At 42.9% G+C, this 72089-nt stretch overlaps 1 long non-coding RNA gene across 1 annotated transcript; it reads left to right on the top strand.

The window, feature by feature from the left end:
• Window positions 1–13307: 13307 nt before the first annotated feature.
• LOC140195988 (uncharacterized) lies at window positions 13308–49371 on the top strand. Its single transcript, XR_011885589.1, has 3 exons — window positions 13308–14036; window positions 39586–39896; window positions 49214–49371. It is a non-coding gene; the product is annotated as an uncharacterized lncRNA (long non-coding RNA).
• The last annotated feature ends 22718 nt before the right edge of the window (window positions 49372–72089 follow it).

A 72089-nucleotide genomic window follows, 5' to 3' on the forward strand; every position in this document is an offset into this window, starting at 1 on the left:
GGCAGTGCTGATGGCAAAACTCATGAATGCTGCACTGATAGTGATACTCTCCCCAAAGTTCTTTCTCCCTGTGAAAGCTAACTGTGTGCAAGGACATTAGTGAGCACAAGTCAAATGTTTACTACTGGCAATAGAGCATTTTCAGATGTGTTGATGTTGTGAAAGATGTGAAATACATAACAAGCAAAATTTACAGAAAGCAGTTCAGCCCTGAAATAGAAGATGGACAAGAACTGATTATGGAGAAAACCTTTCTTTTCCTGACTAAATGTCTGACAAAAACAAAATAAATAAAAGCTGACAGTAGCCGTTTGGTTTTGTTAAAAACAAGGTTCCAATAGTAAAGCTACAAATTTCAAACTTGGCAACACATCAAGCTGAACAAAACTACTTTGGAATCACCCACACACTCATTGTTTTTTCTGTTTAAGAGCCAGTGCAGCAGATGTTGGTTTGGTAAACAGCGAGTTGTCTGGCAATGCAATTGAAACAGTTGTTGGTCACAAGAGCAAGCAAGCAGAAATTGGTAACATTTTCAAACTCAACATGACATAAGCAAATTTTTGGGTCGGATATAATTATCTGTGAACTATAGACCGGTGAGTCTTACATCGGTGGTCTGCAAACTATTGGAAAGGATTCTTAAGGATAGGATCTATGAGCATTTAGAGAAGTACAGTCTACTCAAGGATAGTCAACATGGCTTTGTGAAGGGAAGGTTGTGCCTTACAAGCCTAATTGAGTTTTTTGAAGAGGTAACAAAAGAAATTGATGAGGGTAGGGTGGTAGATGTGGTCTACATGGATTTTAGCAAGGCATTTGACAAGGTCCCCCATGAGAGGCTCATCCAGAAAGTCATGAGGCATGGGATCAGTGGAACCTTGGCTGTTTGGATAAAAAATTGGCTTAAAGGAAGAAAGCAGAGGGTAGTAGTGGAAGGAAAGGATTCTGCCTGGAGGTCGGTGACTAGTGGAGTGCCACAAGGATCTATCCTGGGACCCCTGCTATTTGTGATTTTTATAAATGACCTGGATGAAGAGGTGGAAGGATGGGTGAGTAAGTTTGTGGATGACACGAAGATTGGAGGAGTTGTCGATGGAGCTGTAGGTTGTCGAAGGTTACAAGAGGATATAGACAGGATGCAGAGTTGGGCAGAAAAGTGGCAGATGGAGTTCAACCCGGATAAGTGTGAGGTGATGCATTTTGGAAGGACAAACCAGAAGGCTGAGTACAGGGTGAATGGTTGGTTACCTAAGAATGTGGATGAACAGAGGGACCTTGGGGTTCAAATTCATACATCTCTCAAGGTTGCTGCACAGGTTGATAGGATAGTTAAGAAGGCCTATGGGATTCTAGGCTTCATTAATAGGGGGATTGAGTTCAAGGATAGAGAGGTCATGTTGCAACTCTACAAATCTCCGGTGAGACCACACTGGGAGTATTCTGTTCAGTTCTGGTCACCTCATTATAGGAAGGATGTGGAAGCTATGGAGAGGGTGCAGAGGAGATTTACCAGGATGTTACTTGGATTGGAAAACAAGCCTTAAGAGGTAAGGTTAGCAGAGCTGGGATTTTTCTGTTTGGAGCATAGAAGGACGAGAAGGGTCTACAAGATTATGAGAGGCATAGATAGGGTGGATAGCCAGTACCTGTTTCCCAGGGCACGAATAGCAAACACCAGAGGGCATATGTACAAAGTGAAGGGAGGGAAGTTTAGGGGAGACATCAGGGGTAAGTTTTTTACACAGAGGGTTGTGGGTGCCTGGAATGACTTACCAGGGATGGTGGTGGAGGCTAAAACATTAGGGCTATTTAATAGCCTCTTGGACAGGCACATGGATGAAAGAAAAATAGAGGGTTACGGGGTAGTGTGGGTTTAGTACTTTTTTTTAGGAATATATGGGTCGGCACAACATCGAGCGCCGAAGGGCCTGTAGTATTCTAGTGTCTAGTGTCTAGTATCCTTTCATATTTGTGCATGTAAAAATCACATGGGAATGCAAAGACAATTGTGCCTTTGTGTATGTGTGATACTTGCATAAGGCTTTGTGTGCATAGGCATGTATTTGAGAATATGCATGGAAATTTATGCTTGCTATGTGAATGAGTGACAGCTTTAAATTCCCAGCCATTAACATATCAGATGACCTGTTCTGGATTCAATCACAGGGAAGGTGTGTCAGCATCCTTATTTTCTTCGGAGGTTTGGCTTATCACCGAGCACTCAGCTGCAGCACTAATCACTCTTACAGGGATCATTGGTAAGCATGAATGGACAAGTGAGTCACATAGAGAGTGATCTCTACAGAAAGCAGAGAGGTGGGCCATCTACTGCATACGCCATTGGAATAATCCTCTACTCGCACTCTAATTATATATTGCCATTAAAAGTGTCACCACTAATTGATCAGTAGCAATGTCTGCAGTACTGAACTGGCATCTCTGAGCACTGTTGTTTTAATGTCAATACTTTGTTCAACTAGAAGGCTACAGTATGTAAACCAATGACTTCAGGAATGGATGAACAGGCAGAAGTGGGTTATGATATGGACAGAAAAGCTCTGAATGAGTTGACATTGGAGGAGCTTAGATGGGTCTGCTCTGAAATTGTCAAACAGCAAATTATACAGATAACAAGGCTGCAGATGAGGGCAGCAGCAATCATGTTGAGAAAAGATGGAATAGATTAATATTGCACTGGGTACTTCTCTGTTTTATTCATGAGACGTCCAATGAGATATGTTTTCAGCTGGCCAATGTTTATTGTTCATCTATATTTGTAGCTGTATTAAATTTTAGTTAGGCCACATTTAGAATATTGTGAGCAGTTCCGGCTACCACATTACAGGAAGGGTAGTTTTGGAGAAGCTGCTTCAGGATGCTGCCTGGATTAGATAGCATTAGCTATATGGATTGTTTTTCCTGGAGCATTGGACACTGAGGGATAAGCTAATAGAAGTTTATAAAATGATGAGAGGCACTGATAAAGAAGATAGTCAAGGCCTTTTTTCTTGAGCATCTTTGATTTTAATCAATTCACAACTGGTGGCCATAATCTCAGTTCTGATGCAGTTGAGGTGTCACCCTTTTTACTCCATGGTCCCACTTCATTCCTTTAAGGTGCCCTATTAAACATTGTTTGCACAACTTCTGTTCTTCAGCCCCAATCTCCTATGTCCAATAGATGATTTGGGTTCTGTTATTCAATAACCACTTTATTAGGTACACATCTCTAACTCATGTAATGCTCTGGTTCATATTTTTACTGTTATGCTGTATATATTTCATTTAACAGCTCTGTGAGAGCAGTCCGTTCTGTTTTCAGCTTGTTTGGGTTATTGTTGAAGATAAGAGATGAGGAGAAATATGTGCCATCCAATTAGGATTGTCGAATTAAGGGGAGGTTTCTCTGGTGAGGGACTCTAAAGTTGGGCTTGGGGCTTTTGTTCGAAAAGAGATGAAGAGGGAAGGTGCAGGAGAGTCGTAGGATTTGACCCGAAGCAGGACTGTGATTCGTCGAAGTCAGGAGCGAAATCAATTGAAGATTGGTCACTATGGAGAAACTTTGAGCTGCAATTTGTGTACATTTTACTGTTTCATTAAAATAGGCTATTTTCTTCTCTTTTTTCTTCTTTTCTTTACTAACCCTTTAGTCAAATTAAGATTCATAAATATAATCTTTTAATCATATGTGGTGTACCGTCAATTATTTCATGGCACTAATTTGTAACAGGGTAGCAAGCTACACAGCATCCACACAAACGGGGGTTTGGGATGGGAGAGCACCTCAGTCTCACAAGTTTGGTGGAGGTCGTCCTCCCTAGACCTACGGAAACAAAGAAACCAGGAGGTTTCACTCATTCATACAAATATCCAATCACTCAATCATGTAGCAGTGATTCAATGTATAAAAGCATGAAGACATTGTCAAGTGGATCAAACCATGGTCAGACCAAACATCAGAATGCAGAAGTAACGTGATCTAAGTGACTTTGACCGTGAAGTGATTTTTGGTGGTTTGAGTATCCCAGAAGCTGCTGATCTCCTGGGATTTTCACACACAACAGTCTCTGGAGTTTACAGAGAGTGGTACAAAAACAAACAAAAAAAAAACAGCCAGTGAGCAGCAGTTCTGTGGGTGAAAATGCCCTGTTAATGAGAGAGGTCAGAGGAGAATGGCCAGAGATGACAGGAAGGCAACATTAACTCAGATATTCACATGTTATAACAGAACAGCATCTCTAACTGTACAACACACCAGATCTTGAAGCGGATGGGCTACAGCAGGAGAAGACCACAAACATACACTCAATGGCCACTTGATCAGATGCAGGAGGTGTCTGATAAAGTGGCCACCAAGCGTATGTTTGTGTTTATATATTCATGCATTTGTATGTGTTTGTATGTGTTTGTGTGTGTTGCATGTGTACATGCTGTCTTTCAGGAATGTCTGTGTGCCTGCATGTCTGTATGGGTTTTACCTGTTCTTATACAGTATGTGTGGATGAGTGCTCATGTGTATGCACGTACGTGTGTGTGGATGTGTACATTTTTATGTGTCTGTGTCTGTGTGTCAGTGGGATGAAGGACTGGGCCCGTTTATTCATTTCTATAGATGCTGCCTGACCCACTGAGCATTTTGTGTGTGTGTGTTGCTCTGGATTTCCAGTATCTGAAGAATCTGCGTGTGTGTGTGTGTGTGTGTGTGTGCGCGCGCACATGCGCGTACGTATGTATGGGGCATCTGTTAGGCACTTAATGCATATGGCTCTCCAATCACACATGTGGATGGACTAATGAAACAGACTGCACATAGCAATGAAATTTAAAACATGTAAAGTTATACATTTTAGTAGGAATACTAGAGAGGAAGTGTCATCTAGATGATACAATTTTAAAGGGGTTCAGAGAAGAGTCCTTGGATTCTATCTACATGAATCTATGAGGGCAAGCAGAGAAGGCTCTTAGGAAGTATTGAATCCTTGGCTTTATTCCTGCATGAATCATGCACTGAAAAAATAAGGTCAATAAAACATTAAGCTCTACCCTTATGTTTTATCCTGGACACCAGATAAGCCTTAGCAAAGGTGCAGAGGAACATTATTAGAATTACAAGCCATGGAGTATTTCAGATGCCTGAGACTGAGGGTTATCCTAAAAGCAGAGAAGTGAGATTTGATATGTGATCTTGTGGAATAACCAAGAAAAATCTATTTCCAGATGTCAAAAAAAGATTACTAATTAAAAATAAAGTGGCAAAGGAGCCAGAGCAAACTAGAAAAAAGAGCAAATTTTACCCACTTTGAATGTACTACTTGAAAGTAGTTGAGAAGTGAAACAGATACACACCCAAAGAGATGGGGCTGCATTGCTTTGGTAAAAAAAAAGTCAAAGGGGTGGATGCTGCCTGATAACTCTATCCAAGGGCTGATGATGACGATGGATCGAAAAACTTCATTCTGCACAGCCTCTCTCACTGATGCTTCAATTCTAACTCCGCTTATGAGCTCACACTACCGTACAAATAATTTCCAAGTTACACAGTGGCTTAAAACACTAGACATTTCTGATTGTTTAGTGCTGTCATCTTTGGTATAGGACTTTGCTATCATGCCAAACCCCAACCCATAATTAGCAGCACAGAGACACATCTAGTAGACACACTGCCTCATTGGTCTGGCAGGCCACGTTTATCCTTACCTTGGGTGCTGTATGTGTGGTGTTTGCATTTTCTCCAAAAGATGACACAGTTTTTCTCTGGCTGCTCTAGTTTGTTCCCACATCCCAAACATAGAAACATAGAAACATAGAAAATAGGTGCAGGAGTAGGCCATTCGGCCCTTTGAGCCTGCACAGCCATTCAGTATGATCATGGCTGATCATCCAACTCAGAACCCTGTACCAGCCTTCCCTCCATACCCCCTGATCCCTTTAGCCACAAGGGCCATATCTAACTCCCTCTTAAATATAGCCAATGAACTGGCCTCAACTGTTTCCTGTGGCAGAGAATTCCACAGATTCACCACTCTCTGTGTGAAGAAGTTTTTCCTAATCTCGGTCCTAAAAGGCTTCCCCTTTATCCTCAAACTGTGACCCCTCGTTCTGGACTTCCCCAACATTATGGGTTGACATATTAATTGGTCACTGTAAATTGCACTTAGTTTAAAGAGCAGGAGGGATGTTCAGGAGAATATAATGGAATATAATTGGTATGAATGAGTGGTTGATGGTCAACAAAGAGTTGCTAGGTTGTACCTTGTTATTACTTTTCTATTGCACTGAACAAGGATCTAGTGCTTTTCCAGTGTATATGATGAATACACCCTTCTTGGGCATCCAGCCAGGTACAGGTATCAATTTTAACTGATACTTTGATGACAAACTCTGCCATCTTCATCAGGGATGATGCCTGAGCACATCCAGTCTGGTGGTATATAAACCCCAGTTGTCCGTCCCTCCTGATTGGTTAGTCCTCATCCTATTAGGTTTCCACTCTCCCACCTTGTTTACAATCCAATTCCAGTTCTTACTTAGAGCGAGACCATTATCTTTGTTAAAATTCTTTTTCTCTAGTTTTATTTCAATGGCTTCCTTCACCAGGTGGTCCCAAAACCCATTGGCGTGGCATAGTAGTTTTGTGCCGTCGTAGTCAATCTGATGGCCATTGCGAATGCAGTATTCTGCCACTACCGACCTCTCCAGGTAACCCAAATGGACAGTAGTTGGTAATCTTTGCTTCACGTTCAGTGAGTTACTTTCAACTTCTCTGCTTTCTCACATGTCACAGTAGATATTGAACCTACAGTTTTCAAAGGCGTGAGTGCTGTTATTGAGCCAAGGCCGAAGTTCACAGGATAGAACTATTACAGTGCAGGATCCAAAAACAAATGTACTAAAGATATCAAACAATTTCCAGATCAGTTGACATATGGGTCTGCCTGTAGATACTGGCTTTTTCATTTAAAATGACAAAAAGATACTGGCAAACAGCCTGAGCTGTAAGAGACAGAAGGCTAATAATTTCCAGTGAGAGTTGAAGCAATTATGTAGAGCAGAGTATAACAATAAACAATTGCAGAGAACGATGTGCTCCTACTTTAAGTAGGCCAGTTGAAGTGAGGCAGTGAGTTAGCCCAGCATTGTTGTGGCAACTTGGAGTACATCCTCAAAACAGCCACACAACCAAAGAGTCACAGAGAGTTGGCCTGCCCAGGCTGCTACAGACCAGAAGTACTCAAGAAAAGTAAAGTAAGGAGAAATTCCGCAAGCATTCATTGATTTGGTGCAATAAGGTGGATCTGTTTTTAGCTTAGCTAGAACATCTGGAATTTACTTCAATATATTCATTCACTGAATGTCAGTATTTTCATGAAATGAGTAAGATGGCTGCTGTGATGTCTACAACCACACAGAGCACTGTCCTGGTTGAGACAGTGAATTTCCTTTTCTGCTGTATATTCATTGACCAGATAGCTGGGTTGAACCTCTCAACAATATGATAAGAAACAGAAGCTGGAAAAGGCCACTCACCATCCTTGTGCCATTTAATAAGACCACAGCTATAGTCTCAGTATTATTTTCCTACTCCAACTCCATATCCTTCGATTCCCTCAGCCCAGACAGATACCGTTGCTTAAGCATTTTTTTACGTAAACTTATTTGATTACTTGTATTTAGTCATCATAATTACAGCACAGAAACAGGCCCTTTAGCCCATCTAGTCCATGCTGAACTATTAATCTGCCCAATTCCATTGACCTGCACCCAGAGAATAGCCTTCCATGTCCTTCTGTTCCATGTACTTATCCAAATTTCTCTTGTGTTCAAATTGAACCCATATCCACCACTTCCACTGACAGCTCATTCCACACTCTCACCCCTCTGAGTGAAGAAGTTCCCCTCACGCTCCTCTTAATCATTTCACCTTTCACCCTTAACCCAATGGTTCAATAGGTCAATATAATGTCAGAGAAAGTATACAGTATGCAACCTGAAGTCCTTACACTTCACAGACATCCATGAAACGGAGGGAGAATGAATGATAAAAAGCCCCTACCTCCTCCCATGCACAAGCAGCAGGTAAGCATCGAACCGGCCCCCACTGGTTCCAGCAAAAAGCATCACTGCTCCCTCCATCACCCATCATGCAGGCAATAGCAAGCCCCAAAGTACCATGATCTATAGTCCATCAAAAACTACTGTTCACGGCAACAGCTTGGCATCTCAACAGGCCTTCTCTCTCATTAACAAGGGGGAGAGAGGTATTACTCCTGCCACAGTGAGAGAGGAGGCCAACAGCTCGCTGTTTGATGTTGCAGTCTTCAAAATTGCTTATTTCGACTTCCCCAGACTCAAGAAATAGCAAGAGAGAGAGAGATTCCTCTGACTCTAACCTATTCAACAAATGCTTAGAACTCAGTTCCTCATGTCCTGGCAACATCCTTGTAAGTTTTGTCTGCACACTTTCAATCTTATTGATATCCTTCCTGTTGGTAGGTAATCACAACTGCACAAATACTCCAAATTAGGCCTCACAATTTCAATTTATGACTGATACAATTTTAACATAACATCCCAAATCCTGTACTCAGTGCTTTGATTTATGAAGGCCAATGGGCCAAAAGCTCTCTTTATAACCTTATCTACCCATGATGCCACTTTCAAGGAATTTAAACTCTGGCTGCTGTGGAGAAATCTCTGGATCAATAGATCAACTTCTATCACCCTGACATGGATTTGTTTCCATCATCTATGCATTCAGTTTCAATGACTTTACAACTAGTGTTCTCAATATGTATTACTTACTTATTTTTTTTATTATTTTGATTTTTATTCATTTTTGTATTTGCACAATTTGTTATTTTTTTGTTGTTTGTCCAGCTTTGCTGTGTGTAGTTTTTCATTGATCCTATTGTGTTTCTTTGTATAAACTATGAATGCACATAAGAAATTAGTCTCAGGGTTGTATATGGTGGCCTACAGTATATATTCTTTGACAATAAACTTTGAACTTTAGGTCCAGCCCAATAATTAAGCTACTAAAACCATCAAACTCAGTATTTCAGCAAACTGCAGACTTGTTAGGATTCAAAACGTGCCCATTATGCCAAGTTGTACATCAATAAGTAAATAAGGAAAGCAAATCCAATGCTTCCTGCACTGGTAAAGCAATTAGAAATGAAGATGTGCCACTTCATGCTTTCAAAAATTCTCTTCAGCAATTTGAAGGGGTAATATTCTGGATTTGTGTAAGAAAGCGCATAGCAGAATTCTAAGATCATTAAGTAGCCTGGCGGTGGTTAGCTGCAATTATTTTCTTTTCTTTTATATTTCACACCTTTTGCTTTACTGTTCCATGTGTTTCAGAAAGTGTCCTGGTGATGCATCGGATTAAAATCACTCAGCTGAGTGTCTGTTCCATCTGATGAGCTGACTGGATTTCACAGAGTGGCTAGAACAAGGGAAAGCTTATTGAACAAGGACAGCCATTGCTTTTCATCATACAATTATAAGCCATTATAAGACTGAAAGAAGCTGCAGAAGATCGTGAACATGGCGCAGCACATCACACAAACCAATCTTCTGTCCTTGGACTCACTTTACACTGCATGCTGTTGGAGCAGCGCCACCGGGATAATCAAGGACACGACCCACCTAGCCAACACACTTTTTGTCCCCCTTCCCTCCGGGAGAAGGCTCAGGAGCTTGAAGACTTGTACGGCCGGATTTGGGAACAGCTTCTTTCCAACTGTTATAAGACTGCTGAACAGATCCTGACCCGGATCTGGTCCGTACCCTCCAAATATCCAGACCTGCCTCTCGGTTCTTTTGCACTACCTTACTTTCCATTTTTCTATTTTCTATTTATGATTTATGATTTACATTTTAAATATTTACTAATTTTTACTATTTTTAATATTTAATATTTGTAATCCAGGGAGTGGGAAGCACAGAATTAAATATCGCTGTGATGATTGTACATTCTAGTATCAATTGTTTGGCGACAATAAAGTATAAAGTATAAAGAAGGAAGTGATTGCGGGAAGAGTGGTAATGTTCAGCAGATATAGGTGGGTAGGTGGATGCCTTATGTCCTTTCAATACATGCGCCCTTTCAGTAACAAAGAAGGAGCACTCCACATGTGTGGCACAAAGAAGGAGCATTCCACCTGTATGGCATGTGAGACAGAGAAAAAGCACCTTGAGCTGTGCAGACTTGGAAACTGACCCACTTTTAAGCTGAGTTCTCAAATTCAAGTGAAGTCCAGTCCATTGTCATGTTCACAGGTACTGTATGTTGAGGTACAGGAATATTGGAAAACTTACCTGCAGGAGCATCACAAGGGATAAGCATGAACAAACACACAAAATGGACATTATAGAAAATTTATATAGAAATTATACTTAATTATATTGAAGTTCTATAAAATTTTAGTGAGAACAAATCTGGAGGATTGTGTGCAGTTCTAGATACACACACCCACGGAAAAGATATCAATAAGAATGAATATTTACAAGGATGCTGCTGGGATTTGGGGAAAGGTTAGCACTTTTTTTACTGGAGCATAGGAAATTTAACAGAGGTACATAAAATTATGAGGGTTATAGATAGGGTAAATTCAAGCAGGTTTTTTCCACTGGGGATGGGTGAGACTATAACCAGAGGTCATAGGTTAAGGGTGAAAGGTGAAAATTTTAGGGGGAACATGGGGGAGAACTTCTTCACTCAGAGGCTGATGCAAGTGTGGAATGAACTGCCACTGGAAGTGCTGGATGTGGGTTTGATTGCAACATTTAAGAGAAGTTTGGATAAGTACTTGGATGGAGGGGCATGAAAAGCAGTTCGAGTGCAAGTCAATGGGACTAGAGAAAGTATCAGTTGGGCATAGACTAGATGGCCTGTTTCTATGCTGTGGTACTCGATGACTGTGACTTTTTGACTCCATGATTAATGATATCATACAGTGAAAAAAATTTGTAAAATCCAGACCTTTGAGCAAAACTGAAAAAAAGGGGCACAATCAAAGACAAGTTCATGGCAGAGCAAGAGATGGTCCATAGTGTTCCATTCCTGAGGTAGGTTTACAGTTGTTCAGGTCAGTTCAAGAACCTGATTGTTAGAGAGAACTAGCTGTTCTTAAACCTCATGATGATAGTAGCAAGAAGTTGTTGTGACCTGAGTGGGGTGGGGGTGGGGAGGCTTGATGATAGATGCCACCTTCTTAAGGCAGCGCCTCCTGGCTCCCTTACTTAAGGAATCAGTGACTTGCAATCAATGACTTTGCGAGCAGTCATAAGTCTAGTCATTATGAGGCAAGCTGTTAAACAGGTCTCATTACTGTGTTAGCTTCTCCTTCATGTGCTGACAGAGTTACCTGTCTTCAGTGAGCAGCGGCACCCTTCTTTCAGAATCAGCTTTAATATCATCGGCATATGTTGTGAAATTTGTTGTCTTATAGCACTGGTACATTGCAATACATAATAATAACTATAGATAAATTACAGTAAGAAATATTTTTAATTAAACGAGTAGTGCAAAAATAAGTAAAAATATTGAAGTGGTGTTCATGGGTTTATTGTCCTTTCAGAAATCTGAAGGCAGAGGGAAAGAAGCTGCTCCTGCACCTTCTCCTGGATGGTAGCAATGAGAAAAGGGCATGTCCTTGGTGATGGTAGCAATGAGAAAAGGGCATGTCCTCGGTGATGGTAGCAATGAGAAAAGGGCATGTCCTCAGTGATGGTAGCAATGAGAAAAGGGCATGTCCTCAGTGATGGTAGCAATGAGAAAAGGGCATGTCCTCAGTGATGGTAGCAATGAGAAAAGGGCATGTCCTCGGTGATGGTAGCAATGAGAAAAGGGCATGTCCTCAGTGATGGTAGCAATGAGAAAAGGGCATGTCCTCGGTGATGGGGGTTCTTAATGATGGATGTTGCCTTTTTGAGACGATGCCTTTTGAAGAAATCCTCGGTGCTGGAGAGGTGAGTGCCCATGATAGAACTGACTGAACTTGTAATTTTCTGCGGCTTTTTCCAATCCTGTGCACTGGCTGCTCCATACCAGATGGTGATGCAACCAGTTAGAATATTCTCCACAGTACATCTGTAGGAATTTGTGAATCTTTGGTTATATACCATGTCTTCTCAAACTCCTAATGAGATGTAGCTGCTGTTGTACCTTCTTTGTAATTGTATTAGTATGTAATTACAAAGGATAGATCTTCAAAAATGCTGACACCCAGGAATTTGAAACTGTTCACCCTTTCCACTGTTGATCCCTCCATAAGGACTGGTGTGTGTTCCCTCAACTTCCCCTTCCTGAAGACCACAATCAATTCCTTGGTCTTATTGACGTTGAGTGCAAGTTTGTTGTTATGACACCACTCAACCAGCTGATCTATCTCACTCTTGTATGCCTCCTCATCATTATCTGAAATTCTGCCAACATTAGTTGTTTCATCGTGAAACTTATAGATGACTTTTGAGCTATGCCTGGTGACACAGTCACGGGTGTAGAGAGAGTAGAGCAGTAGGCTAAGTAAGCATCCTTGAAGTGTGCCAGAGTTGATTGTCAGCAAGGAAGAAATGTTGTTTCCAAGTGCATTAACAGTGGTCTCCCGAAGAGGAAGTCAAGGATCCAGTTGCAGAGAGAAGTACACAGATCCAGGTTTGGGAGCTTGTTGATTTGTGCTGAGTGTGTGGTGTTCTGTAGTAACATCAGCCAGCTTCGCACTGAAAGACATTTCCAACACTTTTTAAAGTGATTAACTCATTAGAGGCTCTGTCTACTGTGTGGTCCATTGGCTTTTCTCAGAGGATACATTTAGGAAATCTATTCCATTTTTTTTTCAGAAAATTATTGTGGCGACAAGACTCTATTCCAAAAGAGTCAGCTGGAGGCACTGGTGAGTTCTTCTGACCTGCTGACCAAGAATGAATGGCAAATGATCCATCTCACTGTTCCTCTTGTGAAAGAAATTAAATACAGTTGTAGGCAGCATCTTTTGGTTTTTCTCTTGACATCATTCACTTTGGAATGTGCATTGTTCATTCCTTTTCCTGATTTGAATCACGTCTAACGTACAGTTCTAGCCTGCAGCCATAAACGACAGCTTTTAACTGAAACCAATGGTTAAACTTAAATGCATGGTTTTATTATCTTTGGTTTTTAAACCTTTTAATGTGTAACTTTGCCTTAGGTTATATTCTGTAGAGAACTGAATAATCAGCAAACATCCTTAAATTTGAATCGAAGTATGTAGTATTTGATTAGCTGGTAAATTGTGCAAGCAGCTCACCCTGTGTGAAGCTGGCAAGACCACTAAGAAGAGGTAGCTTAGACCAAATGCAGGTACTTTAATGAGCTGGAAGGAGAGTCACTGACAGCACTTAAGAGGTGTCTAGACAAGCACCTGAATCACCTCAGCATAGAAGGCTACGGGCCAAGTTCTGGGAGATGGGATGAACAGAAAAGTGTGACCACTGGTGGACAAACAATGCAAGTTGAATGACCTGTTTCCATGCTGCGTGATTCAGTGACTCAAAGGATGCAGGAAAGTAGGCCCAGATTTCACTGCCACGTATCCTGAAAGTACAAGAGTATAAAATATAGGAGAATGTGTCGATCAAGCAAACACAAGAGACTGCCGATGCTGGAATCTGGAGCAACATACAATCTTCTGGACAGAATCAGCATCAATGGGAGGGAGGTAACAGCAGACATTTTGGGCTGAAACCCTGCATCAGGTCTGAGAATAGACCCTGCAGCCCATTTCAATAAGATCATTGCTAATTCTCATTGTCAAGTTCATGTTCCTGCCTGATTCCCACATCTTTTTATTCCTTTGAAGTCCGAAAATTTATCAGGCTCAGTTTTGAATATTATCATTCACCAAGCCTGTGGAGGTAATAATTGGCAACACTCAGGATGAAGACGCCTTTGCTCATCTACAGCTGCAGCTTCTTTTTATCGAATTGTGGTGTATATGGATTTCAGCAAGGCATTTGATAAGGTACTCCATGCAAGGCTGATTGAGAAGGTAAGGAGGTATGGGATTCAAGGGGTCATTGCTTTGTGGATCCAGAACTGGTATGCCCACAGAAGGCAGAGTGGTTGTAGATGGGTCATATTTTGCATAGAGGTCACCGACCTCAGTAGTGTGCCTCAGGGATCTATTCTGTGACCCCTACTCTTTGTGATTTTTATAAATGACCTGGATGAGGAAGTGGAGGGATGGATTAGTAATTTTGCTGATGACACAAAGGTTGGGGGTGTTGTGGATAGTGTGGAGGGCTGTCAGAAGTTATAGCGGGACATTGATAGAATGCAAAACTGGGCTGAGAAGTAGCAGATGGAGTTCAACCCAGATAATGTGAGGTGGTTCATTCTAGTAGGTCAAATATGATGGCAGAATATAATATTAATGGTAAGACGCATGGCAGTGTGGAGGATCAGAGAGATCTTGGGGTCAAAGTCCATAGGACACTCAAAGCTGCTGCGCAGGTTGACTCTATGGTTAAGAAGGCATACGGTGCATTGGCTTTCATCAATCGTGGAATTGAGTTTTAGAGCGGAGAGGTAATGTTGCAGCTACATAGGACCCGGTCAGAGTACTGTGCTCAGTTCTGGTTGCCTCACTATAGGATGTGGGAATCATAGAAAGGGTGCAGAGGAAATTTACAAGGATGATGCCTGGATTGGGGAGCATGCCTTTTGAGAATAGGCTGAGTGAACTCAGTCTTTTCTTCTTGGAGTGACAGAGGATGAGAGGTGACCTGATAGAGGCGTTTAAGATGATGAGAGGCATTGATCATGTGGATAATCAGAGGCTTTTTCCCAGGGCTGAAATGGCTCGCACGAAAGGGCACAGTTTTAAGATGCTTGGAAGTAGGTACAGAGGAGATGTCAGGGGCAAGTTTTTTTACGCAGAGAGTGGTGAGAGTGTGGAATGGGCTGCCAGTGATGGTGGTGGAGGTTTAAAAGACTCCTGGATAGGTACATGGAGCTTAGAGAAATAGAGGACTATGGGTAACCCCAGGCAATTTCTAAGGTAAGGACATGTTCAACACAGCTTTGTGGGCCAATGAGCCTGTATTGTGCTGTAGGTTTTCTATGTTTCTATGTTTTTTTCCCCATGTTTACTTGATTTTTGGGGGAAGGAATCAAAATACTGCAGATGCTGGAAATCTGAAATAAAATCAGAAGAGATGTGAAATATTTAGCAGAACAAGGAACACTAAGGGTGGAAAGCAGGAAGTAATTAGTGAAATTAAACATCTCCTTTAATGCTTCTGACCTTCAACTTGTCATAGAACCTCTTTTATTTTCCTTCATCTTCCCTTCACCCCTCCTACACACATTCTCTCAGTATATCAATGTTATTAAGGGTTCTACCATTAACTTTATAGCTTATCCTCTGTATACCTTATCCTTTCATTTTGCCTCCCAAAACACAATACCTCACACTTGCCTGGATTAAACTCCATCTGTCACTACTCTGCCCATATCCAGAACTGATCTATATCCCACTCTACTCTTTGATAGTATTTTACACTCTATACAACTCCACCAATCTTGATGTCATACACAACTTTGCTAATCAACCATCTACATTTTCAACCAAGTCATTGCTATAAATCAGAAGGTATCAAAGCTCCCTTTGACTTTTATGACGGAGGATTGGACGCGGATTCTAAAGCTGGTTAACTCTTTGATTTGTGCTAGTCATTCACTGATTCAATTTAAAATTGTACGTCGTTACCATTTGATGAAGGAGAGACTGTCTAAAATATTTCCTAATGTTGATAGTTATTGTGATAGATGTAAAACTGAGATAGCTACACTAACACACATGTTTTGGTCTTGTTCTATATTGGAACAGTTCTGGAAGTCAGTTTTTTCGACAATTTCTAAAGCACTTAAAATTAATTTACAACCTAACAAATTAACTGTGCTTTTTGGAATAATTCCTCAAAATATCCATGGTATCTCTGTGTCTGACCAACATGCATTTGTTACATTGATAGCTAGGAGGGCCATTTTGTTGAAGCAGAAGGATACGTCAGCTCCCACTTTGTCACAATGGTTCTCTCAAGTGACGCTGTGTCTTAGTTTGGAGAAATTAGAAGTCGAACCTTTGAACCTTTATTTGATTTTCAGAAAAGATGGGGTTCAATTGCTCGTTATTATCATTTGAGTTAATTGACAGATTTCCTCCACGATCTAATTGTAAATTTTTGGTATATTTCTTTTTCTTGCTGGTGGTTTGATGTTTATCTTTAGAAGCTTTTTGTATGACGCATGGCTCCGGGGTTGTACACCTAATGGCTTTTTTCCTTCACTTTTTCTGCTTAGTAGGGTTTTTTTATTATCACCAAAATTTTTCAATCTTTAAAATAATGTTTTCTTTCCTTGAGACATTGTAAGTGTTGCTTACTTCAATGTACTCGTGTTATTTTTGAATAATATAATAATAATAAAAAGATTTAACTCAAAGCTCCCAGCACTGATCTTTTCAGGCACTACTGGTATAGATCTCCAGCCAGAATAACAGCCTTCCACCCCTCTCTTCTACTGGCAAGCCATTTCTGACTCCAAACTTGCATTCATCCCGAATTTCATACACCTTTATCTTCAAAAACAACCTGCTGTAAACCTATCATCTGATGAAATGTCTTACTATTGTCCAAGTAGATAACAGCCACAGCCTTACCTTCAACAAGCCCCTTTGTCACCTAATAACAAAACTCGTTCAAGATGTAAGGTATGACCTGCCCTGCACAAAGTCATGCTGACAGTCACTATGCAGGTGATGCTCTTCCAAATGTGCATAAATCTTATCCTTTAGTATCCAGTTTTGCTGACCTGAGTTCCGGGTTCTGCTTTGTGACAGGTGGCTGCCTTTCTGTTTTAACACTCTAACTCTGATACAGCTGAGAGGTTTACTGGCTGGTTTAAAACTCAAACCAGGTGTGATGTGTTCTGAGTCACATTAAATCCAAGCTGTGTGAGTCATACAGAATCAAATAACAGTCCAATAGTTTTGTAGATATCATTACTCAAACTTCTTTTGAATTCCACATTATTAATTACAACAAAATTTCACAGCTACTATGATGGGATTTGAACTCATTTCTCTGGATTGTTGGCCCAGGCCTCTTAATTGCCCACTAGTAACATTTTTGTCACCATTTTAATTTCATTTGTCACTTTCCTGAATCTTGTAACTTTAGTACATTATCAAGGCATCAATTATCAATGGTCCCCCCGCTTTACGAATGCTCGCTTTACGAAACCTCACTGTTACGAAAGACCTACATTAGTTCCCTGTTTTCGCTAACAGAAGGTGTTTTCACTGTTACAAAGAAAGGCAGTGCGCGATAAAAGCTGCACGCACCCCGAGCAGCCAAGCTCCTCCCCCAGATTTGGAACTGTATTCTTGCCGGCATTGCTTAAACACGTGCCTGTGAGCAGCCATTTGGAAGATGAGTTCTAAGGTATCGGAAAAACCTAAAAGAGCTCATAAGGGTGTTACACTTAGCATAAAACTAGACATAATTAAGAGTTTTGATCATGGTGAACGAAGTAAGGACAAAGTGAGCTTGGCTTGTGGAAGCTGACAAAGATGATGTTGAAGAGGTTTTGGCATCCCATGACCAAGAACTGATAGATGAAGAGCTGATACAATTGGAAAAGGAAAGGATTACAATTGAAACCGAATGCAGTAGCGAACGGACCAAAAGTGGAACTGAATGTGAAGCAACTGCGTGAGATTTTCGCTGCAATGATAAAGTAATTTTGAAAGGGTACATCGGTTTAGGGCATATTTGCAGGATGGTTTGAGTGCTTACGAAGAACTGTATGATCTAAAAATGTGCGAGGCTAAGCAGTCAAGCAAGCCTTCCATATCAGCCACAGCAGATGACAAACCTTGACCTTGGACATCGAGGCAGGCAGACATAGAAGAAGATGACCTGCCTGCCCTGATGGAAACAGATGACGATGAGATGACACCCCAGTGTCCCACCACCCCAATCCCCAGGCCACGGACAGGTACCAATCCGCGAAGAATGCAGCGGTAGCTGGGACGCACCCAGCACATCTTTAAGAAAAAAGCCGAAATAAACAAGCTAATTAGTTAGGTGCCGCCCGGCATGTAAATGTCGGCCCAGATCAGAGGCGATTGCCAATTGCGTTGCCTCTGATCTGGGCCGACATTTACGTGCCGGGCGGCACCTAATTAATTAGCTTGTTTGTTTCGGCTTTTTTCTTAAAGATGTGCTGGGTGCATTCTGGCCACTGCTGTACCACAGCACACTTCGCAGATTGGTATCAGTTCGCTGCCCGGAGGGTGGGGGCCACTGCACCACCCTACCACCCCACCTCCGACGACTCAGCCTAACACACCATCATCAGTGTGCTCAATGTCTTCCCAATTCCCGTAAGTGATACTACACTGTACATACATTATTTCTACTTTACATCAGCTGTGTATTTTTATGAGTTATTTGGTATGATTTGGCAGCTTCATAGCTTAAAGGTTACTGGAGAGCGCTTGCGCCGTGTTTTTGCCGACGACGCTTGTGCCATGTTTCTGCCGAAAGCGCTTGCGTGAGATTTTTGCTACGGAGAACAGTGCGGCAATGATTGTGATAAAGTATTTCTACTTTATATAGGCTGTATATTCATTATATCAATCCTGCTTTTACTATATGTTGCTGTTATTTTAGGTTTTATGTGTAATTTGGCATGATTTGGTAGGTTATTTTTGGGTCTGCGAACGCTCACAAATTTTTCCCATATAAATTAATGGTAATTGCTTCTTAGCTTTAGGACATTCCAGCTTATGAACCGTTTCATAGGAATGCTCTACCTTCGGATGGCGGGGGAAACCTGGTACCTTTTTCCCACGGAAGCCCAGATGTAGACTATAGGATTTATACTACTGTAGGTATTCACTTCCCTTAATTTCTCCAGTCTTTTTACACCACTCAGAGTGAGATCCTTATGGTCTCCTTTTTGCATCCTCTGCTGTAAAATCAATGACAAAACTTTTGTTAAATACCCCAGCTATCTCATTATTTCCCATAATGATCTCTTTTGCCTCTGCTACTCAGGGCTCCATGTTTCCTTGGGAGTGAAGATCATAAACACGAGAAAGTCTGCAGAGGGGATGAGCTAAAGATGGTGCCAGAGGTTTTTGCAGTCCTGGGCGATTTCTTCCAGTCAGTCCATGAAACAGTTTGAAACTCCTCTTCTCACATCTCTTGTTTCCTTTACAAGGTGGCTGGGGTCCCGTCAGCATCTGTGATCCACAGCTGTGCTAAAACAATATTCTTCACAAGCAGTGGGCTCTCGCTCTCAGAACTCACCGGGTGGCCTGGCATCTCAGTATATCCAGGAGCCTGGAAGATGTGCACCTTCAGAGTGTGGGCCTGTGGGCAACCCATTGGGCACAGCTATAGAAGGCCTCTGCTCTAGAACGATCTCTCTCTCTCTCTCTCTCTCGATAGTGAGTGAGAGTCTGCTGGCTGATGAGTCGGTCGGGGGGAACTCGAATAAGTGATGCTGCAGGTTGTAACACTGAAACAGCGAGCTGTTATCTCCCTCTCGCAGTGGCAGGAGCAATATCTCTCTGTCCCTTGCTAGTGAGAAAGAGGGCTTTTCTGAGATGTTGAAGCTTTGGAATGGACAGTAGCTTTTGATGCATTCTAGATCATGACCCCTGAGGGCTTTGCTTTTACTTATAAGTGGGTGGTGGGGCTGATGTTTTTACTGGAGCAAGTGGGGGGGGGTGGAGAGGAAGGGCTTTGGGTTCTAACGTTTTCTGTCAGTCATTCTTTTGGGTTTCTTTCTCTCTGTTTCATGGACGTCTGTGAAGAGTAAGGATTTCAGGTTGTATACATTCTATGATATTAAGTTGAGCCACTGAAAATCCAGAGCAACACATACAAAGTGCTGGAGGAACACAGCAGGTCAGGCAACATCTATGGAAATGAATAGATAGTTGGCATTTCCATCTGAGACCCTTATTGAGGGCAGCTGCTGGATCTGCTAGAGGAACTCAGCAAGCCAATGCTGAAATGAAGCCTGAGTGTACAATTCTTTTCCACTCACCGATACTAATTCACCCATTGAATTCCTCCAGCAGATTGCGTGTTGCTCCACATTTCCATTGCTACTGGGTTCCTTTTTGTAGAAGTTTTGTGTCTAGTTAACTTAGTCTCAATTTCATCCCAAACTTTATCAGCCTTTTATCATTTCTGTTGATTGCAAAATCTGTGTCAACTTCAAATTGACTGCAAAGTCTAACAAACTGCAGAGCTTTCTTTTCAAAGTAAGACTGTTCTCGAACACAGAAGGAACAATTTCCCATAAAAGGTTTTATAGCAAAACAGTACAGATGTTTAAAAAACTATCTCATTCAATGTCTTTGATTGTTAACCTATTGTAATGTTGTCTAATCCAATCCTTCATTCTACTAACTTTGTACTTTTCAAACAATATTTGAACCTATCCAGTTAGTTGTATTCAAGTTAAAACTCTCATTTCAGACTGAAACAAGGTTCAAGAACAGCTACTACCCCTAAACCATCAGGCTCTTGATCAAAAGAAGAGAACTACACCCATCTACTGAAATATTCCCATGACAAGCGATCTCACATTAAGGACTCTTTATCATGTTACAGTATTTCATGCTCTCATTATCTATTGCTATTTATTTATATTTGCATTTGTACAGTTTGTTGTCTTCTAAGCTCTTGCTCTTTCATTGATCCTGTTTACAACTACCATTCTATAGATTTGCTGAGTATGCCTGCAGGAAAAAGAATCTCAGGGTTGTATGTGGTAACATGTATGTACTCTGATAATAAATTTTACTTTGAAACTTTGAAGCTTTGAAATACAATTCACCTGAATTTGATGTAAAATTCAAACAGACTCTGATCATTTCTACAGATGATCACTCTCTGTATGATTGTTACTTAGTCTTGTGTTATGGCATAAGCATAAATCTACAGTACTTTATCGACTTTTCAGCTGTATGGCATAATTACTTTTGGAAACTTATTTCAATGCATCTGTGAGGCTCAAGCTGCAAATTACTTCTGCCAGCTTCATCTGCCCGGTCTACATGAAGCCTTCATAATTATTATATTTGCTGTCTTATGAGCTTTTTATGATTAATATTCTACACGATATTGTTTATAAGTTTTAACACATGCTGTAAATTACCAGTAGAAATGTTTATTGTTGTTGTCTCTCCTTCCCTCGAGGCAAACTGATTCTACTTCATGTTCTTCTGAGTTAAGGTTTCCACACGTCCATGCTGTTTGACCATAGGGTCATAGGGTCGTTTAGTCAAAGAGCACTGAAACATGACCATGTTGACCTTTTTTGCCCATCCACACTAATCCCATTTGCCCACTCTCCAGCCATGTTCTTGTCTATTTAAATACCTATCTATCGCTTAAACAATAATGATTGTCTCTATTCCAATATGTCCTCTGCCAGTGAATTCCTGATCTCGACTACAAGTATCCTGCAACATTTAATTCCCAAATTGGTTACCAACCAATCACATCTCCTGTTTTCATTCATTTACAGAATTGCTCCTTGAGAACCTGATGGTAAAAAAATGTGTGGCCAAAATGATATTTTTGTAGCTGATCTGGAGTCACATGCAGGCTAGACCAAAAAGGGACAGCAGAATTATTCTTCTAAGGGCATTTGTAAACTAAATGGGCTTTTACAGCAATTCTGTCAACCTAACTAAAATTCCGTATCACAACTTACAAAATTGCCATAGTAGCATTTGAACTCTGGCCTCTGGATAGTTAATCCAAGTCACTGATTTGGTGGTCAGTAATTTGACTACTTCCTCTGCACCACCATTGTAGCCTCAGTTATCTTTCCCTGTTTCCCTCAGATCAAATGCTTTGGTCATCTGCCTCCGAAAGTAATTCATTGTCAACTGTAAAGACATTAGTTGGGAGATCTGGTATGGACAGTGAGTTTCTTTCCTTCCCTGAAGGACAGTGTGAGCTAATTTGGTTTTAATACAGTAGTATTATAATCACCATTAAGTTACAGTTTATTCAAAATTTAATTGTTAAATAAAATTGGGAATTAAACTCATCTCTGAACCATCAGTCCAGGTTTCTATGTTGCTAGTCAAGCAGTGAAGCAGCACTATGTTTTTTTTGGCGTCATGTTTTTAATTATTCAGCTGTGCCTACTTTATGCATTCTGATAAAAAAGCTATAATTTTAAACTGATTTGCTCTCTCACCTTTTATCCATAGTATGCACCCTCTCTCATCATTCTTTTCATCTATCTCTCTCTCTCTTTCTCTCTTTCTCTTTCACTCACGCACACTCTCTCTGATGAGATGACAAACTTTGGACAGGTTGGTTGGCAATAGTGGGAGAGAGTGGGGAAGATCAAGGTCAGATTCTAGAGGTAACCTTAAGATGATGAATGAATTTGAATGAATATATAGGAGAAATAGTTTTCATTCACATGAGGGTTAGAACCAGAGGATTCAAATTTAAGCTAGTTGGCAAAAGAACAAAAGAGTATATGTAACAGAAGAGTCACACAAATGACAGAAATAATTCTTTGATATATTCCATGAATATTTGATTCATAAATATTGGTAGAAATCTCAGGTTCTTTGATTAGTGCCATAAAATCTTCTCTCTACCCAAGAGGATATGATAGATTGTACTATGTGAAAAAGAAATGGGAAACAAAGCCACACAAACTCCCAACTACAGTAAATACTGGTGCCTTTAATATATGAGGCCACTAATTTTTTCAATGCATCATTTGTGCTTGGCTTAGTAGAAATAACCACTGATAAATGCCTTAGTAGGTGCTTTGCACAGTATTTCATTCCATCGCTGTTTAATTTTGAGCATGTATAGCACAGTATAGTGTGCAGCAAATACAGCACACAACTTTCACACAGACACTGATGGTTTCTGCCTGCATCCTTTGATAGTATTAGCAATATTTTGGCTCTTGCACCCAGATCCATGAAATTTCTATGTTAATCCATTGCTTCTGAGGACCTGTTCTCCTGATTTGCATCAAGTTCCAAAGCCTTCAGGGGCACCCTTCAATTCACTGCTTTTCTTTATGTTTTGCATTGCCATTATCTCCTTGAAATGAAAGGGATTGTATCATAAAGACAATCCAAGAACAGAGAGTGCTGTGTAACAGATGTGATCTATCCCAGCATAAAGTGAAAGCAGCGTATTCCATCAACAATAACAAGAGCACTTGGTACCATCTACAAGCAATAATTGTGTACACCACAATTGTGATTAATTCTTAATAATTTTTCCATAAAGTTGATTGATATTTGATTTGCACCTATAATCCATTGAGGGAGCTGATAATCTCTCAGCATTTCCATGTGCTTCTTGTATTACAATATCTGTTTTAAAAAATTATGCCACTTTGCATCAGCTCAATTATTCAAAATAACGTAAGGAAAATGGGCAGAGATTCCAGGTGCAATCACTCAATATGACAATAGAAAATTAATCACAATATTGCAGGCTTGCCAAAGTAGCAGACATAGTCATTCAAAGTGACAAATGGAGAATTAATCACTTCATTATATGCCTCTACTCTGTCACTATTGTACTGTGATCAGAATCTGCAGAGAAGAGGCTGGTTAATATGTATTTCCTTTGCAGAGGAAGTGCACTTTGTTGTGAGTTTGTCTGTATGTCTATTTTGACACAGGGAGAGTCTTTAAAATCTCCCCATGTTATGCAGAGAGTTTAACTTTCTTCAGAGCATGTGTTGAAAGTTTTATAACTTGCATCCATGCCATCTGGTACTCCTTGCTTCCAAGGAGACTTCCCGAGTTGCAAAGAAAACCATTTAAAAAAAACCAAAGAAGCCGCTTTTTGATAGATGGAAGATGAGAAGGTCTAGGCAGCAGGTAGTAGAACATTGGGAAGCTGTATCCAGTTTATTCATTAATAAAGTTAGGCAGTGGCATATTGACTTTGGGGTTTACACCAACAATGCAGGATTAAGAAAGTTTTAGATATTTTTGAGTGAATTATACACCCACACCCCCCCCCCCCGATATCCCAAGCCCTTTAGAAACAATGAAAAATGGTGAAGAATAGTCATCGCGATAATGTGGATATGAGGCAGTCAGATTGTACAACAAACTCCAGTAAGCAGTGATGTTGCAGATAATCTGTTTTGTTTAGTAAGGAACAATGGGGGATAAATGTTGGACAAAACCAGAGATGATTCCTCAGCTCATCTTTGAAATAACAAAATAATGCCAATACAAACTAAAAATTCATTTGCACAGCTTCAGAAATGGTTCAGTTAATAACCAACATAATGTTGCACACATTTCCAGGAAATCTGATTCTGATATCTCCGCAGGGTTCACTTTCTCTGCCATCTTTCTCTGGCACAAAGTATCCCTGAATTATATTGACAGCAGAGCAATATGGAATATTCATTTGGAGTGAAATTTTAAACTTCACTGGTCTGTTAGCTGATAGTTACTACTTAGTCACAAGAACCAAGTTTATTAACCCCTCCAAAACTGGAAAAACTACTTAAAGGAAAGCACACAAAATACTGAAGGAACTCAGCAGCTCAGGCAACATCTATGGAAATGAATAGATAGTTGATGTTTCAGGCCAAGATCCTTCTTCGGGAGAAGGAAGGGGGAAGGCAACAGAATAAAAAGGTGATTGGAGGGGAAGGAGACTAGCTGGAAGAGGATAGGTGAAGCCAGGTGGGTAGGAAAGGTGAAGGGCTAGAGTAGTAGAAATCTGATAGGAGAAGAGAGTGGACTATGCGAGAAAGGAGGGGGCCCAGGGGGAAGTGATAGGCAGGTAAGAAGAGTTAAGAGCTCAGAATGGGGAATAGAGGAGAGGAGGATAAATTCTGTTTACCGAAATGAGAAATCGATACTCATGCCATTAGGTTAGAGGCTACCCAGAGGAAATGTAATGTGTTGTTCCTCCATCCTGAGGGTGGCCTCATCTTGGCACAAGAGGAGACAATGGACCAACATATCAGAAATAGGAATAGTGATTGGAATTAAAATATTTGGCCACTGGGAAGTCCTGCTTATGGCCCTGAATGAAGGTGAGAAAGGAGGTGGGTGGACAGGTGTGGCACTTGGGCCACTTACAGGGATAAATCCTGGGAGGGAGGTATGAATGGACAAGGGAATCACAGGAGAAGCAATCCCTGTGTAAAGTGGGGTTGGGGTGTAGGTAAAGATAGGTTTGGTGGTGGGATCCCTTTGGAGATGGTGGAAGTTGCAGAGGATGATGTGTTGGATGTGGAGGCTGATGAAATGATAGGTAAGAACAAGAGGAGTTCTATCACTATTAAGGCAACAAGAAGATGGGGCAAGTGTGGATGTATGGGGAATGGGAGGAGTTATGGGTGAGCTACTTAGAGGGGACAACATACACTGAGGTTTGTGATCTCCTGTAAACTCACGAAGCCACCTCTTCACACATAATTTCACCTTCTATTCAACAAAGGTCAGGGTTATGATTGGGATTTATTCTCAGTTTCTTGACCTCAGGACCATTCCTGGCCTCTGCCACATCTCACAGTTTGCTGCTCACTGCTGCATTAGGGAAGTCACTCAGACTCCATTCCCAAGAAGGGGAGACTCAGCCACTGATTCCAGAGCCCACAGGAGCAAGCAAAGTGGATATGCATTACTACATGTTCATGGCATTAATTAGTCACTGTAATGGTGTTTATGGAAGACACATCATGTTCAAGAATGTCAGCTGCAAAGTGCAAAACTATGTAATGTTGCACTTAGCTGGCATGGTTGGATTCAGCATAACATTGTCGTTGTGCTGAAAACCCTTGTAGCTGCTGGCATTTACCTCAGTAGGTGGGATCTCTGAAAGCAGATCTTAAGAGGAGAACTACAATGCAGGAAATTCTTTCGGAATTGCAGGGGAGTTTTGAAATAAAAACGGAAAACGCTGGAAATATTCAGCTGATCCAATAGAATCAGTGGTCTCGCAACATGCTGGAGGAACTCAGCAGGTCGGGCAGCATCCGTGGAAAAGATCGGTCGACGTTTCGGGCCGGAACCCTTCTTCAGGGCTGTAGAGGGAAGGGGCAGAGGCCCTATAAAGAAGGTAGGGGGAAGGTGGGAAGGAGAAGGCTGGTAGGTTCCAGGTGAAAAACCAGTAAGGGGAAAGGTAAAGAGGTGGGGGAAGGGAGGCAGGGAGGTGATAGACAGGAAAGGTGAAGAAACAATACGGGAAAACACAATGGGTAGTATTAGGAGGTGGAACCAAGAAGGAGGTGGTAGGCAGCTGGGGGAGGGGGCAGAGTGACATAGGGATAGGGGAAGGGAGGGGGAGGGAATTACTGGAAGTTGGAGAATTCTATGTTCATACCAAGGGGCTAGAGACTACCTAGACGGTATATGAGGTGTTGCTCCTCCAACCTGAGTTTAGTCTCATCATCTACTGCCATCCTAATCCAATCTGGTTCATTACACAACAACCAATCCAGAATAGCCTTTCCTCTAGTAAGCTAAACCACAGGCTGCCATAAGAAGCCATCACATAAGCTCTCTTTTCTCTCTTTTTAGATGCAGCACAAAACTGATTTTTCCAATTGCACTCTACCTGCAATCTATCCCAATGTGACCAAGAAAGTTACAAGAGGTCCAGGTACAATCTCTGGAAAGCCATCACATGGGTGAAGTGGCTATTCTAAACTAAACTTGAATCAACAAAGGATGCTTGACAGTTGTGCCTGAAATTGAATGATATCAGCTCTTATGAAGTAAAATTAAGTGATATAGGCAACAACAGGGCTTTGCTTCCACATGAGCTCAACATCTTCTATGTCCACTTTGACCATCAAAACGTGGAAGAACCATAATGAACTCCTGCTGCGCACAATGTCTCTGAAGCAAATGTGCTAGCAACCTTCAGGAGGCTGAATCCACGAACAGTATCTGGCCCTGATGGTGTACCTTGCCAAATATAAAGACCTGCGCTGATTAATCAGCTGAAGTGTTTGCTGAGGTCTTTAACGTTTTGTTTTGGCAGTCTGAGATACCCACCTGATTCAAGCAGACTTCATTTATACTAGTCTCTAAGAAGAATGTAGTAACCTGCCTCACTGACTGTTGTCCAGTAACAGTTACATCCAATGCCATATTTGTCACAATGGCGGGGGCATAGGGAGCAAGGGTGGACCCAAATGCAAGACACATCTTGTGAGGTTAATTAAATTTAGTTTATTGTTCGATATCAGGAGAGCCAGGCAGGAGCAGGAGTAGCGAACTGGACAATGACAGAGGACAATGACTGGACCGGGACCAAGGGTCTGGGCTAGGACCCGGAATCGGCTCCCAGAGCTAGAGGAGACATGAAGAGGCTAGGGTATGGACTCCGAGCCCGAGACTGGGCAAGGACCCAGTACCTGGGTCTTGCCTCAGGCTCAGACCCCAGAACCAGGCATGGACATGACATGGGCTAGGGAGAGAAGGAACATGGGAACACAGAGCCTCGGTCTCAGGAGAGCAGGTACATGGAACCATGGACACATACACAGAACACAGAGTCGGGACCCCTCCTTGGGTACAGGACATAGGGCTGGGACTCACACGCAGAACAGAGAGCCGGGACCCCTCTTTGAGTACAGGACATAGGGCCGGGACTCATGACCCTCCGCGGGGCAACGGCAAGACGGCCTGACTTACCCCATGGAGGCGAGGACAAGACAAGACAGAACATGACCCCCCGCGGGACAATGGCAAGATGGCCTGACCTACCCCACAGAGGCAAGGACAAGACAAGACAAGACATGACTCCCCGCGAGGCAACGGCAAGACAGCCTGACTTACCCCATGGAGGCAAGGACCAGACAAGACAAAATATGACCCCCCGTGGAGCAATGGCAAGACGGCATGACTTACCCACGGAGGCGAGGACAAGACAAGACAAGACCAACACAAATGAACACCAGACAGTACCTATCTAGCTCCGGCGATGGAACTAGACCGAAGTGCAGGTGGGGGCTGCAGACGAGGGCTAGAGGCGAGAGGGGCAGAAAAGGGATTCAGCCAAGGGGGTAGGACAGGAATCACAGACTGCCAGGGCCAGGACTTGACTTGGTGCTAGAATGTCACCAGGGCCAGGACTTGACTTGTTGCTAGAATGCCGCCGAGGACAGGACTTGACTTGCTGCTAGAATGTCACCAGGACCAGGACTTGACTTGGTGCTAGAATGCCGCTGGAGCCAGGACTTGACTTGGAGCCTCCGGGTAGTGGCGAGTTCTCGACTCGGCCCGGGAACAGTAGACAGCGGTTCTTGATTCCCTCTGGCGGGTTAACTGACGGACCCACCTCGGTGAGGAAACTTTGCAGGCTCGCTTTGGCGAGGTAACTGGACAGGATTGCTCCGGTGAGGAAGAGGCAAATTACCGGCACTCGCCTTGGGCGGAGACAAGGTTTGCTCCGGCCAGATGACATCGGCACACCGTACCTTAGAAGACTTTGCAGACACACCTGCACTGAACGACTGAAAGTCGAAGACTATAAACTACCGGTTCAGCCGAGCGTTAATTGCCTTTAATCACCAAAGTCGAGAGACACGGGAAAACAGGGAATCAATGTTCCGGATCGTAACACAAACAAGGTAAATTTAAAGGGACCCCGATCCGGACCACGACAATATTCAAGTTTGCTGATGACACCATTGTTGTAGGCCGAATCAAATGTGGTGACAAATCAGTATGTAGGAGGCAGATTGAAATTTTGGCTGAGTGGTGCCACAACAACCTCTTACTCAATGTCAGCAAGACCAAGGAGCTGATTACTAACTTTAGGAGGAGCAATTACGAAGAAAGCATGGCATCACCTCTGCTCCTTTAAGAGTTTGTGAAGATTTAGCATGATATCTAAAACTTTGACAAACTTCTACAGATGTGTGCTAGGGAGTATGTTGACATCGTAGCCTGGTATGGAAACACCAATGCACATGAATAGAAAATCCTACAAATTGTAGTGGGTACAGCCCAGTCCATCACAGATTAACCCTCCCCACCATGGACCACATCTGCACGAAGCATTGTCGCTGGAAATTAGAATCCATCATCACATACCACTACCACACAGGTCATGCTCTCGTATTGCTGTTGCCATCAGAAGGTACAAGAGCTTCATGACTCACTCCACTAGGTTCAGGAACAGTTATCACCCCTGAACTATCAGGCTCTTGAACCAAAGAGGATAACTTCACTTGTCCCATCATCGAAATGTTCCCATAATCTATGGATTCACTTTCAAGGACTCTTCATCTCAGGTCCTTGATATTTATTGTTTATTTATTATTATCATTTCTCTCCTTTTGTATTTACAAAGTTTGTTGTCTTAACTCTATCCATAAAGACTCTACACCTGATCTTTCTAAGAGTTTAATTTTAGTTCCTTACCAACAGAGCCACGCCACCCCCTCTGCCTACCTGCCTGTCTTTTTGATACAATGTGTATCTTTGGATGTTAAGCTCCCAGCTATAATCTCCTGTCAGCCACGACTCAGTGATGCCCACAATATCATTAAGCGACATAGGCATCAGCAGGGCTTTGCTTCCACATGAGCTCAATATCTTCTGTGTTCACTTTGACCATCAAAACGTGGAAGAACCATAATGAACTCCTGCTGCTCACAATGTCTCTGAAGCAAATGTGCTAGCAACCTTCAGGAGGATGAATCTACGAGCAGTATCTGGCCCTGATGGTGTACCTTGCCAAATATAAAGACCTGCGCTATGAGTGGGCCAAGGTCTGGCAGATGGAATACAATGTTGGTAAATGCGAGATCATCCACTTTGGAAGGAATAATAGAAGAGCAGATTATTATTTAAATGGTGAAAGATTGCAGCATGCTGTTGTGCAGAGGGACTTGGGAGTACTTGTCCATGAATCGCAAAAAGTTGGCTTGCGGGTACAACAGGTTATTAAAAAGGCAAATGGAATGTTGGCCTTCATTGCTAAAGGCATTGAATTCAAGAGCAGGGAGGTTATGCTGCAACTATACAGGGTACTGGTGAGGCTGCACCTGGAGTACTGTGTGCAGTTCTGGTCTCCATACCTGAGGAAAGATATACTGGCTTTGGAGGCAGAGCAGAGGATGTTCACCAGGTTGATTCCAGGGATGAAGGGGTTAACCTATGAGGTGGGATTGAGTCGCCTGGGACTATACTCTTTGGAGTTCAGAAGAATGAGAGGCAATCTTATAGAAACATACAAAATTTTGAAAGGGATAGATAAGATAGAAGTAGGAAAGTTGTTTCCATTGGTAGGTGAGACTAGAACTAGGGGACATTGCCTCAAGATTCAGAGGAAAAGACTTAGGACAGAGATGAGGAGAAATTGTTTTTCCCAGAGAGTGGTGAATCTGTGGAATTCTCTGCCCAGGGAAGCAGTTGAGGCTTCCTCACTAAATATATTTAAGAAACAGATAGATTTTTACATAGTAAGGGAATTAAGGGTTATGGGGAAAAGGCAGGTAGATAGAGCTGAGTTTACAGACAGATCAGCCATAATCTCATTGAATGGCGGGGCAGGCTCAATGGGCTGGATGGCCTACTCCTGCTCCTATTTCTTATGTTCTTATGTTCTAATAAACTCAGCAGACCAGGAAAAAGGTACAGTCAACATTTTGGGCCAAGACAATTCATCAGACTCAGCCCAAAACATACACTTTTCCATAGATGCTGCCTGGTCTGATGAGTTCCTCCAGCATTCTGTGTGTGTTCCAATAAGTTTGTCAACATTCCAAATTTATGTAAACTTTGAAGAAAGTAGATGTGCTGTAGTACTTTATTTGTGATGGTACTTGTATGCCGTTTCTGGGACAGATCCTCAAATATTACATCAAGGAATTTAATGTTACTCACTCTCTTCACCTCTGATCCCTTAATGAGGATTGGCTCATCCTGCTGTAATTGATGATAAGCTCCTTGGTCTTGCTGACATCGAGTTAGGGATTGTTGTGGTGGCATTATTCAACCAGATTTTTAATCTCCTTCATATATTGTGATTTGTTACCACCTTTGATTTGACCAACAACAGCAGTGTCATCATCAAATTTAAATATGACATTGGATCTGTACTTAGCTACACAATTATAAGTGAGGAAGTCATGGAGGAATTGTCTACAGAGTCTCTGTGGGTGGATGTTAGGAATAGGAAGGGGTCAATAACTCTACTGGGTGTTTTTTATAGTGTTGGAGTTGTTAAAATACATTAGGATGGATAAGTCCCCGGGGCCTGACGGAATATTCCCCAGGCATCTGGTTAGTTCCAAGGGTTTAGATGGGGCAGAGTTTGTTAAGTGTGTCCAGGAGGGATTCCCGTCACAGTATGTGGACAGGCCGACCGGGGGAATGCCATACTAGATCTAGTACTTGGTAATGAACTGGGTCAGGTCACAGATCTCTCAGTGGGTGAGCATCTGGGGGACAGTGACCACCGCTCCCTGGCCTTTAGCATTATCATGGAAAAGGATAGAATCAGAGAGGACAGGAAAATTTTTAATTGGGGAAGGGCAAATTATGAGGCTATAAGGCTAGAACTTGCGGGTGTGAATTGGGATGATGTTTTTGCAGGGAAATGTACTATGGACATGTGGTCGATGTTTAGAGATCTCTTGCAGGATGTTAGGGATAAATTTGTCCCAGTGAGGAAGACAAAGAATCGTAGGGTGAAGGAACCATGGGTGACAAGTGAGGTGGAAAATCTAGTCAGGTGGAAGAAGGCAGCATACATGAGGTTTAGAAAGCAAGGATCAGATGGGTCTATTAAGGAATATAGGGAAGCAAAAAAGGAGCTTAAGAAGGGGCTGTAAAGAGCAAGGAGGGGGCATGAGAAAGCCTTGGCAAGTAGGGTAAAGGAAATCCCCAAGGCATTCTTCAATTATGTGAAGAAAAGAAGGATGACAGGAGTGAAGATAGGACCGATTAGAGATAAAGGTGGGAAGATGTGCCTGGAAGCTGTGGAAGTGAGTGAGGTCCTCAATGAATACTTCTCTTCGGTATTCACCAATGAGAGGGAACTTGATGATGGTGAGGAGAATATGAGTGAGGTTGATGCTGTGGAGCATGTTGATATTAAGGGAGAGGAGGTGTTGGAGGACAGGATTAAGGAAAACCCCAAGGCATTCTACGAGTATGTGAAGAGCAAGAGGATAAGGCGTTAGAGAATAGGACCAATCAAGTGCGACAGCGGAAAAGTATGTATGGAACTGGAGGACATGACATGACATGACAACTGGAGGACATGACATGACAAATGAATACTTTGTTTCAGTATTCACTACGGAAAAGGATCTTGCCGATTGTAGGGATGACTTGCAGCGGACTGGAAAGCTTGAGCATGTAGATATTAAGAAAGAGGATGTGCTGGAGCTTTTGGAAAATATCAGTTGGATAAGTCAATGGGACTGGACGGGATGTACCCTAGGTTACTGTGGGAAGCGAGGGAGGAGATTGCTGAGCCTCTAGCAATGATCCTTGCATCATCAATGGGGAGGGGAGAGGTTCCAGGGGATTGGAGGGTTGCGGATGTTGTTCCCTTATTCAAGAAAGGGAGTAGGGATAGCCCAGGAAACTATAGACCAGTGGTTGTTAAGTTGATGGAGAAGATCCTAAGAGGCAAGATTTATGAACATTTGGAGAGGCATAATATGATTAGGGATAGTTAGCATGGTTTTGTCAAAGGAAGGTCATGCCTTACAAGCCTGATTGAATTTTTTGAGGATGTGACTAAACACATTGATGAAGGTAGAGCAGTAGATGTAGTGTATATGGATTTCAGCAAGGCATTTGTTAAGGTACCCCATGCCAGGCTAACTGAGAAAGTAAGGAGGCATGGGATCCAAGGAGACATTGCTTTGTGGATCCAGAACAGGCTTGTCCACAGAAGGCAAAGAACGGTTGTAGTCGGATCATACTCAGCATGGAGGCCAGTAACCAGTAGTGTGCCTCAGTGATCTGTTCTAGGTCACCTACGCTTTGTAATTTTTATAAATGACCTGGACAAAGAAGTGGAGGGATGGGTTAGTAAATCTGCTGATGACACAAAGGTTGGGTGTGTTGTGGATAGGGTGGAGGGCTGCCAGAGGTTACAGGGGACATTGATAGAATGCAAAACTGGGCTGAGAAGTGGCAGATGAAATTCAACCCAGATAAGGGTGAGGTGGTTCATTTTGGTAGGTCAAATATGTGGGCAGAATGTAGCATTAATGGCAAGACTCTTGGCAGTGTGGAGGATCAGAGGGACCTTGGGATCCGAGTCCAGACTCAAAGCTGCTATGCAGGTTGACTCTGTGGTTAAGAAGGCATACGGTGCATTGGCCCTCATCAATCACGGCATTGAGTGTAAGAGCCGAGAGGTAATGTTGCAGCTATATAGGACCCTGGTCAGACCCCACTTGGAGTACTGTGCTCAGTTCTGGTCACCTCACTTCAGGAAGGACGTGGAAACCATAGAAAGGGTGCAGAGGAGGTTTACAAGGATGTTGCCTGGATTGGGGAGCATGTCTTATGAGAATAGCTTGAGTGAACTCGGCCTTTTCTCCTTGGAGCGACGAAGGATTGAGGTGACCTGATGGAGGTGTACAAGATAATGAGAGACATTGATCATGTAGATAGTCAGAGGCTTTTCTCTGGGTCTGAAATGGCTAGCACAAGAGGGCACAGTTTTAAGGTGCTTGGAAGCAGGTACAGAAGAGATGTCAGGGTTAAGTTTTTTACTCAGAGTGTGTGGAATGGGTTGCCGGTGGCGGTGGTGGAGGCAGATACGATAGGGTCTTTTAAGAGACTCCTGGATAGGTATATGGAGCTTAGTAAAATAGAGGGCTATGAGTAACCCTGGGTAATTTCTAAGGTAAGGACATGTTTGGCACAGCTTTGAGGGCCAAAAGGCTTACATTGAGCTGTAGGTTTTCTATGTTCCTATATTTCTATCTATAAAGTGAGTAGAACAGGAGCTAGGCACACAGTCTTGTGTTGACTTGTGTTGAAGTGATTGTGGAAGAGATGTTGTTGCCAATTTGTACTGACTGGGTCTGTATGTGAAGAAATGAGGGATCCAGTTGCACGGGGACGTATTCAGGGCCAGCTCTTGGATCTTAGTGATTAGTTTTAAGGGAATGATGGTGTTGAAATGATAGAACAGACTCAATGGGCTGAATGGCCTAATTCTGCTCCTATTTCTTATGGTTTTATGGCTTATGAATGACGATCTGTAGCCAATGAAGAGCATCCAGATGTATGCATCTTCATTGTTCATGTGTTCCAGAGCTGAGTAAGAGGTTATCTCATGGAAGAATTAATGGAGCTAATTATTTCTCTGAAGCAGATTTTCTGTCGGACTTTGAATCACAGCCAATTCTAGATAGTTTAATGATTGTTGTTGCTAAGATCATCTCAGATCATCAGTGTAACCTATGCAGGTTGCACAAACCAGCACAATACTCTTATAGACACTGAATGTAAAATTACTTTATTTCCATATTTTCTGCAGCCTTGCTTTTTTGATGCTTGATTCATCAGAATCATGCCGTGTATACAAACCTTTCCACTGTCACTGTCCTACATTGTACACTGTTTCTGGAGACTTCTGTAAACTTTGTTTATTTTCAGAGGCCTACCAGCATTCAAGGGCACAACAATTATTTATTTTACTGTAAAAAAAATAGGGTGAATAAAATAAAATGTCGATTCACTTAAGCCATGTTTTAACATTTTAGCTCATGCAGGGAACAGGGTCAATAGGTTGAAGAGTCTATTTCAGTGGTGTATAATTCAATGATTTAACTCTGAAGAAGGACTAAACACGCGGAAAATACTTTTTTTGTAATAAGCCCATTTTCCAATTGCAAAATGTTTCTACCCTTTATCATGGAATGTTTTATCAAAAAGGGGATGCTTAGTTTTATTTATACTGTCAAAGCAATTCCTCCTCTAAATTGTAAATTAAAATGAAATCTTCCTGGATTCTGATTCCACAGTTTTCCATCTTTCCAGATTTGGTAAAATGAAGTAACTCTCATAAGGAATTTCTACAGAGATTCTTTTGTTCCCCCACTGTGGGTTTTGAAAACTTCTCCCTATGTTATTACAATCAGTAATTTCCAGAAGATAGGATTCAAAGCACTTCGGGGCCAGTGGATACTTATCCACATTTTCAGCTTCACCAAATTTCAATGGAAAATGACAGGGCTTTTGCTCAGTAATGATATTTGTTTTTGACAGATTTCCACCTGTGTTTCAGTTCATCATTTCACGAGAATGTGTCCAGAGTTAATGGTAAGTTTTTTATTTGAGATGTGGGAACTCTAGGTGACCTCCAGTCTGCTAGATAACTACATCTTCACAAAGTGCATTGTGGGACGCAAAATTGCCTTCATTGGCATCAGATGAAATGTAACATGAGCGGAAAATCGAAACGTGTGATGAATACAGGATTAAAGGTGTAGTATTTGAATGCACACAGAATATGGAATAAGCTAGATATACCTTGTAAAACAGTCAGAAATTGACAGTTATGGTGTTGTGGGTATCACTGAGTCGAATCTGAGAGACTATAGCTGGGAGCTTAACATCTAAGGATACACATTGTATCAAAGGGACAGGCAGGTAGGCAGGAGGAGAGATGGCTTTGCTGGTAAAAAATGAAATCAAATCCTTAGAAAGAGGTGACATAGGATCAGAAAATGTAGATATCTTATGGGTAGAGTTAAGAAACAGCAAGGACAAAAAGACCCTGATGGGAGTTATATGCAGACCTCAGAACAGTAGCAAAGATATGGGATACAAATAACAATGAGAGATAGAAAACACATGTAAAAGGTTCTGATAGTCAAGAGGGATTTCAATATGCAGGTAGATTGGGAAAATCTGGTTGGTGCTGGATCTCAAGATGGGGAGCTTGTAGAATGTTTACAAGCAAGGTAGTCCTGGATTAGGTGTTTTGTAATGAACTAGAGTTGATTAGGGATGTTAGAATAAAGAAACCCAAAGGAGAAAGTGATTATAATATGAAAGAATTCACCTTGTAGTTTGAGAGGGAGAGGATAAAGTCACATATGTCATAATTACAGTGGAATGAAGGAAATTTCAGAGGCATGAAAGGATCAGGAAAAAGTCGATTGGAAGAGGACATTTGGCAAGTATGACAGCAGAACAGCAATGGCTCGAGTTTCTGAGGGCTGTTGACCTCTGTTCATTTGGTCTACGTAAGCATTTAGTTGGGATGAATATTTTCCCTGTTTTCCCTGAACACAGCCCTGGACTGGGCCCTTGTGGTGAAGAACTACATGCTTAATGTACGTGGCCATAGCCCATATTAAGTTGATGCTCGGAGAGAATCCAAACCTTCTCTCTGTACTGGTTGACAGGCCCCCTGCTCTAGAGGGCACTACGAGGAGTGACTGGGTTGGGAAACATATTTCAGCACTGCATGCATCAAGGAAGGTTTTCACTGCAGCAGTGTTCAGAGGGAATTCGAAAAGCACAGGTCCATCCTACAGATGAGAAATATGAGACGGGGACAAAGTGTATTACAAATGAGCAGACTGTACGGAATGGAAAGGTCCTGGAGTTGTCATTGGTCAGGATGGAGTTGAGACATGGAGTTACGTACGTATGTGAGCGTGCATCATTCCAGACTACGTAAAGCACAAACTGAAGACCATCAGAACTCCATGGAGAATAACACAGAAAATTAAAACACTTACCTGATAGAGTGTCACATAGTACAGACATTGATGAGGAGTGTGCAGCTGAGGACCTACAGAGTTGTTCAACAGTGACACAGACAGATGGGAGGCTCACAAAATTTTGCCACAGCAGTTATCCCTCAGCTTTAAGTTGTATGCAAGGAACATGACAGATTCTGCTATGTAGGGATTGACATCCTTGCTGTTGATGGAACAGTGCAACTGCACCTAAAAAGCTACATCAGGAATTTTCAGACAATCCGCATGGAATCCTCACGTGCCACACAGTGGGATGCACTCCTCAGTGAAGCTGAAGCTCAGCAACTTAGGTCAAAGATAGGTCAGATTCCATGGGTGACAAGACAAGCAGACCTGATATCCTGTTTGATGCCCGTGACTTGGCAACCAGCACAAACTTTACATGAGGCAAACAAGATAGTGCACAAAATTGAATCTGAAAAAATAGTCTTGAAGTTTCAACGGCCTGGAAAATGTGGCTCATTGAGACTCGTTGGTTTCAGTGATGTCTCACTTGGAAATCTCCCTGATGGAGGGACTCAAGGGAGACATCTTATTGTACTGATAGGAGAAGAAGGAAGATCTTTACCTCTCTATGGCAATCAAAAAGGATCTGAAAAGCTGTACGTAGTATGCTGGCAGGAGAAAACCTTGCAAAGACTGAAGGTATTGACACTGCTGTTTATCTGTTCTGAGCTTGTCCATGGTGATCCCAAGAAGAACAGTCTACAAATAACTTGTATTGCAGCCAACTACATTTTGGTTGATGCCATCAAATCCATCAAATCAGTTACAGAGAAGAGACTTCATCTAGAGATTTTGTAGCATTAAGGAACTTGTCCAAGCACAGAAAATTCATCATGTGTTATGGTCAACTACAAAAGAACAGCTAGCAGAGTGTCACAAAGAAGGGAGTGCCAGCTCTTGTGCTGCTGAAGGCACTGAGTGAAAGCATTTGGTACCTTAAGAACTATATCAACATCAAGGGTTAGAACTAATCCCCATATCCTAATGGATATTTGAATTATTTTTAATTTTTTAAAATAGACATATAAAAAGGGTGGGAGATTGTTGAGTTCTGTTCATTTGGTCCATGTAAGCATTTACTTGGGATGTTCACCTTCACTGTTATGGGCATGCACGTGAGGTGTGAGGGGGATTGTGGGTAAGATGATGACAGCCTTTATGTACTGAATGCAATCAGAGAAAGTAAAATTGTTTAAACAAAATAAAATCTTGTCTTTGCTGTTTAAGGGCAATTATGAAGGTGCGGGATAGATACAAAATTTAGTGGGAAGTTAGAGGATTGGGAAGCTCTTAAAAATTATCAGAAGGTAACTAAAAAAAGCCATAAGCGAGAAAAGATGAAACATGAAAGTATTCAGAATCAGGTTTATTATCACTGACATGTGTCATGGAATTTGTTCACTTAGCAGCAGCAGTTCAATGCAATACATAATATAGAAAGAAAAATAAATATATAAGTAAATCAATTACAGTAATGTATATCAAATAGATTAAAATAGTGCAAAAACAAAAATAATATATATTTAAAAAGTGAGATTGTGTTCATCGGTTCAACGTCCATTTAGGAATTGGATGGCAGAAGTAAAGAAGCTGTTCCTGAATCGCTGAATCAGATTCCATGGGTGGCTTCTGTACCACTTCCCTGATGGCAAAAATGAGAAGGGGCCATGCCCTGGGTGATGGGATCCCTAACAAAGGACGTCGCCCTTCTGATGCACTGCTCCTTGAGGAAGTCTTGGGCACCATGGGTGCTAGTACCCCGGGTGGAGCTGACTAATTTTACAACTTTCTGTAGCTGCTTTTCATCCTGTGCAGTAGCACTCTCTTATGCCAGACCGTGACGTCGACTGTCAGAATTCTTTCCATGGTATATCTATAAAGGTTTTCGAGTGGTCTAGCTGACAAACCAATTTCTTCAAACCCCTGATGAAATATAGCTAGTGAATGTCATCATGTGAATAATACAAAAGAGGATACCAAAAGTTTCTGGCCACTGGAAATTGACACTGGAGAGGTAGTAATAGGGGACAAAGAAATGGCTGACAAACCTAATACAGGTAAGTATTTTGCATTAATCTTCAATGTGAAAGACACAAACAAGTGTGTCAGAAATTCAAGAGTGTCATGATGCAGAAGTGAGTGTAATTGCTATTACTAAAGAAAAGATGCTTGGGAAGCCAAAAGGTTTGAAGGTAGATAAGTCACCTGGAATGGACCAGGTGGGCTAGACCCCAGCATTCTGACAGAGGTAGCTGAAGAGATTGTGGAGGCATTAGTAATGATCTTTCAAGAATCATTAGATTCCGGAATGGTTCCAGAGGACAGAAAATATGCAAGTGTCACTCCACTCTTCAAGAAGGGAGGGAGGCAGAAGAAAGGAAATTATAGCCAAGTTAGTCTGACGTCAATGGTTGGGCAGGTGTTGGTGTTGATCATTAAAGATGAGGTTTCAGATTACTTGGAGGGACATGATAAAATAGGCCAAAGTTTGCATGATTTCCTTAATGGAAATTCTTGCCTGACAAATGTGTTGGAATTCTTTGAGGAAATAACAGGCAGGGTAAATGAAGGACAGTCAGTGGAATTTGTTTACTTGGAGTTTCAGAAGGCCTTTGACAGGGTGCTGCACATGTTTAAGAAGATAAGACACATGGTATTACAAGGAGGAACTTAGGAGAACGATGGTGCCTAAAGGCAACTCCTTTGCTTGTATCTTCAGAAACCGCTCTATTTCTATCTTTAATATCTCTATTTTTCCTTTTCAGGGTTCCTTTGAAGACCCTGACCTGGAGTTACATGCTGGCTTTGATTCTTTGTGGGAATGGGACCCGCAATCGGGGTCTCACGACTAGCCGCTATTCAATATGCCAAGGATGTGGCCTAAAAGACTAGAGCGCCTTCAGGGTTGTGGGATTTCATGGCTCTGGAGGAGGGTGGACTCGAGGTCAGTGCCACAGCCTGGTGTTTCGCAGGAGACAGAAGATCGAAAGCAGCGAGTCGGCTGCTGGCTGTGCCCAGAGACCCGAGTTCTTTGGCACAGAGTTTGGAAAAAGCAACGCAACAGACTTTTAACATGGTAAGTCAGCGAGTTGTTTTGTTATGTCTCACCTCTCGATGTGAAATGGGGACACCTTTTTTCCTCTTATTATGGAGAGAGAGAGCCTGTGGTATGTCGAATACCAGGTGAACGAGTAGTCTTTGTGGTACTGCAAGTCTGTGACTTTATTGATGCTTTGTTGTACATTTGAGCACTCGGTGGGGTGTGCTGATGCTTTTTTGCTGATGGGGGGAGGTCGTTGCTTTGCTGCAGCTTATGCATGGGTGGGGGGAGGTGGGGGGGTACTTTGGGGTTCTAACATTTAACTGTCATTCATTCTTTGGGGCACCCCTCTGTTTTCACGGGTGTTTGCGAAGGAAAAGAATTTCAAGATGTATAGCATATACATTTCTCTGCCATTAAATGTGCCTTTGAAACCTCTGAAACCTTTGAAAAGCTTGGATAAAAGATTGGCTGACTAGTAGGCGACAAAGAGTGGAAATAAAGGTAACCTTTTCAAGTAGGCTGCCGATGACTGCTGGTATTTCACAGGGGTCAATGTTGGGACTGCTTCTTTGCATTTTATATGTTAGAGATTTGGGCCAAGTTTGAAAAGATGATATCAAGGTAGGTGGAGGGGAAGATAGTGCTAAGGATGCAAAGTGTTGGCAGAAGGACTTAGACAGATTGGAAGAATGGGTAAAGGAGTGGCAGATGGAATAAGGTGTAGGGAAGGGTATGATCATGCACTTTAGTAAAAGAAATAAAGGCATAGACTATTTTCTGAACATGTTAGGCCTGCACAGGCGAGCATTCTCAGTTAACCGGAGTCACCTGTCACTCATTTCCAACTCATCACCTGCAGCCTGTTTAAACTAGCTCTCATCCACTTGTTCACTCATTGAACTCACCAGTTGCTCAAAACCTGCAGTTATCTTGTTACCTATGAGCTTACTGTCCTTTCTGTCTTGTTTTTTTGCCCTTAATGACTTGTTCTTTCACAGTTGATTATTAAAGTTATTGCTAAATCTTCTCTGCCGCTCTGCTTTTGGCTCAAGACTCCTCTACATTTCCCAACTGGATGAATAACTTTCAATTGAACCGGTTTCTTGTTCCAGCACCACAGCCCCACTCACTCTCTCTGTCCTTCTCCATGCTGCCGATGGCTCCTTGCACACATGAGGCTCTGATGGATTCCAGCGTGGCAGGCATCTTTTTGGATTGGACTGTATGTGTACAGCCTGGACTCCCTGTCACACCCATCTCTCACCCTTGGACTCCCTGTCACACCCATCTCTCACCCTTGGACTCCCTATCTGTCAGGTCCGGTCTGTAAAGTCCGCATTCCAGTTCACAGTCTGGTCCATTGACCCTTGCTCCAGGTTTTCCTGTCCACTCTGTTTCTGTTCCTGTTGAGCACTAATTGAGGCAGCTGATTCTCTTTGGGGCTGGCTGCATAAATACCTCCAGAGACCAGGGCGTGGGCAGGATTGTTCTTGTCCTTACTCCTTGTATCCCTTCCCCTGCCTTCTGTTTCCTCGCCTGAAGCCCTGCTTTGTCTTGCAGGTAACTCTCGCCTTGCCTGAAGTTCTTGTCTCGCCTTGCATTGCCAGAAGCATTGCCTTGTCTTGCTGGTAACTCGCGCCTCGTCTTGCCTGCAGATTTGTCTTGGAGCCACCCTGTACCTAGGTCCCTACCTGTCCCTTACCTCTGCCAAGTAAGTCAGGCCGTCTTGCCATTACCCTGCGGTTGGTTCTGTCCCTTCCTGTCCCTTGCCTCCATCGGGTAAGCAAGGCCGACTTGCCGTTACCTACGGTTGGCTCTGTCCTTTCCAGTCCCTTGCCTCCGTTGGGTAAGCCAGACCGTATTGCTGTTACCTACGGTTGGTTCTGTTCCTTCCCGTCCCTTGCCTCCGTCGGGTGGAGTACCGCGCCCTGCCCAGGTGATCCGCGCCCTGCCCAGGAGTACCACACCCTGCCCAGGAGGAGCTTCAAGACCCCAAGCCTCGAGCCTCGCCCCAAGCCAAGCTTCAAGACCCCAAGCCTCAAGCCTCTAGTCTCAAGCCTCGCCCCAAGTCCCTAGTCTCAAGCCTTGCCCCAAGTCTCTAGTCTCATGCCTCGCCTCAAGTCACTGGTCTCCAGCCTCGCCTCAAGTCTGAAGACTCCAGCCTCGTCCTGCCTGCCAGCCTAGTCACGTTCTTGTCTAGTTCTGGGGTCCGAGCCAGATGCAAGACCCAGGTTCTGGGTCCTTGTCCAGTCTCTGGCTTGGAGTCCAAGCCCTAGCTCCTAGCTCTCTTGTCCAGTCTTGTTCCGGGTTCCCGGTTTTCATATCCATGTCCTTGCCCTCACCCTGTATCCTAGTCCTATCCCTAGTACTTTAGTGTCTGTGTCTTGCACTTGGGTCCGTTCCCAGCCAACCCCTTATGACACTATCACACACATCACTCACCCTTGGACTCCCTGTCACACCCATCTCTCACCCTTGGACTCCCTATCACACCCATCTCTCACCCTTGGACTCCCTATCACACTCATCTCTCACCCTTAGACTCCCTGTCACACCCATCTCTCACCCTTTCTACATTACAGCCATTGAAAGATTTCCTTTGTGGTCTGGGATGGTCAGAGCATATAAAAGGCCTGTGCACACGAGCATCAGAGAACACCACGAGTCTATCCAATTCCTCCTCGTTGCTTCACAACAACATTAATCTCATCTTGAGACTCCATTCACAACCCTCACTTCGCCTGGGCATCCAGTTCACAGCTGAGTTGGGGACCCACCTCCCTGCACCCTCAGCTGGCTTCACCACATAAATCCTAGCAACTGGAGGAAACCCTTGACCTCACACAACTCCCATAGGAATATACTTTATACTTTATACAAACGTACTTTATTGTCGCCAAACAATTGATGCTGGAACGTACAATCCTCACAGTGATATTTGATTCTGCGCTTTCCGCTCCCTGGATTACAAATATTAAATATTAAAAATAGTAAAAATTAGTAAATATTAAAAATTTAAATTATAAATCATAAATAGAAAATAGAAAAATGGAAAGTAAGGTAGTGCAAAAAAACCAAGAGGCAGGTCTGGATATTTGGAGGGTACGGCCCAGATCCAGGTCAGGATCCGTTCAGCAGTCTTATCACAGTTGGAAAGAAGCTGTTCCCAAATCTGGCCGTACAAGTCTTCAAGATCCTGAGCCTTCTCCCGGAGGGAAGAGGGATGAAAAGTGTGTTGGCTGGGTGGGTCGTGTCCTTGATTAACCTGGCAGCACTGCTCCAACAGCATGCGGTGTAAAGTGAGGCCAAGGATGGAAGATTGGTTTGTGTGATGTGCTGCGCCGTGTTCACGGTCTTCTGCAGCTTCTTTCGGTTTTGGACAGGACAGCTTCCATACCAGGTTGTGACGCACCCTAGAAGAATGCTTTCTACGGTGCATCTATAACAATCAGTGAGGGTTTTAGGGGACAGGCCAAATTTCTTTAGTTTTCTCAGGAAGTGAAGGCACTGGTGGGCCTTCTTGGCAGTGGACCCTGCTTGGTTGGACCAAGTCAGGTCATTTGTGATATTGACCCCGAGGAACTTAAAGCTTTTGACCTGTTCTACTTGTGCACCACCGATGTAAATTGGGTCGTGCGGTCTGCTACTCCTTCTGAAGTCGACAACCAATTCCTTCGTCTTACGGACGTTGAGAGATAGGTTATTGTCTTCACACCATGCCACCAGGTTCTTAATTTCCTCTCTGTACTCAAACTCATCATTACCCGAGATACGGCCTACAATTTTTGTGTCATCAGCAAACTTGTATATTGAGTTTGATGGAAACTTGGCTACACAATCATGAGTGTACAGTGAGTACAGCAGGGGGTTGAGTACACAGCCTTGTGGGGCACCGGTGCAAGACGATCCGGGTATTCCCTAACCAGAAACCTTGGATGAACTATGAGGTCAAGTCCCTTTTAAAGGCTAGAGCTTTGGCTTTTAGATCCGGGAATACCAGTCGCTACATGGAACCGAGGCGTGAACTCCGGAAAGCCATTAATGGCACCAAGAGGTAACATTGAGCCAAGTTGGAAGCCCAGGCTAACCAGAGGGACTTAACCATCACCTTCAGTAAAAAGGAAGCCAGCACCCTGCCACCTTACAGGTCACACAACTGTGCAAACAACCTCCTCCTGGGTAGTACCCCTCCCTGTTCTCCCTCTCCCCTCTTGAGACTCAAGCTATGAATGATTACATCACCAAACCCCTACAACAAGATTTTACCCAACCATTCCAGTCACAGGTAGCGCAGGATTCTTCTTTGTCAAATACAAAAATTGAGGTCTTCATTCTTGTATCGACTACCGTGGACTCAATAAAATCACTACTAAGAACCGCTACCCTCTTCTCTTGATGGATAGCGTACCCATTGGGGTTCCAGATCTTCATCAGAGCACATACAACTTGAACCACATCCGCCAGGAGGATGAGTGGAAGGCAGCATTCATAATACTTGGTAATGTCTTTCATATTTTCCAGCGGTCCCGCCATTTTCCAAATCTGCATCAATGAGATCCTATGAGACATGTTATATAGGCATGCATTTGTCTAGATTGATGACATCTTCATCTTCTCCAAGGACCCCTACGGTCACATTTGTCATATCTACTCACTCTTTCAGCTGTACTGCAAGTTAGGAAAATTCCAGTTCCACACCGCAGTCATTTCCTTCCTGGGTTACATCCCTTCACTCCAAGACATATTCATGAACCCAGAGAAAGTGTGCACCATCATTGAATGGCTCCGACCGTGCTCCCTCAAACAGCTACAGCACATCTTGGGCTTCTCCAACTTCTACCGCTGTTTCATCATCAACTACAGCCAAATCACCTCCCTCACCAAATCACCTACGTCACTGATAACTTGGTCTACTGCTGCGAACCATATGCTTTTGAGGAGCTCAAGAGAATCTTCACCATCGCTCTCATCTGCCGTCTGAACCCCTCTGGACCTATGGTGAACACATCTGAGGTGGGTGCAGGGGACATACATATTCTCTCAGTGAAGACTGGATGGGAAGACACACCCTTGCACCTTCTTTTCGAGCAAGTTCAACTCTACCCAGCTCCAAGAACACTAAGGCTGCCTCCCTGTCACTACAATTCAACCTAGCTGATCCGAAGATTGACCCTCAGTCCATCATTCCATCTAAGCAGATCCTTGCCCCGGTTGTTTGAGAACCAGATTCACCAGGTCCTACAGCATGAGACTGTTCCAAATAACCCACCTGACAACCATACTTACATGCCGGCGGCCATGCACTCTGAGGCCCTCCATGAGCCCATTCCTCACCTCTCTCCAGTCATCCAGAAGCACAGCAGAATCTGGATTTTCTGGTGACCACCATGATTGCAGATGTATGTCTGTTCATTGCTGCCAAGTCCAGTTTCTCCATCCAGTTTCCCAATGGGCTACCTCCAGCCCTGACACCCATGGTCCCACAGCACTATGCATTTCATCATTGGTTTCCAACTTCATTGTGATCATGACAGTGATAGACCGGCTCTCCAAGGTGCCCCCCCCACAAATTTCTGTCAGCCGCTGAGACCACAGATCTAGTTCTCCAACATGTGGTTCGCCTCCATGGTTTCCCTCAGGACATTGTTTCAGATCAGGGCCCACAATTTGTTGCCCTCTTTGGGCAAGACTTCTCCTTGCTCTGCACCTCAGTGAGTTTACCCTTGGCTGCCATCCACAGATCAATGGTCAGTCAGAAAGAATCAACAGCAATGGCAAAGTTTCTGCAATGCTTCGCCACTTCTAACCCTTCCACATGGAAGAAGGATCTGCTCTGATCTGAGCTGTTTCACAATCTACACAGCTCCTCTAGCACAGATATGTCACCCTTTGAAGTCTTCATAGTTACTAACTCCCATTGTTCTCTGCGGAGGGCCCAACCACCAGAGCCGTGAATTGTTAATGCCAGAATGTATGGAAGAGGACATGGAGGGCAATCCTAGTTGTAACTGTGCCTACTGCTGCCAGGCTGAGTGCTATCAGTGCCCAGCCAAACTACTCTGGCCTTAGGACTGGCTATGGGTATCCACCCGAGATCTGCCCCTACTATCAACTCCCACTAGCTCTCGCTCTGGTTCAGTGGCCTGTTTAAGATTCCCAGTCGCATCAACCCAGTCACTTACAGTCTCCATCTGCCACTGTTCCTCAGTATTACGTTTACCTTCCACATGTCCTGCCTCAAGCCTATTGTCCATGGATCAATCAACCAACGGGAGCCTCCATCTGCAGAACTGAGGATGATGAAAGATGGTGCAGTGTACCAAATTTGCTGGTTGATGGATTCACATCATTGTGGACAATTTTGGAGTCACCTGTCACTCGTTTCCAACTCATCACCTGCAGTCTGTTTAACCCAACTCTCATCCACAATCCTTGTTCACTCATCGAACCAGCCAGCTTTTATCAGTTGCTCCCAGCCTCCAGTTACTTTGTTGCCTGTGAGTTTACGATCTGTTCTCTCTTGTTTTGTGGCCCCTCATGACTTGTTATTTTATGGTTTATAATGAGCTGTCATTCAACACTAAATACATCGCCGCGGCTCTGCTTTTGGGTCAAGCCTTCCCTACATTTCCTGACAAAATGGGGAGAAAATTCAAAAATTAAAGGTGCAAGGGGATAAAGGGACTTGGGAGTCCTTGTGCAGGATTCCCTAAAGGTTAACTTGCAGGTTGAGTTGGTGGTGAGGAAGGCAAATGCATTGTTTGCATTCATTTCAAGAGGACTAGAATATAAGAGCAAGGATGTGATACTGAGGCTGTATAAGGCGTTGGTCAGACCAAACTTGGAATATTGTGAGCAATTTTGGGCCCCTTATCTACAAAAAAGATGTGCAGTATTAGAAAGAGTCCAGTGGAGGTTCACAAGAATGATTTCTAGAATGAAAGGTTAACATTTGAATAGCGTTTGATTGTGCTGTGCCTACACTTGCTGGAGTTTAGAAGAATAAAAGGGGAACTCATTGAAACCTATCAAATATTGAAATATATAGATAAAGTGGATGCAACGAGGATGTTTTCCATAGTAGGGGAGTCTATGACCAGAGAGTACAGCCTCAGAATAGAACGTCCATTTAGATCAGCGAAGAGCAGGAATTTCTTTAGCCAGAGGGTGGTGAATGTATGGAATTCATTACCACAGACGGCTATGAAGGCCAAGTCTTTGGATATATTTAAAACAAAGGTCGATAGGTTCCTGATTAGTCAGGGCATCAAAGGTTTATGGGGAGAAAGCAGGAGAATGGTGTTGAGAGGGATTACTGGTCAGTCATGATGGAATGGCAGAGCAGACTCGATTGTCTGAATGGCCAAATCTGTTTCTATGTCTTATGGTCATTTTTGCACAACTGTCCTGTTTATCATCAAAACCTGATAAAAACTATGATTGTTTATAAAAAGAGTCTTAGGTGAGTGTGTCCCCACAAAATTACTCAGAGTCTTCCCTGACTAGAGGATCTGGATAAGCCATGAGATCGGCAATCTGCTGAGGGCCAGATCAGTGGCATTCAGGTCTGGAGACCAAGTTATAAGCGAAAGGTCCAGGTATGATCTCCAGAACTAGCATCACACGTGTGAGGTGGCAATTCTGGACCAAACTAGAAAACTGAACGATATTCGACAGCTGTGGCAGTTTGAAAGCTATCAGCTCCAACAAAGTGAAACCTAGTGACATAGGTGGCAACAAAGCTTCACTCTCATATGTTTTTAATACTCACTTTGACTTTCAAAACATAGATGCATCTTCATGAACTCCCACAGCCCCTGATGACCCTATGATTCCAGTCTCTGAAGCTGACGTGAAAGCATCCTTCAGGAGGGTAAACCCATGGAAAGCATCCTGTCCAGACTGGGTACCTGGCAAGTACTAAAGACCTGTGTTGATCAACTGGCTGCAGTGTTCATGGATATCTTTAACCTCTTGCTTTGGCAGTCTGAGGTACCCTCCTGCTTCAGGCAGTCTTCAGTTATATTCGGGTTGAAGCAGAATGTGGAAACCTGCCTCAATGACGATCCTCCAGCATCACTCACATCCACTGTAATGAAGTGCTTTGAGAGGTTGGTGATGAAACATAATAATTCCTGCCTGAGAAGCAACTTGGATCCAATCCAGTTTGCCTCCCGTCACAACAGATCAACAACAGATGCCATTTCAAAGCCTCTTCACTCAGCCTTGGAACATCTAGACATTGAGGATGCATACATCACAATGCTCTTCATTGAATACAGTTCAGCATTCAACACGATCATCGCCTCAAATCTAATCAATAAGCTTAAAGTCCTAAGCCACAATACCTCCTTGTGCAACTGGAACTCTAATTTCTCACTTGCGGACCCCAGTCATTTCGGAATGGCAACAATATTTCCTCCACAAGCTCACTCAGCAAAGGTGCATCACAAGGCTGTGTTCTTAACTCTCTACTTCATTCACTTTACACTAATGACTGGGAGGTTAAGCACAGCTCCAATGCCATGTTCAAGTTTGCCGATGGCACCACTGTCATCGGCTGTATCAAAGGCAATGATGAATCAGCACATAGGAAGTGGACTGAAAATCTGGCTGAGTGGTGTCACAACAACAACCTCGCTCTCAATATCTGCAAGTCCAAGGAGATGATTATTGACTTCAGGAGGAGGAAACCAGAGGTCCATAAGACAGTCCCCATTGGGAGATCAGAGGTGCAGTGGGTCAAAAATTTTAAATTTCTTGGTGTTATCATTTCAGAGAATCTGACTTGGGTCCAGCATGTAAGTGCCATTACAAAGAAAGCATTGTAGTGTCTCAAATTTCTTATAAGATTGTGAAGATTCAGTATGTCATTTAAAACTTTGACAAACTTCTATAGCTCTCTGGTTGCATCACAGTCTGGTATGGAAACATCAACACCCTTGTATGGAAAATCCTTCAAAATGCAGTAGATACAAGTTAGCTCCAGGTAAAACCCTCCTCACCATTGAGCACATGTATATGGAGTCAGTGGCAGGAAAAGAGCATCGATCAGTAGGAACCCCCACCATACAGGTCAAGCTCTCTTCTTACTGCTGCCATCAGGAAGAAGGGACAGAAGCCGCAGGACCCACACGGCCTGGTTCATGATCAGTTACTATCCCTCAAAAATCAGGCTCTTGAACCAGTGGGGATAACTTACCTCAACTTCACTTGCCCCAACACTGAACTGTTCCCAGAACTATGGACTCACCTTAGGGACTCTTCATCTCATGTTCTTGATATTTATTGTTGATTTATTTATATTATTATTTCTCAAGAGCTGTATAATTCATCTCCTTCTACCCTAGGCCACGAACTTATCAATCACTCCTGCTGTGGACCACTTCTACAAAGAAGGGATCCGTATGCTCCACGACCACTGGACTAAGTGTGTACATGTAGGAGGGGACTATGTTGAAAAATAAATGTGCTAGGTTTTCTAAAATTGACTCCTTCTACCTTAGGCCACGAACTTATCAATCACTCCTGGTATGTACTTCAATAATAAATTTATTTTTAACATTGGACTTTGAACTTTGAAATCTAAATTATTAACTTACATGAAAAACAAACATATAAATGTCCAACTGGGATAAAAATAGAAACCCACAAGGCCACTGATTCACTTACTTGAAAACATGTCATCCTGTAAAGTGAGTGTGAATCTACTATGGCTCGTTGTACGTGAAAAGTCCAAGGATTTGAAATCATCTAATTGGGCATCTTTAACACATTAATGTTAAATGAAGTGGTTCAGCTCCATAATACCTCCTGTACTTTAATATGAATGAACGCTTAGCTGCAAACCTCAGCAAGATACAGATGTAGTTCGTTCTCAGTCCATGACAAGCAGACAGATCACGCAGTTTCAGTGAAATGGGTGCCCAGAGGGAATGATAGTTTGCAAAGTACAAATCCTGGAAATAAAACACGAAGAATTTAGCAGGCCACTGTGAAGAGAGAAGCAGTCTATACTAACAACATGCACAAAATGCTGTAGGAATTCAGCAGGCCAGGCAGCATCTAGGAAAAGAGTACAGAATTTCAGCCCAAAATAACGACTGTACTCTTTTCCCAGATGCTGCCTGGCCTGCTGAGTTCCTACAGTATTTTGTGTGTGTCGCTCAGATTTCCAGCATCCACAGATTCTGTGAGCAGAGTCTATACTGTTGTCCAATCTTTCATTATAGTACGCTGCAGTTCTATTTAGACTAAGAAGTGGTGTTTGAGAGACTGCTGGCCAATTGGCATGATGCTGATGAGAGGAAAACTATGTTTGACTGATTTCAGACATTATTTTGTTTTACCCAAATTTATCAGAGCTTCAGTGTCTGGGAATTATATCCCAAAAAATTGTTAAGAAATTTCTTTGAAACTAAAATTACTGTATGCAAAGTTCTGCCAAAAAAAAAATTTTCAAATGCTGTCACATATAGGAAATGACGCAGCCGTTATATGAACAGCAAGCTCCCACAAAGAACAAAGTGTATTGTTTCAGGTGGTGGAAGATGGATAAACATTAGTCAGGACACAAGAAAGATTTCTTTCTTATAATAGTTTTACATCGAAGGATAGAAGGCATGGGCTTACATTTAAATCCTGGTTGAGGCAGGTATGAGATGAATGTTTAACTTGGAAGTTGTGTTCTGCCTGTGATGCCTCTAGGCAAAACTAATATTGTGACACTCATGTCATAGGCACAAATAGATGGAGGCCTCTTTGATGGGATACCTTTAGCAAGAAGTATGGAAGAGGAATAAAAGCTCGTGGTTCTGAATCAGGTGGCAGAACACTTCCCAGTTATTGTGCAGAAAAAAAAGCTAATCAAAATCAATGTGAGGCACAATCTTGTTTTTCAGGACAGTAGGGATGGTTATGGGGCAGCATGGGGAGTTAGCAGTAAGCCTAGGGTATAGGGGCAGGGATGGAATGGAGTCAGAGGATGAAGTATTAAATGAAGAGGCTTGTCAGAAATACAAGTCCAGGTTGGAGCATTCTGCAGCCAAACATCGGCAATCCCAAAGGTTCGGTTGGCAGGCACTGAGGAGACCTATAATCCGCAAGTTGGCAAGTCTAGTTTGTCTATTTCCACTGTCCTTGACCCATTCGAGTTTTCTACCACATTTTAATTCCTTCCTGGCCAACATTCCTCCACCCATCAACTTTTGATCCATAGAAACATTCTGGGGATCACACAACTGTCTATATGTCTGAGTGAATACAGTACAGAACCCATCAGCATTCATGATTACATAAAATAATACTGATAAAGATATTAACAAAATATCATTGACTTTAAAACATACAGAAAAGGTAATATTAAAACACTGGCATATTTTAAAAAATTATGAGTACAAAAGAAATATAATAAAATATACCCAATATCATGCCATATATTGAGGCTTTTAATAGCGATTAATAAAATATAATGAGGTACATCTACATAACACTCAAAGACAATATCATAGAGAAAGTCAGACAAAATCACCAAAAAGAGATTTGGAATGGAATTTAGCACACAAACACTCAAGTTGCTTATGTTGCCATCACAAAACACTTGGGGAAATACATTGGATAAACTTTAGAAAAGAGCAGAACAATATTAAAGTGAAATAATATGAATCCAGCGATGTACTCAGATACACTCAGACCCCAGTTCCAAACTTTATTTCTAAAGGGTGGATTCTGCAAACATCATTTACTAAATCAGTATGATCGTAAATATCAATGGTTCCATTTAATTTCGGAGAATGTATACAGTACACAACCTGAAATTCTTACTCTTCACAGACACCCACAAAACAGAAGAAAAACACCAAAGAAAGAATGACAGAAAATGTTAGAACCCCAAAGAACCCCTGCCCCCACACAGGAGCAGCAGTAAAACCATCAACTCTCTCCTTCCACCTTCCCCCACTTACTCCAGCAAATGCAACAACCCCCACCACCCACTGTGAAAGCAATAGCAAAGCCCCCAGAGACCTTGATCTGGAGCCCATCATAAATTACTGTCCATCCCAACACTCTGACATCTCAGAAAAGCCCTCTCTGTTACTAGCCAGTGAGAGAGGGGTATCGCTCCTGCATCAAATGAGAGGGGTGACCAACAGGCCCCTGTTTTGATGTTACAGTCTGCTGTGTCGCTTATTTGAGTTCATCCAGGTTGAAGACCAGCAGACTTTCGTTATCAACAGAGAAAGAAATCATTTAAGTTCGGAGGCCTTCTTTCGACAGCAGTGTGCACTTTCAATCTCCAGCAATGTTTCAGTCAATGACATTGGCAAGGAACTGGGATGTCCACAGGACTACACCCCAAAAGCCCACATCTTCCAGGCCACACCTGGAGATATTGAAACGCTAGTCCACTCAGAGAGTTCCGAGAGCAAGAATCCATCACCAAGAAGAACCGAAGTTGAGCACAGACTATGTAGAACACAGACTCTGACAGGACCCCAACCACCTTGAAAAGGAAAAAAAAAAGACGAGAAAAGAAGAATGTGGTAGACTGTAACATCAACTGTTTCAGAAGAATTCACCAGGTCTGCAAAAACTCCGGCGCCTTCTCTAGCTCCTCCCGCTCCTAATAATTGTGGATAATTCATCCTATTGCTTATTAATAGCTTTTTAACAGCTAATTACTTGATCCCACTGTACAGTAAAATGAGGGATGGGTGGAAGAGCAGTAGGTACACATATATGTTAGCCTTCAGTAGTATCACTGATATATACATTCAGTTGAATTGGTGGTTTTACAATTCATTCAGGTAATACTTGCCCAGCTAAAACTGAGTCCCTTGAAAAATCTTAAACCACAGCATTAGAGTTAATCACACTGCAAATAAAATCCCTCCTTGTAATGTATGCTTGAAGTAGCAATATAATAAATATAATTCACCAAAGCAAATTTCAGGAATGACTTGTTATTGACAAGGAAAATAGATTGAGAACAATTATTATAGGAAACAAACCCACAATCTGTTAACTCATTCTTAATTAATCCTCCAGACAAACACAATATTCTCCTTTTTGATGACAGCATGCCAAATTTACTCACTTTGCAGATCCTTGCCATTTAATAGCATAAATAGATGGATTAGTAAGTCAAACAAGAGAAAATCTGCAGATGCTTGAAATCCAAGCAACACACACAACATGCTGGAGGAACTCAGCAGGCCAAGCAGCAACTATGGAAAAGAGTAAACAGTCAATGCTTTGGGCTGAACACTTCATCAGGTCTGATGAAATAAGTGAAATCCAGACTCCGGTATATTTCCCAACATTATGAACCTTGTATAGTGGGTACATTCGGCTGTCACTCTGGTAAGAACAACTACGAAGAACAATTCCAACATACAGTATTCCAGATCCATTGTTACAATTTCCGAAGAGGTGAATTGTCAAGGTGAATTCCCTAATGTGACACCCAGTGGTGTTAGTAACCAACCTATTCCCTTAACTGTTCATCTGAAATCCATTTGGGAATCCCATGGTTCTCTATTTGTGCCATGTTAACTCCAATTACATAAAGTAACCAAGAGTTAGAGAATCCAACTGAGAATTTACCTCTGCAATATCTAGTGTATATACCATGGAAACTCCAGCCGTGTATCATAATCCCAGAAGTTTAATAAGCCCCCTCCTTCACTTCTCTCATGTTTCAAATTCAGAATGGGTAAACTGTTCAATTAATAAATGTTGCAAAAACTGCTGGAGCTTATTCCACATCAGCTAGGAATTTGGAGAGCTGTCAAGTTGAACAACACTTGCACATGTCTTTATCCTAGTACTAGAATAATTTGATCTTCTGTTTCTTCTAATGCAAGCCCTACAACCCTATGTATCTGTCTGTACCTCATCACACAACAAAGGACTAGTGAAGTTGGCTCTGTAATGGCTGTGGTATTAGTTGCCGTCAACCAACCATGGGGTAAGGTATATATGGAAGATCTTGGGGCTCCAGAGCAACTGGAGTTGAGTTGCCTGAGGCACAAACTAACTCATGATTCTGTTTTTAATTTGTGTCCACGTTAACAGTACCATTACATTCACAATGAAGCTGTAATTTAGTTATATGCCCTTTTTTTCCTGAAGCAATACCCAAAAAAAAGACTTTCCACCGTTATCCTTCTTTTCTGTATATCATTGTTACTCAACCATGATTATCAACAGACATCAGTCTTATTTCCTTTACAAAATCTCATCTCAGTGCTTCATAAATTCTTACTACCATTTCACCTTGCTTTCCACATAGTCAACTATTACCATGACATCTGATGGAATCCAAATAGACTTCTCCATCAGTGTTGTGAATAGTCCATCTGCCACCAACCAAACCTTTATGCTTTGTATCTGTCCAGATGGATATACAATGAGCCAATAATACACTTTATTGTAGAACATGTAACCTTGAATAGAGCCTTCAATCATTATGAGGCCACTCAACAGTAGTATTCAAACATCAATCAAATACCAGGAAAGTAAAACATCAAAAGCACTTTCTTATCTAATTATCTGATACCTCCTCTAAATTCTACTGTTCTATCCCCCACTTTACTTCCAGAACACCCAGTAATAAACACAGTCTCCCATCTATTTTTCTCTTCCATTGTCTCTGCCTTGGCTTTGGTGATTGCAAAGGTTACCTTGCCTTAATCTTCCTTCTTGATGCTGAGTATGAAGTGAACTATCCTTAACCTCTGGGTGTAAACTGGAAGTGGGTGCCCAACTTACTGAGGGGACAACTGCTCCCCAATCCTCCTCATTGCTGATTGCCTGAAACAAATCTAAGAGTATCATCATCTCTGTCCAGAGCATCCCATTGACAATGTTTCTTGTGGACCTCAGCTACTAGAGGACCTTGACTATCTCCAAGGGATTTAAGTTGGTTAATATGATATCAATCTAACTTATTTGGAGGAGTCTGGATTTCATAGACTGATGGGCTAGCTCTATCAATGACATGATATGGCTCTACAAACCTCGGAGATGTACATGGGCCAGGCTGATGTACTGAGATCATAACCTTCTGTCCTATTTTCAACTCTAGGTGTTTTGTTCGCACCTTACTCTGTTGTTTCTTTCGTACCATATTACAGGCTGCAACACATTGGGCTTCCTTAATAGTGTCAATTAACTGATGTACCTTTTTGTCTTTTTTACAATAGCATCACATTCAGTCTCCAATAGATCTAGCCCAACCAGGAATTCTAGCCCTATCATTTCTCTCCTGATCATTAACTTAAAGGGTGTAAATCCAGCAGAAGAAGCTATGGGGTATGGATGATAAGGAGGACATGTGGTCTTGTGTTGTTTAGCCAACATTGACATTACAGTCCTATTCATCCATTCAGCAATTCCACTGGATTGGGGTCGATAAGGGAGATGGAACCTCTGATTTACACCAAACAGTTTCATCAGATTTTGCATCATTTGTGTGGTGAAGTGGGACGTTGATATGAGTGTAAACTCCTTGGCAACCCCCAACAGGTAAAAACTCTTGAACGAAATCATGGTTGTAAGCTTAGTGGTGTTATTTTTAGCTGGGAAAACATCTATGAACTTGGTGCCAATGTACATTATTGTTAGGTTATATTTCACTTCTCCAGGGGATGGAAGTTAAGGTCCTACAAAATCAATCTGCAAGGTCACCCATGGTCCTTCTACAGGGCATGTGTACTACAACTGCTTTTCTAGCCAGTTTATTTAAGTTATACTGGGCACAAATCAAATAATCCTTACAATAGTGCTCTACATCTCCTTGCATTGTTGGACAGCAACACAGATTCTTCAACTGTACCATAGTTCTGTTGGCTCCCTGATGCCCAAAAATGACCAATGTTCTCGTGGGCAGATTTGTTAGAGCTGTTGCGGAGGGTTTACCCTAATCTGGCAAGGGGATGGGAACGGGAGAGAAGGGACTTAGGATAGAATAGATGGTATGGAAACAAAGATAGCATGCAATCAGACTTTCAGGAAGTGCAGGTAGATGAGAGGACAAAATTGCAGCCAGCAGGGTGAGCATCAGTGCATTAGGGATGCAGAATCAAAAAGGGCAGCAAATGCAGCACTCAAAATGTCACAGTATCTCAATGCAGAGAGTATAAAAAATAAGGTGGATGATCTTGTTGCACTTCTAACAGATTGTCAGGTATGATGATGTGGCCATCACTGCATTGTGGCTGAAGGATGGTTGTAGTTGGAAGGGTGAATGTCCAAGGTTACACATTCTATCAGAGAGATAGGAAGATAGGCAATGGGGATGGTGTGGCTCTGCTGACATCAAATCATTAGAAAGATGTGACATAGGATCAGAAGATGTTGAATCCTTGTGGGTTGAGTTAAGGAACTGCAAGGGTAAAAAGGCCCTGATGGTAGTTATTTACAGGCATCCAAGCAGTGGCTGGGATGTGGATTACAGATCACAACAGGAAAAGGAAAAAAGTGTGTCAAAAGGGCGATGTTATGAAAAGGGCATGGGAAATTCTAGCATGCAGGTCGATTGGGAAAATCAGGTTGGCAATGGATCTTGGGAGAGTGAGTTTGTTGAATGCCTATGAGATGCCTTTTTAGTTTGTCATTGAGCTTTCTAGGGGATCAGCTATACTGCATTGGGTGTTATGTAATGAACAGAGGCCATTAGGAAGCTTAAGGTGAAGGAATCCCTAGGAGACAGCGATCACAATATGATTGGGTTAAACTTGAAAATCAATAGGGAGAAATTAAAGTCTGGCATAGCAGAATTTTCATGGAGTAAAGGAAATTACAATGGTATGAGAGAGGAGCTGGCCAAAGTGAATTGGAAGAAGGTGCTGGCTGAGACAACAGCGGAACAGCAATATCTGGAGTTTCTGGGAAAAATGAGGAAGGTGCAGAACACATGTATTCCAAAAACAAAGAAATACTAAAATGGCAAGATAGTACAACCATGGCTGATAAGGAATGTCAAAGCGAATGTAAATGCAAAAGAGAGGGCATACTACAAAGCAAAAATTAACAGGAAGATAAGGGATTGCGAAGATTTGAAAGCAACTAATAGAATATTAGGAGGAAAAAGATGAAAGATGAAAGCAAGCTTGCAAGCAATATCAATGTGGAAAGAAAAGGCTTTTTGAAGTATATAAAAATAAAACAGAGATGAGAGTGGGCATAGAACCACTAGAAAATGAGGGTAAAGAAATAATAACAAGGGCCAAGGGGATGCCAAAGAACTAACTGAGTATTTTGCATCAGTCTTCACTGTGGAAGAAACTAGCAGGGTGCCAGGCGTTGAAGGGTGTGAGGGAAGAGAAGTGAGTGCAGCTGCTATTACAAGGGAGAGGTGGTCAAGAATCTGAAAGACCAAAAGGTACATAAGTCACCAGGACCAGATAAACTCTACCCTAGGGTTCTGGAAGAGGTAGCGGTAGAAACTGTGGAGGCATAAATAATGCTCTTTCAAGAATCACTGGACTTTAAGTTGCAAATGTCACTCCAGCCTTTAAGAAAAGAGAGAGGTAGCAGAAAGGAAATTATAGACCAGTTACCATATTGGTTGGGAAGATGTTGAAGTCAATTGTTAAGGGTGAAGTTATGGAGTACTTGGTAATACACGACAAGGTAGGACAAGTCAGCATGGTTTCCTTAAGGGAGAATTCTGCCTAACAAACTTGTTGGAATTCTTTGAGAAGATTACAAGTAAGATACATAGAGGGGATGCAATGGATGTTGTATATCTGGATTTTCAGCAGGTCTTTGACAAGGTGCCACACATGAGGCTGCTTACCAAGTTAAGAGCCCAAGGTATTACAGGAAAGTTACTGGCAAGGTTAGAGCATTGGCTGATTGGTAGGAGGCAGTGAGTGGGAATAAAAGGATCCTTTTAGAAACAGAGAAACATAGAAAACCTACAGCACAATACAGGCCCTTCAGCCCATAAAGCTGTGCCGAACATGTCCTTACCTTAGAAATTACCGAGGATTACTCATAGCCCTCTATTTTTCAAAGCTCCATGTACCTATCCAGGAGACTGTTAAAAGACCCTATCGTATCCACCTCCACCACCATCACTGGCAGCCCATTCCACACACTCACCACTCTCTGCGTAAAAAACTTACCCCTGACATCTCCTCTGTACCTACTCTCAAGCACCTTAAAACTGTGTCCTCTTGTGTGAGCCATTCCAGGGCTGGGAAAAAGCTTTTCACTATCCACATGATCAATGCCTCTCATCATCTTATACACCTCTGTCAGGTCACCTCTCATCCTCACAGCTAACACTGCCACCCAGCTTCGTGTCATCCGCAAACTTGGAGATGCTGCATTTAATTCCCTCATCTAAGTCATTAATATATATTGTAAACAACTGGGGTCCCAGCATTGAGCATGTGAAGAAGCCCCCACTAATGTTCCCTTTAAACTTTTCCCCCCTCACCCTTAACCCATGTCCTCTGGTTTTTTTCTCCCCTTGCCTCAGTGGAAAAAGCCTGCTTGCATTCACTCTTTCTATACCCATCATAATTTTATATACCTCTATCAAATCTCCCCTCATTCTTCTACGCTCCAGGGAATAAAGTCCTAACTTATTCAACCTTTCTCTGTAACTGAGCTTCTCAAGTCCAGGCAACAACCTTGTGAACCTTCTCTGTACCCTTTCAACCTTATTTATATCGTTCCTGTAATTTGGTGACCAAAACTGAACACAATACTCCAGATTCGGCCTCACCAATGCCTTATACAACCTCATCATAACATTCCAGCTCTTATACTCAATACTTCGATTAATAAAGGCCAATGTACCAAAAGCTCTCTTTACGACCCTATCTACCTGTGACGCCACTTTTAGGGAATTTTTTATCTGTATTCCCAGATCCCTCTGTTCCACTGCACTCCTCAGTGCCTTACCATTAACCCTGTAGCATGGAGCTAAGGAGCAGGGAGAAAAATGATCAGCCGTGATTGAGTGGTAGAGCAGACTCAATGGGCCAAATGGTCTAATTCTGCTCCTATGTCTTACCGTCTTATAGTCTTATATCATTGTACCAGCACATCACTTGGTTTCTCTCATCTTCTGGCACCACAAATCTATCATTATTAAGCAGAGATCCATTCTGTACCTGTATTCCTGGATATTCCCATAATTCTCACAATTCTCTTCTGTCTGTACCTTTGCTAAACTCCTGATCCTGTTGCTATACTGTGACTACTCTGTAACTTCACCTTTTTTACTGCATTAGTGTTTCCACTTGCCTTCTCAAGTATCTACTTCAACAAGGGTGCTGAAGGTAATGGTTTACAATCTGCTGAGACATTTCCCATAATGGTCAATATTCAGTCAGACTGTTACAAACATACATACTATCTGAGTGTATGATTGCTCCTGAAGGATATCTGTCTGGATAGCCGATAACAAAGCTATAGCAGCAAGCTCTGCTGCTTGTGCACTCATTGTTGTGGGTAACGTGATTGCAACTCTTTCCATCGTTACTCCTTCCTCATCCTCTAGATATATATACCACATCCTGTCAGTCTCTCACCATCCTAAACTGATGACGATCCAGCAAAAAACATCCTTAAAGAAGGGCTTCCTAATCACATGCCTTTATTTTCCACTCCTGATTTTAAGATGGGAATGAATGTTCCATTCTGTACTTGTACAGCTGACATCTGACATCTCATGAGGTTCACCCTGAGAAATTAGGTTGTCAGCGAGCATGGTTGTACTGTTAACTCTTTTAACTGCGACACTACAATCCTGTAATAACAATGTCCATCGGACTAGTTGAGTTTGGGTTTGATATAGGCATCCAATACAAGCTGAATTGAAGTGTGCTCTGTAAAATGGTTAGTGGATTAAGACCCACAATATATGTGAAATGCTAACTGCCCTAAACACAGCTAAAAGATAACACTCACATGTTGTATATCCTTATCCTAATGGAGTAAGCATTCGAGATGCACATTTCACTGGCTCCAGTCAACTATGTGTCTTCTGGAGTGACACAGCTGATATTGTGTTACTGGTGGGAGCAACCTCCAATGAGAATGGCTCAGAAGGGTTTTCAAGGGTAGATTTAAGATCTGAAACTGCCTTAGTCTGTTCCAGATCCATTCCCATGGAGCACCTTTTTTCAAGAGCTCCATAAGTGGGTAAGCTTGCGTGGCAAAGGCCATCTATGTGATTTCTTCAGTATCTCACCAAATTGAGAAACAACCTCAATCCCCTCACATCAGTGGGGACAGGTAGTTTTGGCACTACATCCACACACTGTTCATCAATCTCTCATCGTCCAAGGTCATCTTCCAGAAATAGTAGGGGACAGAGGGTCCAGTGAGATGGAGGAACTGAGCGAAATACTTGTTAGTAGGGAAGTGGTGTTAGGTAAATTGAAGGGATTGAAGGCAGATAAATCCCCAGGGCCAGATGGTCTGCATCCTAGAGTGCTTAAGGAAGTAGCCCAAGAAATAGTGGATGCATTAGTGATAATTTTTCAAAACTCGTTAGATTCTGGACTAGTTCCTGAGGATTGGAGGGTGGCTAATGTAACTCCACTTTTTAAAAAAGGGGGGAGAGAGAAACCGGGGAATTATAGACCGGTTAGCCTAACGTCGGTGGTGGGGAAACTGCTGGAGTTAGTTATCAAAGATGTGATAACAGCACATTTGGAAAGCGGTGAAATTATCGGACAAAGTCAACATGGATTTGTGAAAGGAAAATCATGTCTGACGAATCTCATTGAATTTTTTGAGGATGTAGCTAGTAGAGTGGATAGGGGAGAACCAGTGGATGTGGTATATTTGAATTTTCAAAAGGCTTTTGACAAGGTCCCACACAGGAGATTAGTGTGCAAACTTAAAGCACATGGTATTGCGGGTAAGGTATTGATGTGGATGGAGAATTGGTTAGCAGACAGGAAGCAAAGAGTGGGAATAAACGGGACCTTTTCAGAATGGCAGGCGGTGACTAGTGGGGTACCGCAAGGCTCAGTGCTGGGACCCCAGTTGTTTACAATATATATTAATGACTTGGATGAGGGAATTAAATGCAGCATCTCCAAGTTTGCGGATGACACGAAGCTGGGTGGCAGTGTTAGCTGTGAGGAGGATGCTAAGAGGATGCAGAGTGACTTGGATAGGTTGGGTGAGTGGGCAAATTCATGGCAGATGCAATTTAATGTGGATAAATGTGAAGTTATCCACTTTGGTGGCAAAAATAGGAAAACAGATTATTATCTGAATGGTGGCCGATTAGGAAAAGGGGAGGTGCAACGAGACCTGGGTGTCATTATACACCAGTCATTGAAAGTGGGCATGCAGGTACAGCAGGCGGTGAAAAAGACGAATGGTATGCTGGCATTTATAGCAAGAGGATTCGAGTACAGGAGCAGGGAGGTACTACTGCAGTTGTACAAGGCCTTGGTGAGACCACACCTGGAGTATTGTGTGCAGTTTTGCTCCCCTAATCTGAGGAAAGACATCCTTGCCATAGAGGGAGTACAAAGAAGGTTCACCAGATTGATTGCTGGGATGGCAGGACTTTCATATGAAGAAAGACTGGATGAACTGGGCTTGTACTCGTTGGAATTTAGAAGATTGAGGGGGGATCTGATTGAAACGTATAAAATCCTAAAGGGATTGGACAGGCTAGATGCAGGAAGATTGTTCCCGATGTTGGGGAAGTCCAGAACAACGGGTCACAGTTTGAGGATAAAGGGGAAGCCTTTTAGGACCGAGATGAGGAAAAACTTCTTCACTCAGAGAGTGGTGAATCTGTGGAATTCTCTGCCACAGGAAGCAGTTGAGGCCAGTACATTGGCTATATTTAAGAGGGAGTTAGATATGGCCCTTGTGGCTACGGGGATCAGGGGGTATGGAGGGAAGGCTGGGGCAGGATTCTGAGTTGGATGATCAGCCATGATCATAATAAATGGCGGTGCAGGCTCGAAGGGCCGAATGGCCTACCCCTGCACCTATTTTCTATGTTTCTATGTTTCTATGTTTCTATGTTTCTATGTTATGACCTCTCTCAAGTAACTAACCTGCTGCCTCATGATTTGAGCAACACACATAAAAGTTGCTGGTGAACGCAGCAGGCCAGGCAGCATCTCTAGGAAGAGGTGCAGTCGACGTTTCAGGCCGAGACCCTTCGTCAGGACTAACTGAAGGAAAAGGTAGTAAGGGATTTGAAAGTTGGAGGGGGAGGGGGAGATCCAAAATGATAGGAGAAGACAGGAGGGGGAGGGATGGAGCGAAGAGCTGGACAGGTGATAGGCAAAAGGGATACGAGAGGATCATGGGACAGGAGGTCCGGGAAGAAAGACAAGGCGGGTGGGGGGGGACACAGAGGATGGGCAAGGGGTATATTCAGAGGGACAAAGGGAGAAAAAGGAGAGTGAGAGAAAGAATGTGTGTATAAAAATAAGTAACAGATGGGGTACGAGGGGGAGGTGGGGCATTAGCAGAAGTTAGAGAAGTCTATGTTCATGCCATCAGGTTGGAGGCTACCCAGACGGAATATAAGGTGTTGTTCCTCCAACCTGAGTGTGGCTTCACCTTTATAGTAGAGGAGGCTGTGGATAGACATGTCAGAATGGGAATGGGATGTGGAATTAAAATGTGTGGCCACTGGGAGATCCTGCTTTCTCTGGCGGACAGAGCATAGGTGTTCAGCAAAGCGGTCTCCCAGTCTGCGTCAGGTCTCGCCAATATATAAAAGGCCACATCGGGAGCACCGGACGCAGTATATCACCCCAGCTGACTCACAGGTGAAGTGTTGCCTCACCTGGAAGGACTGTTTGGGGCCCTGAATGGTGGTAAGGGAGGAAGTGCAAGGGCATGTGTAGCACTTGTTCCGCTTACACGGATAAGTGCCAGGAGGGAGATCAGTGGGGAGGGATGGGGTGGACGAATGGACAAGGGAGTCGCGTAGGGAGCGATCCCTGCAGAATGCAGAGAGAGGGGGGGAGGGAAAGATGTGCTTAGTGGTGGGATCCCGTTGGAGGTGGCGGAAGTTACGGAGAATAATATGTTGGACCCGGAGGCTGGTGGGGTGGTAGGTGAGGACCAGGGTAACCCTATTCCTAGTGGGGTGGCGGGAGGATGGAGTGAGAGCAGATGTACGTGAAATGGGGGAGATGCGTTTAAGAGCAGAGTTGCTAGTGGAGGAAGGGAAGTCCTTTTCTTTAAAAACCTTACCACTATTCAGGGCCCCAAACAGTCCTTCCAGGTGAAGCAACACTTCACCTGTGAGTTGGCTGGGGTGATATACTGCGTCCGGTGCTCCCGATGTGGCCTTTGATATATTGGCGAGACCCAACGCAGACTGGGAGACCGCTTTGCTGAACACCTACGCTCTGTCCGCCAGAGAAAGCAGGATCTCCCAGTGGCCGCACATTTTAATTCCACATCCCATTCCCATTCTGACATGTCCATCCACGGCCTCCTCTACTGTAAGGATGAAGCCACACTCAGGTTGGAGGAACAACACCTTATATTCCGTCTGGGTAGCCTCCAACCTGATGGCATGAACATCGACTTCTCTAACTTCCGCTAATGCCCCACCTCCCCCTTGTACCCCATCTGTTACTTATTTTTATACACACATTCTTTCTCTCACTCTCCTTTTTCTCCCTCTGTCCCTCTGAATATACCCCTTGCCCATCCTCTGGGTGCCCCCCGCTTGCCTTTCTTCCCGGACCTCCTGTCCCATGATCCTCTGGTATCCCTTTTGCCTATCACCTGTCCAGCTCTTGGCTCCATCCCTCCCCCTCCTGTCTTCTCTTATCATTTTGGATCTCCCCCTCCCCCTCCAACTTTCAAATCCCTTACTCACTCTTCCTTCAGTTAGTCCTGACGAAGGGTCTCGGCCTGAAACGTCGACTGCACCTCTTCCTAGAGATGCTGCCTGGCCTGTTGCGTTCACCAGCAACTTTTATGTGTGTCGCTTGAATTTCCAGCATCTGCAGAATTCCTGTTGTTTGCCTCATGATTTGAGCCTTTTTAGCGTTAACTTTCAAACCCATCTGCTGTAACAGTTGCAGTAGTTCTTTAAGTAACTCATGATACTTCTCTTGAGTTTCTATCTGTAACAGTAATTTATCTGCATATTGAATTAAACACTGGGGAGCTGAAAAGGCCTTCAGCCCACTTGCCAACCACTGATGGAAAATGGAGGGTGAACTATAAAACCCTTGTAGCAAAACTCTCCAAGTACACTGTTGATCTATCCAAGGGAAAGGAAATTTATATTGACACACTCTTTTCAATGAATCAGACCAAAGTCCATTACTAATATCCAGTACTATGAACCATTTTGCTACTGCATTCTGCTTAATCACACCCTCAGGACTTGTGGTTACAGTAGAGGCAGTTAAAGAGGTAACTATGGTGACTCTCCAACTGGCCAGATGGGTGAATTACTTGTAGATGCTCTTTCTTGCAAAACTCCCTGTGTTAACAAACTCTGAATAATTTTCTCTACATCTGCCTCTGCTTGTTTTGGAAATCTATATTACTTCTGGGGTTTCGGATCAGGGCCTTGTATACACACCTCTCCTTGCATCTTGTCACATTCGTGGTTATGTTTGGCAAATACTGCCTGGAAATTTAAAATAAATCCTCTTTACTTTGAATCCTTTGACATATCTTCTGCCATCACCCAAGGCTCCCAACAGTACAAATCTTGTCTTCATATCATCCTACTGGAATATCAATAGTGACCTGCTCTTTATTAACATTAAATTGCCAAATCATACAATTAATCAAATAAAAACTCAAATCTGATTTCCAAATAAAATCACTCCCCGGAATATGTTCTTGAGCAGGTGGTGTCAATGAACACAACTGAGTGGAGCAGTCTGAGTTGTCTCAACTGTATGTTCAGTGGTGTAGTCAACTCCCCAACTTGTGAAAGTCCAGCAAAAGCAATACTACCTTGTATTTCCCAGCTTGGTGTATTGAATGTGTCTCTGTTAAGGGTGGTTCAATGTTCTCCTGTATCCCAAAGAAATTTTATAGGGCGACTTCCTACCCTAGCTTCTACAAGTGGTCAACCCACACCATCCCACCTCACAGTACACACCCACCTAACCGAGGCCTGACACCATCATTGTGCACTTGGAGTTCCCATGGGTAACACTGGACACAGTTGTGGTTTCTCATCGGCACCCTGGATATTACATTGTGGATAACATGGTGGACCTTCAAGGGGCAATGGAGCCTCTGACCATTCCCAACTTATCTGGGTAGTGGGCAAGCCCTAGCCAAATGACTTTCGTGTCCGCAATTGAAACATTTTCATGGTGGTCTGATATTCATAACAGGGCATTCCGACTGCACCCTCGACCACCCCTTGTACTAGGTGCCAGTGTCAAGCACTGTGGCGCCAATCCCTGAGAAGCACCCTGTATCCCTTCAATGTGCCACTTCATACCTTGTTCTCTTGGGGGGTGGGGACATTTTAGAACCCTGCTTCCCCTCAGCCTCTTCCATAACTTTCTCCCTTACTTCTTTTTCCCACCCTTGTATCACCCTTCTGAGAACCTGTACTTCGATATATGTGTGATCTGTAGAATCAAATATTTCACCCATCTTCTGCTCTCCTTACTCCTGTGCAATACCAGGTTTCTTAGCAAGTTACAACTGTTGTTGAGTCAAATTCTGCCGATCCAAAGTAGGAATATAAACACTCATGAAAATCTCTTCACAAGTGCAGAAAAGTGCTCCCCTCTCCACTGCCTACACTTGTGTAAAGCCTCCACCGGGTCACCTCAATTCGTCCCTGCAGCTTCTAACATAGCATCCTGTAAATCACCCGGTGTCTCCTGCCATTCCTCCAGCAGGGCTGAATGTAACACTGAAGTTATTTCCACTCCACTTCTTCATCTAAATGCTTTGAGAAACTGGTCAAGGACTACATCTGTAGCATGCTACCACCCACAATGGACCCCCTACAATTCGCCTACTGACACAACCGATCGACAGATGATGTAATAGCCACCGCCTCTACACACTGTCCTTACACATCTGGAGAAGATGGATGCTAATGTGAGAATGCTGTTCTTGGACTACAGTTCAGCATTCAACACCATAATTCCATCCAGGCTTGACAAGAAGCTTAGAGACCTTAGCCTTCACCCTGCCTTTTGTAGCTGGATCCTGGACTTCCTGTCAGATTTCCAGCAGGTGGTAAAAGTGGGCTCCCTCACCTCTGCCCCTCTGACCCTCAACACAAGTGCCCCTCAGGGCTGTGTCCTAAGCCCCCTCCTTTACTCTCTGTATACCTATGACTCTGTTGCCACACACTGCTCCAATCTGCTAATTAAATTTGCTGATGACATTGCACTGATTGGCCTAATCTCAAATAATAATGAGGCAGCCTGCAGAGAAGGAGTCATCATCCTGACAGAGTGATGTCAAGAAGACAACCTCTCCCTCAATGTCGCAAGAACAAAGGAACTGGTTGTGGACTACGGGAGGAATGGAGACAGGCTAACCCCTACTGACATCAATGGATCTGGGGTTGTGATGGTGAACAGCTTTAAGTTCCTCGGCATACACATCACTGAGGACCTCACGTTGTCTGTATATACTGGTTTTGGGGTGAAAAAGGCATGACAGCACCTCTTTCATTTCAGACAGTTGAGGATGTTTGGTATGGGCCCCCAAATCCTAAGAACTTTCTACAGGGGCACAACTGAGAGCATCCTAACTGGTATAGGAATTGTACTTCCTTCAATCACAGGATTCTGCAGAAAATTGTGCGGACAGCCCAGCACATCTGTAGATTTGAGCTTCCCGCTATTCAGGACATTCAGGTGTGTAAAAAGGGCCCAAATGATCACTGGGGACCCAAGTCACCCCAACCACAAACTATTCCAGCTGCTACCATCTGGGAAATGGTACCACGGCATAAAAGCCAGGACCTACAGGCTCTGGGACAGCTTCTTCCACTAGGCCATCAGACTGATTAATTCATGCTGATTCAATTATACTTCTATGTTATATTGACTGTCCTGTTGTACATACAATTTATTATAAATTGCACACTGCACATTTAGACAGACGTAACTTAAAGATTTTTACTCCTCATGTATATGAAGGATGTAAGTAATAAAGTCAATTCACTGGAAAAGTGCCGAATATCCACCACACTGCACACAGTTCTCTCTCACTTGGACAACAAAGACACTTATGCCAGAATCCTGTACATTGATTTCAGTTCAGCATTCAATAAAATCATCCCGCAGAGACTAGTGGAGAAACTGTCGCTGCTTGGCCTTAAACTGCCATGTGTCGCTGGATTCTGGATTTCTTGACAGAGAGACCACAGTCAGTCCATGTTGGCAGGAGCATCTCTGACTCCATCACACTGAGCGCTGGATACCCACAAGGCTGTGTGCTTAGCCCAATTGCTGTTTACACTGCTAACACATGACTGTGCAGCCAGATTCAAGGAGACCCTGATCATTAAATTTGCAGAGGGTACCACAGTGGTGGGGCTCATCAGCAAAAATGATGAAACAATGTACAGGGAGGAGGTCAAATACCTAGAGAGCTGGTGCAAGGATAACAACGATGCTTAATGTCACCAAAACCAAGGAGATGATCATCGATTTCAGATGGTCTCAGCCTGAGCACACACCCCTCAGCATCAGTGGCTCCACAGTGGAGAGGGTAGAAAACATCAAGTTCCTTAGGGTGCAGATCTCAGACAATCTCACCTGGTCCAGGAACACCACTGGGATTGTGAAATGGGCCCAGCAGAGATTGCACTTTCTGAGGAAGCTTAAACAAGCATCACTCCCCACTAACATCTTAACTACATTCTACAGAGGCGTGGTTGAGAGTGCGCTGACCTTTTGCATCACAACCTGGTACTCCAGCTGTAGTGCTGTCGACAAAAAAGCCTTGCAGAGGATTGGTAGGGGAGCAGAGAAGGTTATTGGGGTCTCCCTACCTTCTGTCCAAGACCTCTTTCAGAGTTGATGCCTCCATATGACACGGTACATCATTAAAAACCCCTCACACTCTCTCCATGAACTGTTTGTTCTTCTGCCATCAGGCAAACATTACAGGAGCATCAAAACTAAAACCACAAGGCTACTAAACAGCTTCCTCTCACAGGCAGTCAGACTGCTAAATAGCTGCTCCACCTGACTCTGCTTTGGACACTTTTAACTTGTACTGGACACTTAAACTTGATTTTAACTGACATGTGGCTGTTGTGTTTTACTGTTTATTGTTATGTTTATGACTGAGTATTGCGTTTGCTATGTTATGATTGCACTGCTCCTGGGAAACTCTGTCTCATTCTGCCCTGCAGAGCTGATGTACGGTTAGAATGACAATAAAGTTCTTTGAATCTTGAATGCACTGGAAAAGTTCTTGAGAAGTTTCTCCCAGTCGACACCGGTATATTTGCACCTATAGCATCAATTGGTCTGCATCAGAAGGGGAGAATACTGGCTCCCCTGGGCTCCTGAGCTCTCCATTACCATGGGCACCATGGGGGTAGTGGGTGCTAAGGTCCCTCCCTTCTTGGGAATATTCATAGGGAGGTGGGCCACTTCCCCAATCACAGAAATGTAGAAAACCTACAGCACAATACAGGCCCTTCACTATCATAATGTATTGCCTCATACAGCAAATCACTAGTGTTAGCTCTTGCACCAAATGCACATGATCACTCCCCTCTGAGTTGAGAGTTGACTTTGCACTTTTCCGATCTGTTTTAAACACTCGGTATGCTCGGTGCTGCCTTTGTTCTCAGCTGCCGATTTCTGCACAACATTCATAGCAGTCGATAGATCCTGACACTGACTACTCCATTTCTCTACTTCTGTATTCACTTGTTTACACTCTTCTTTTCTCCTTTTCTTTTGTTGCGCATTCACATTGAGCCTGAAACTAACTTGTGTCTATCAAATTCACCTGATCCTATCCCTCAGAATTACATTTTCTTTGCTCTCTCTCTCCAGCCCTTTTTTCCTCTCGCTCTAACTCTTCCCTACACTTACACAATTCCTCTAACAGTTTCTGTTTTTCTCCCTTGACTTCAATTCAATCTCCCAGCATACATCCCATTAGAACTTAATCCTTTATAATTGCTTTGATTTCTTTTCACCGATGATTTTCCAGAATGCACCCCTGGGGTCCTTCACCCTCCATTCTCAGCCTTTCCTATCCACTCCTCATAATTGGGCCATTTCCTAAGAAAGTAATCTCTCCAGTTCTCCAAACTCTCTGGGTTCTTCTTGTCCTCTCCTTTCCCCAATTTAATATCCTAAGCTAATGGATGGTTCAACTCCAAAGTAGGGTTCCAGACCTCTGTTCTTACTTTTCAAGTGCACTTGGGGATGCCATAATCTGCTATTATCAACCAGTCTAGGTGAGGAAATTCACTATGCAACTCTCAGTTAATCAAAGCTCACCTTTATTGTCTGTACAAACATCAAGGTAACAATGTTGATCCCAGACCAACAACTTAAAACATGAATTCTACTGTTCCCTCTGTACCAATACTCATTTAGACCACATCTCCAATTTATAACACCGAAATAGGGAATCTCCTGTTGGCCAAGCAATTGGTCCTTCTTTCTCCAGCCCCTGGCATGGGGTTCTTCCTTGTAATAGAAAATAGAACACAGAAAATCCACAGCACATTACAGGCCCTTCGGCCCACAATGTTGTGCCAACCACATAACCTACTCTAGAAGCTGCCTAGAATTTTCCTACCGCATAGCCCTCCATCTTTCTAAGTTCCATGTACCTATCTAAGAGTCTCTTAAAAGACCCTATTGTATCCACCTCTACCACCTTTGCTGGCAGTGCATTCCACACACCTACCACACTCCGTGTGAAAAACTTATCTCTGACATTCCCCTTGTACCTACTCCCAAGCACCTTAAAACTATGCGCCCTTGTGTTATCCATTTCAGCCCCGGGCAGAAGCCTCTGGCTATCCACACATTCGATGCCTCTCATTATTTTATACACCTCTATTAGGTCACCTCTCATCCTCTGTCACTCCAAGGAGAAAAGGCCAAGTTCACTCAACCTATTCTCATAATGCATGCTCTCCAATCCAGGCAACATCCTTGCAAATCTCCTCTGCCCTCTCTCGATAGTATCCATATCCTTCCTGTAGTGAGGTGACCAGAACTGAACACAGTACTTCAATTGGGGTTTGAACAAGGTCTTATATAGCTGTAACACTACCTCATGGCTCTTGAACTCAGTCCCACGGTTTATGAAGGCCAACACACCACACGCCTTCTTAACAACATGTCATTCTCTGCAACTCCCTCCATGTCCGGCAGGGTTCCACACCAGGCACTTCTTCCTTTCCAACTTCCATAGAAATCACTTTCTCCATGAATCCCTTGTCTGCTTGTCCCTCCCCACTGATCCCCCTCCAGACACTTTGCTAAGTGTTACACTTATCCTTTCACCTCCTCCCTCGCCCTAATCAGTCCTTTCAGCTGAGGCTGCACTTCACATATGAATCCATTAGTATCATTTATTGAGTTCAGCATGGCTTCCTCTATATTGGTAAGATCTGATGAAGACTGAGGATTGCTTTGTTAAGCACCTTTGCTCTGTCATTTGTAATAGCCAAAATATCCCAATGGTCAACCATTTTAATCCATAAACTATTCCCAAAACAACATACCTGTCTGCAGCCACCTCTAAAACCGGGTTGAAGCTAGATGTATTTTAGAGGAACAGCACATTTTATTACACCTTGGTAGTCTCCAACCTTCCGGCATGAAAATTGATTTCTCCAACATCCAGTAATTGCTCCTCACTCGCCTGTGTTTTCCCTCATCCCACGAGCTCCATGCCTTCCCTTTCCCCTCCCTCACCCTCTCTCTTCTGCCCATCACCTAATTACTCTTTCCACTTGTACCCCTCCTCACCTTCGTCCTTTTATTCCAAGTCTACTGTCCTCTCCCTTCAGATTCCATCTTCTTCAGCCCTTTGTCACTTCCACCTGTCTCCTCCCAACTTCTTTCATTATTCCCTATGCTTCTCTTTCCTCTCCGCTGATCACCCACTCACCTGGATTGACCTCTCACACTCGAGCACTGCTTGTTCCAATGTTTTGCCTACCTTTTTATACTGGCTATCTCCCTCTTTCTTTCCAGTCCAGGTGAAGGTGCTCAAACTGAAAGGTTGACTATTCATTTCCCTCCATAAACACTACCTGACTAATTAAATTCCTCCATCATTTTGTGTTTTGCTCAAGATTATGGTCATTATGCAATAGAAAGCCTTGTTGCACAATGTCAAGCAATAATTTACAAATATAAGTACATGCAAAAGTACAGACAAGAGCTGATTCAACAGCAGCGTGATCTCCTATGCTAACGACGACAGCATCGCTCATACAATAGTTAAATTTTACTTGAACTTCCACTGCTCTTCCTTTCTGAAAGCCTTTCTCTTTTTACCTTCTTGGATCTTCTTAGTTAAGAATCTTGTCCTGAAATAAAAACAAAGATGCTAGTGATATCAAGACATGGCATATACCATGATATCAAGACATGGCATATACCATGATATCAGCAAGACCACCAATAACACCTTTTGACAGCAACCCTCAGAGAGCATCTTGAGATTGTTCAAAGAAGTATTGTTAGTCTTTTAGTTGACATTAAGATAAGTGGGATGTTACAGCAGAAAACCAAGAATTTTTCAAAGGTTGGTTGTAAGGAACATCTTGAAGAAAAGTAATGTTGAAAGTGGACCTTGGCAGCTGAAGGCACAATAACCAAGGTCAGAATGTTTTAATTGTTGAGATACTGAAGAAGCCAGTAGTGGAGTTGTGAAGTGTTGCATTTTGAATATACTTACAAAGTGAATGGAAGGACACTGAAGAGTCCAGTAGAACAGAGGGATTGGGAGAACAGATCTATAATTCTTTGAAAGTAGACAGGGTGGTAAAGACAGCATTTGGAACAATGACCTGATGGCCAGAAAGAACTACAATCTACAAATCAGTGAACAGGAATGAGGCATGGCTAGTGGAAAAAGATAAAGCAGAAGTGTTTGCTCTTGCCACATGGTTACAGGAATTGAAGCAGCCATTTTGTGAGACCATTTTTGCAGCTGCCATTTTGTGAACTGTTTGGTGAATTGGCTCTTGCTCAAAGGTAACTTTATCAGAACAACTGAACATGCTTTTTTTTTAAATGGAGGCTTTCAGAA

This window comes from Mobula birostris, chromosome 4, assembly GCF_030028105.1.
Source record: "Mobula birostris isolate sMobBir1 chromosome 4, sMobBir1.hap1, whole genome shotgun sequence".
Lineage (NCBI taxonomy): Eukaryota > Metazoa > Chordata > Chondrichthyes > Myliobatiformes > Myliobatidae > Mobula > Mobula birostris.